The 72,089-nt window shown below is 36.4% G+C and overlaps 2 protein-coding genes and 4 long non-coding RNA genes across 8 annotated transcripts in view; 3 read left to right on the forward strand and 3 right to left on the reverse strand.

The window, feature by feature from the left end:
• The first annotated feature begins 3,502 nt into the window (after positions 1–3,502).
• On the forward strand, positions 3,503–5,468 carry LOC120288597. Its single transcript, XR_005546700.1, has 3 exons — positions 3,503–3,687; positions 3,777–4,181; positions 4,774–5,468. It is a non-coding gene; the product is annotated as an uncharacterized LOC120288597 (long non-coding RNA).
• LOC120288596 lies at positions 5,469–8,156 on the forward strand. Of its 2 annotated transcripts, XR_005546699.1 has the most exons (5): positions 5,469–5,551; positions 6,146–6,225; positions 6,305–6,429; positions 6,507–7,173; positions 7,699–8,156. It is a non-coding gene; the product is annotated as an uncharacterized LOC120288596 (long non-coding RNA). The 2 variants fall into 2 exon arrangements; XR_005546698.1 differs by having other exon boundaries at positions 6,146–6,429.
• Positions 8,157–29,183: 21,027 nt separating this feature from the next.
• LOC120288319 lies at positions 29,184–30,168 on the forward strand. Its single transcript, XR_005546653.1, has 2 exons — positions 29,184–29,411; positions 29,513–30,168. It is a non-coding gene; the product is annotated as an uncharacterized LOC120288319 (long non-coding RNA).
• Positions 30,169–33,518: 3,350 nt separating this feature from the next.
• LOC104418420 (squalene epoxidase 3) lies at positions 33,519–38,737 on the reverse strand. 2 transcript variants are annotated; one of them, XM_010029766.3, is made up of 9 exons: positions 38,069–38,737; positions 36,571–36,682; positions 36,274–36,448; positions 36,009–36,177; positions 35,656–35,874; positions 34,946–35,221; positions 34,369–34,488; positions 34,210–34,289; positions 33,519–33,891 (listed from the first exon to the last, which is right to left on the reverse strand). In XM_010029766.3, exons 1-8 carry the CDS (start codon positions 38,591–38,593, stop codon positions 34,215–34,217), a joined length of 1,671 nt encoding a protein of 556 aa, XP_010028068.2. In that variant the 5' UTR covers positions 38,594–38,737; the 3' UTR covers positions 33,519–33,891; positions 34,210–34,214. The 2 variants fall into 2 exon arrangements, with proteins under 2 accessions (XP_010028068.2, XP_010028067.2); XM_010029765.3 differs by having other exon boundaries at positions 34,210–34,488; positions 38,069–38,733.
• Positions 38,738–52,024: 13,287 nt separating this feature from the next.
• LOC120288153 lies at positions 52,025–53,648 on the reverse strand. The gene is made up of 2 exons (XR_005546446.1): positions 53,152–53,648; positions 52,025–52,284 (listed from the first exon to the last, which is right to left on the reverse strand). It is a non-coding gene; the product is annotated as an uncharacterized LOC120288153 (long non-coding RNA).
• A 17,532-nt stretch (positions 53,649–71,180) lies between these two features.
• The window catches only part of LOC104418421 (receptor-like protein 44), a 1,703-nt gene continuing 794 nt past the window's right edge, over positions 71,181–72,089 (reverse strand). The window contains exon 1 of the mRNA XM_010029767.3: positions 71,181–72,089. This exon is cut by the window's right edge and continues 794 nt beyond it. Coding sequence (XP_010028069.2) covers positions 71,647–72,089 — 443 coding nt within the window. The 3' untranslated portion in view covers positions 71,181–71,646.

Consider the following 72,089-nt stretch of genomic DNA (forward strand, 5'->3'; position numbering starts at 1 on the left):
TTGTAGAATTTGGGCTTAGTTGGGTCTAAATAGTTTGAGAGGGCCTGATGCAAGACCACCGGTTGCGTCCACGAGCCCAGTTTAGCGAGACCAGCGGCATCCCATTGTTCGGACCGGGCCCAAGACCCAGCCCGAGTCCCTATTTCCAGAATATTATAATTATGTATATATTTTAAAAATTAATTGGTTAAAAAACTCGATTTAAAAAAAAATCAGAAAATTCTTAGAAATAGATCTTTGTTAGATTTCGTAAGCTTTAGCATTAGATGTACCCTAGTTTTATTTAGTTAACGTGACCTTCAGATTAGGGATTTCGGAGCTTAACTTCAATAGGAGTTTAGTTCTAGTAGATTACTCCTTTAGTTAGAAAATTATACTTGGTTTGAATTTAGCTCATGGGGGTTGCAATCCTGGGTTTAGAATAAAGCAATCATTTTTTCCCCACATTTATCTTTTATGTCATTGTAATTACTTGGGTGTTTACTTATCGCGTTGTCTTTCAATAAACTGAGTGTTATTTTCCTTTTCTAGAATAGGTTAGTTAGTTTAGAATTCTAATGAAAATCACAAAAAAAAAAAACAAAAAAGCATTTGCAAGCTTATTGAAGCGACTTTGATACCTTTAAGATTATAATTGATAATCAAGATTGCACAACTACTTCGTAAGACACATTCAAGTTATGTATCAAAAGGGCGCTAATGGAAACATTGGCTTAATCAAGTCCCGGTGCTAAAATTTGGGTTAGGAATCGAGATAATATTCCTGTGTCTTGATTGGTTTCTAGCCAACCTCAATAGGTTACGAACAACTTCTAGAAATGCATAGGATGTAAAGAATATAAAAAAAATCCAATGTCATGTAAAGTATGGGCTACCCAAAATCGGTGGATCATTTGTAGTGTTTTTATTTGATGGATAGTTTGAGACTGTGACTTATATGTATCATTCGAATCATTGTTTTGAGTAAATACCTCTAAACCTACTTATTGAGTGTGGCACCTCGAAAAAGTAGGTCAAGACATTTTCCCATCCTTTTCCACCTCTCCCTTCATCTAGTCAACTATTGTTGTTTGGTTTCGTTTTCTCCTTCTATGCTTTCATTGTGCTTTCTCCCCTACTTTTTTTTAAGCCTATTGGATTGAGGATCACCCAAATAGAACTACACAACATGAGGACCTAAAGAAACAATCACTACCTTTTTTTTTTCATTGTTGTGATTATTATGCTAATGTCCGCCTAATTTTTTAGAATAACTCAAATTTTAGGTCATATCCCAATTCAATCTCAACCTCTTTTTATCTAAAAAATTCACTAACTTTCATTCTAATCCAATCCCTACCATGCGTCCAAAATTCATCACTTGTTTTTTTTCAAAATTATCAACATTAAAAGGCTGTTGTTCTCCATAAGAAGGTGAATGTTTTGGTAAAGAAACTGATTTTGATAATGAATCTTTAACTGGTCCTAGTGTTGATTATTTTGAAGAAACTAGTGGTGATATTTTCTACGTGAGATAGATTTGGATTATAGTGAAAGTTTGTGATTGTTTTTGACACAAAAAGAATTCGGAACAAAATTGAGATTAGATCTAAAATTGGGGAGCTTTTTTTAAGGGAATTACGTGTGTCAATGTTGTTTGCTCAATGTAGAAGCTGTAGATTATGTTGGTGATTCTGGGTAGTTGTTTGCGTTTGCCAAAAAAGAAAAAAGAAAAGAACTAATCTGTTTTTTTAGGTTGGGTTCTACATGGGTCGGGCAAAAGGACTATGTAATTTTTGTGGTCGGGCCGGATCGGGTGGGATATCTATAGAGATTTGATTTGATCGTAGATAGAGACACTCATATCTAAAAGTTTCTGGGGCCGAAGCCATACTCCCAAAAAGAAAATTTCAAAGGGCAAGCATTTATTGGACCCGCTCCCCATATGTCAAGCTACTACATGACAAAGGATGTCATCCTAATTTGTGTAATTTGGCAAAAACCTTCTCCGTTACTTGAGGAGATGGGCCTGCCATTAAAACTTTCGAACCAAATATCTTGTTTGATATAAATACATCACAATTCATATTCTAACCCTCAAATAAAATCATGAATCAAAATACTCCCGTTTGTTTCACAAAAAATAAATAATTTAATATTATTTTTTTCAAATAATGATCATTTATATAATTTGAAATAATTAGTGAATGAAAATAATTTTCATTATCAATTATAATATATGTTTAAATATTTTTTTAGACAATGAATATACTTTTTCATTTATTCTTTTGTAAGCGATTTGAACTATCATTTTTTTATTTTTCAAGAAACAAAGGCACACTAATAACCCATCAACATTAACACTCTAGAAAGCTCCATGTTTCACATATGCTACAGTATATTAAAAAATTTACCGAAAATCTATGAAAAAGGGAATAAGCTACCAAAAGTCTCAAACTATAGCCACTATAATGCATTCACCCTGAATTTTTTTAATGATATCAAAAATTTCAAATTATGTGCGTCATGATAAATTTGCTTTAAACTTTTTTTATGACATGACAAAAAAATTCAAAACTTGTACCTATGTGATACATTTACCATCCATTCAAGTTCTACCCCATAATTTTTTAGTTAAAATAACACTATTTTTATTTCACTTATCATGTCAATACCATTTGCTTTTAGGCATCCATATAGTAAGATTTTTAACGATGTTTATTTACGGAAACTTGATGGAAGGTAGGTATATTGTACATATACAAGTTTATAGTTTGTTAACATAAAATTCGGGGTAAATAAGTTATAGTGGATAAAATTTGAGATTTTTCTGTGGCTTTTGCTATTTATAAAATGAGAGCGAGTCTGATCTTGCCGGGTCTCCAAAAGATATCTTACGGTTACCTAGCATCTCGGTTTTTCATATCTCTCTCCACTGTCCACGTAACGTCCCACGATACTCTGGTTTCCAAACGACCGAGAAGGTCGGAGATTGCGGTTGTGCTTTTGACCAGGTTTCGGTCTGCTACTAGAGCAGAGCATTCTCTTCAGTTGTCTCTCGCCCTCTCATTTGTCCGCGCTTGAAATCTCATCGGTCATCGTCATTACTGGATTGGATCAGGGGCATAAGGCCATTCTAAGCAACTGGACAGCCATGGCGTTCTTTCAAAGCTTGACGTGGAATATTGATCTGCAGTTAGTTTTCTGATTAAATTGCACCATCTGCATGTACTTCGATCTCAAACTTTCGGGACGAACTTGCAATCACTGAATTAATTTGATTTTCGAGACCTTCATGCTCACGTGAGATTTTTCTGCAAAGGAGTCATCCGTTTCGGGATTTTTTTTTTTTTTTTTGAATAGGAGAATCACGATCCATGGAGAGAGCCCACCAATCGAATTGAAGTTGTTCGTGATTTGTGTAATGCTATTAGTTTTCTCGCAACTCCATTAGTCTCTGCGGTTCCTTTTATGCTGTAGTTGTTCTTTCCAGGAAGTCCTGCTATTCTTGGTGACCAAGAAGAAGATGCCGACTGATGATTTTGGGAGAGATTTTGATTACTTAGAAAATCAAAATCCAAACCGGAAGACCGAAGAACACATCTCAGGTCAGCACACGTGGTATGGAGAGAAGGAGGATGCAAGTGCCCCAAACTTTGATATGGAGGTTCTCACAACCGTATTCCTCGACTTACAAGTGGCCAAGAGGTACATTATTTGAGCTTAGGGGGTGCTGGTTTTCACGTTGCCATTGTTTTAGAATTAAACATGTCTTTGCATTGTTTACAACGCTTCAGGTTTCTGGGGAGTTATCTGCTGCTTCACCTGAACGCCATTCCGTGGCATCTCCTGATGTTGGTGCTGGGAAGCGCATCCATTCTCTACCTTCTGTAGCCGATGCTAATCAATCGCGTACTTCGCTCTTGTTGTTCACAAACATCCTTGTCTCTACATGCTTGTAAACCCTAGGTATGGCGCATATTGGTTATGTGGTACTGGCAATGCAGCTAACAATAGGGTGACCCATTGAGGGAATTTGATTCATTTGGACTGAACAATGTTGCCTGGAAGGAAGGGGTTGATGGCTGGAAAATGAGGCTAGAGAAGAATGTACCTCCAATGAGCACTGCCCAGGCTACTTCTGAAAGAGGAGGTGGTGATGTCAATGTCAGCACCGATGCGCTTGTGGATGACTCTTTACTGTGAGTCTTTACCATATTGAGCTTAGTCTTTTTTTTTTTTGCTTAGTATTTCCTACAGTCGAAAGCGACGCTGACCATTTTCACTAACTTTTCCTTTGTTGATGTTTCTTAATTATGTGGTTCTCTGTTTTCAACCAAAAAAGCTGTCAACATATATTGAATTGCTAGAAATTCTCAAAAATTTTCCTGACGCATGCTCTCCATTAGTATCTTTAAGTACCGGTGTAATAATGTAACTGTCACTACATTTTAATAAATCGTTCTATCTGCTAGTCGTGTTCAGTCCTTGGCTGCATTTCGCATAAATATATTTCTTATTCTGTGGGAATGACAAAGCCAGGCAACCGAATAACAAATCCTGTGACCAAGGCCTATGCTCTGTGGTTAATATCTGTGATATGTGAGGTTTGCTTTGCAATTTCTTCGATATTGGATCAGTTCCCAAAGTGGTTTCCGGTAAACCATTAAACGTATCTCGACAGACTAGCAATTAGTAGTATCACTACTTCATGAATCTGGTAACTTAGGTTTTTCTTATTGCCAACTTGTTTTGTGTGATCATAATTTTTTGTGAAACTTTACATGGATATAGGCATTGACAGAGAAGGAGAACCATCAAAGTTGCTGCTGTTGTTGGCACTGTCGACCCACTAAAGAACATCCTCTAGTGACAGCAAATACAGCATTCTTCGTTCTTGCAGTTGACTACCCAGTTGACAAGGTCTCATGCTATGTATCCAACGATGGAGCTGCTATATTAACTTTCAAGGTCCCTTCTGGAACATCAGAGTTCGCAAGGAAATGGGTTCCTTTTGTAAGAAGCATAGCATAAAGCCTTGAGCCTTGAGCCCCTGAATGGTGCTTCGCTCCGAAAATTGACTACTTGAAGGACAAAGGTCATCCTTCATTTGTCAGGGATCACAAAGCTATGAAGGCATGAGTTTAGATCAGATTCTTGATAGTGTTTTGCAATCCCTTTGTACATTGCATCGCTGTGGCATGTTTGCATTTTCATGTATAGCAGAGAAAGTATTAGAATTTGAAGTCCTCATAAGTGGACTTGTTGCCAAGGCACAGAAGGTTCCCGAAAAAGGATGGATAATGGAAGATGGGACTCCATGGCCTGGAAAAAATACGAGGGACTGCCCCAGAATGATTCAGGTCAATTTATAATTTTTGGAATGTATCTGATATTGCGATTGAGCTCATAAAATCGTACCCACCCCAGATTGATTCAGGTTAATTTGTAGTTAAACTATGAGGTAGCAACACAGCAATCTCTCTCTCTCTCTCTCTCTCTCTCTCTCTCAGAGTTCAATGGTGCTGCCACTGAGCCTCATATGCCACCAAGCATAACATAAATCTTCGTCGTAAGTCCTCTCCTCCACCCGAATTACTTCAGCAACAAAAAGTGAAAGCTTTAAAACTTTTTTTGTATGGGAAGTTATTTCTTGATAGGCCCTGTTTCTTTTTTTCTTTTCTGTTTCAAGTTTTTGCATTCTCTTCTCAATCAATTTGAAATATAGTATCTGATTTACTGATAGTTATCAGAAAGTTACAATAATGATGATTACGATCGACTGACTTAAAGTTTGTGATTATATCCACTCCATGAATTTGCCTTCCTAATGTAACACAATGAATTAGTTTCTTAACCTTTTTTCTCTTCGATAATGCAAGTATACATCAGGAAATCACAAGAGCTGAAATGCTACTTGGAATACTTTATGTTTTCTGGATAATCCTTTTTTTTTTTTGGGTACAATGCGACATTGGTGATGTTGTCAATTGGATAATAGTATCATTTAACTTCTATTACTAAATTTGATGGAGTGGAGCTCTCATGATAAATCAGTATGAAACTTATAAAAACTCCAGGTTATTATATAAAGTTTTCATATCTTAAGATCTTATGATTCGATTTTATAAAGTTCTCTTCTCATGAATATCATTGTCTGTGGCAGATTTCTCTTGTTTCCTGTTGTGCTGCGTTTTAAAGGCCATGACTCCACATCCAAGTTCTCTTGACTCAGTTATGATAAGGGTAAAACTGTGGTTCCTGGATCCTGGAAGCAGCGATTTTTTTTCTTACTATAACATTTGCATTACTCGCCTGCTGTCAGGTTTTCTTAGGCAAAGTGAAGGTCTTGAGGCGAAAGGTAATGAGTTGCCACGTTTGATCTATGTTTCTTGTGAAAAACGTCTGGGCTTCCAACATCACAAGAAAGCTGGTGACATGAATGCTCTTGTGAGTAGAAATGTCTGTTAATTATGGATGTCGATGCTTTCATGCTTTCCTTACCTTTTGTCTTATTTTATATTCAGGTGAGAGTCTCAGCTGTCCTCACTAATGGACCTTTCTTGTTGAATCTTGATTGTGATCACTACATAAGCAACAGTAAGGCATTGAGAGAAGCCATGTATTTCTTGATGGATCATAACCTTAGGAAACATGTGTGTCACGTTCAATTTCCAAAGAGATGTGACGGTGTTGACAGAAATGACAGATGCACCAATCGCGATATTGTGTTCTTTGGTTTAAGCTTTTTGTCTCTTCATTAAAATACATTTTATTATGTTATGTCCAAGATTGCTACTTGCACTGACATCAGAATCACATCCTCCATCAAAGCAAGTTCTTTTGTTGTGGACTAAGATTAAAACACTCTTCAGCTTCCTTGCATATTCATTAGATGGACATTCTATCTTATGATCTGGACAAGCTTAAGAGGTTTAAATGGCATCCAAGGTCCTGTTTATGTTGGAACTGGGCGTATGTTCAATGGAACAGCCTTATATGGTTTGAAGCTCTTCCTTATATGGTTATGAAGCTCCTCACAAGCCAAAGCATAGAAAGTGAGGATTCCTGTCTTCTCTCTGTGGTGGATCACGAAAGAAAGCAAGATGAAGTAAACTCTGACAATAAGTGGCAAACATGTAGTTCCAACTGTGCCTATCTTCAGCCTGCAAGATATAGAAGAGGGAGTGGAAGGTACAGATCTAGCTATTTCTTGGATCATTTAAATTTGGCTGGAAACTTCCTTGCAACCTCCATAACAATTGACTGGTCAAGAGCAGAGAGTGGTATACAAGTTAGTGAGGCCTTGAGATCTGGAATGTAGCTTCATTTTATTGTGGTCCTTGAGGTTTTGACACTCTTGCCTGAGGACGACTTTTGTCCCTGATGACTCGGCATTCTTATGATGACGCAATTTCTATATTCTTTCAGTAATGTAGTTTCTTAGGTTTTTCTTAATGTTTTCTTTTCTTGGATTTTACCTAGCTTCATCAATCACTTATTTCATCGAGACCTTGCTAGTGTGCTTTAATAGTTCATGTTGGCAATCCTGCTCACTATCCATTTTAATGCTGCCCCTGTGTGTAAGAGCTATTAAATATCGAACAGTTAATTTCAGGTGATAGTGTTGATCTTCTGCTCGAAACTTATAATGCTGTAAGGAGCTTTAACATTTATATTAGAACCTCTCTGGCTTACTTTTTATTTTCATATTCACAGGAGCTGGATTTTATGATGAAAAGTCATTGCTTGTGTCGCAAATGAGCCTGGAGAAGAGGTTTGGTCAGTCTACTGTCTTTGTGGCCTGTAAATTTATGGAGAATGGTGGCGTTCCTCAATCTACAACTCCAGAAACCCTTCTTAAAGAGGCTATTCAAGTCATCAGTTGGGGTTATGAGGATGAAACAGACTGGGAAGTGAGGTATGTGAGCTTATTCTAATATTTATTCCATTAGAGTGTTTGTTGTTTAAGAGAAAAAGATACATGAGTCATGGGCTAGCAGATCCTTGACCACATAATAAGCCATGCGGTGTCTATCAAGTCAAGAAGACGTCAAGCTAGCCTTCATTCTATAACTGTTCCTAAGAACAGTACGATGAATAGCATCCTTGTATTATGCCACACTACGACCAGCTTTGCTCGAGCATTCAAACCCTTGAGCAAGATGCGTGAAACATTTTAGGCACGACAACTGGAGAGTAGCATAAGCTTTTGACCAATTTGTGCATAGGAGGCCAATCTCGTCTCGGAGTTTCTAGAGTTATAATTGTTCAATCTTAGAATCTTAGCACAAACGTCCTAAACGACACTCCCATGAACCAATTGTATCATCCCTTCTACATCACTTGCTCTTCACCTTGATGCCACAAAGCTCCACTCTCAAAGAGTACATGAGTATGGGAGAATTCGGTCTGTGACATTCTCCCCTATTTAGTTCCACAACACCATTGTTGCAGGCTGTTTAGTCACTTCCTTGTGTCGCTTGAGTACCATAAACGCTGCTCGATTGAGTCTTACATGAATGGTGGACACTCACCCAACAAACAAGCCACTACACTCCATTACTGTCTTTCGCAAAGCTGCTCGGGTATCTTTGGTCACTCATGCTCTCCTTGATAAGTGTGGCATTTTGAGCCAACTGCACTTTTTTTAGGACCCTCTTTCTTCTACTAAGCATCTCTTGATCTTAGCAGACCAATGAAGGTTTCTCCCCTTGTTCAAAATGTGGTAGCAAACCCATCTTAAGATTCGCCGATTGATCCGAGAACCTTTTCTTCTATTCAATGAGCAATTCAGTTTCTTCCTGAAGTCCCATTGTCTTTCAAGAAGCAAGTCAAGACTTGTACTCTGTCCTAGCCCCTTTTTCTTTGGCAATTCACTCTCCGCCCTTATAGGATCAGGTAGACTACAAGAATTCCTTAAATTACCATATCTATTGGAGGGATTATGCCCTAATACCGTTTGTTATGGGCTGATAGATCCTTGATTGTGGAATAGCCCACTTGACACTCGACAAGTCGAGAAGACAGCATTCTATTGTTGTTCATAAGAGCAGTATGACTAATTGTATCATCATTTTTGGTCAAAACAAGCAATTTTTCAACTTGGTAGATCACCTTGTAAGATGAAATTTGACATGTATTTTAGTATTTCTATTGATGCCTTTTTTTTTTCCTCTAGTATTTTGTTCGATTGTTTGAACACACGATCTATCTTTTGCTTGTAGTGAAATCATAAACCCTATAGAAGATGTCTTTCCCTAAGAAAGTGCCAAGGCCTAGTCCTAGTTCCCATTATGCAAAACCACATCAAATAAAGCAAAATGATACTTTCACATGCTCGTGAACAATATCCAAGCAAGGGATTCACAACTTCAAAATACTCATGAATACTAGAAATTAACACTCTATTTTCAATTGATAAATTGATTCCAAATAGTAGGGTGTCTAACTTAGTGTTTCTTCAAAGTTCTCCATAACAAATATTAAGTAGGATGGTCAATCAAGGTTGAAATTCTTATCATGAGATGAAAATGAAAGGATTCTTTAGGAAAAATTTTAAAAAGCGGGCAGTCATACCTTGAAATACTACCTATAGTTCAGAAACTCATATTTAGAGTGACCCATATTCTAATAAAATGTCACTCTCAGAAAGAAGGAATAACAAAGAAATGCTAATAATGGAGACCAAAACCTGGATATAGAAACTTATTAGCAAAGAGTTAACATATTTGGAAATCACGAGAACTGGATAAAAGTAGGTCTTGGTAGTAAAGATTTATGGGTTTGCCATGCATGGAAAATGCCAAATAGGTGAATGTGCCAAATAGGCAAAAATCCAATGCTCCAATATTAAGGCCGTCAAAGACAAGCCAAGGCATTAACGAGTTGTGTAGTTGCAACAAACTGTTATGCACATAAAAAACATAACCTCTCTGAATTGTCCCATTGTTTTCAACAAATTGTTTGTTCGGAAACTATTTGTCGGAAACAATGGGGCAATTTAGAGAGGAAATGCTCTTTATGTGCATGATACTTTGCCGCAACTACACAACCCATCAATTCCTTGGCTTGTCTTTGATAGCGTCAATATCAATACATCAGATTTTGCCTATTTTGCAAGCCCATAAATCTCTGCTATCAAGACCTTCGTTTATCCAATTCTCGTGACTTCCAAATATACCAACTCTTCTCTAATAGGTTTCCGTATCTAGTTTTTGGTCTCCATTATTAGCATTACTTTGTTATTCCTTTTCTCTAAGAGTACGGTTTTATTGGAATATGGGTCACTCTAACTATATATATAAGTCTTCGAATTATAGTTGGTATTTCAAGGTATGATTGCTTGCTTTTTGAAATTTTTCGAGCCCTCCATTTTCATCTTATGATAAGAATTTCCACTCAATTTACCATTATGCCTTATATTTGTTATGGAAACTTTGATGAAGCACTAAGTTAAGCACTTTATACTATTTGAAATCAAATTATCAATTCAAAATAGAATGTTAGTTTCCAATATTTATGAGTATTTTGGAGTTGTGAATCCCCCTACTTGGATAATGTTCATGTGCACGTGAAAGTACCATTTTGGTTTATTTTATGTGGTTTTGCATAATGGGACATTTTCCATGGGGTTTATGATTACACTACGAGCAAAATGGTAGCTGCAACTAGCAAGTGGTAGTTTTGGAATTAGAATGCCTAGCTAGCAACTAGAAAGTGGTAGCGGTGGCACTACATGTGGCATCCCTCGACAGCCCCCGAACCGTTAGGGTCACCACAGTTTGCTTACCTTTCACTTAACCAGATAATATAATACTATGATACCAAGGAATTTCATTTTAATTCATAAATCCTAGGGATTTACATCTTTTAGATCAGTCCCTGTGCAATGTATATGGCGGAAGCACATCCATCAACTCCCTTCCCTATATTCAAAAACGATGCACACCCACTAAATATTTATAGGTAAAAACTGAACACTTTTATTTACTTAAACTAGATGGACATCATTCATCGGTACATCAAAATGCCGTAGTCTTCTATACTCGGTTATACTTTAAAAGATGATCGGCATCTCCTCCAACAGTCGTATACTTAAAGTCCATCGATCAGTGTCGGCATCCAAAAGTTCATTCCTTTGCTATCTTCCTCCTCACGGTCATATCCAACCACTCGATCCATCTACCGGTGGTAGTGGCAATAAAGGTATCTTATTTAGTCCGAAATGTTAGTCCCCAAACGGGGTAAGTACAACCACTCAGAAGTAAAGATCCATCAAACTACACAATACAACAAGTAAGACAACCACAATTTCATGTGAAATGCACATATCATCCATGAAATCATGCTTATATCTCCATGAGATGCATTCAATGCCTTCATGATCACATTCTCAATGCCATATAGTATCAACTCAATTTCATAGGCATTTATATCTCATGCCATATGCACACACATGCGCATGATCCATATCACCCATATAGTCTTCATAATTGCATTCTCAATGCCATATAGTATCAACTTATTTTTATTTTTCTTTTTTGGTAAAGAGTATCAACTTAATTTCATAGGCAATTATATCCCATGCCATATGCACACACATTCCATTCCCATTTTGATATTCAAAAGGATCTCATTTTTCTCCCAAGGACCAGTGTTTGCATTCCTCATATATTGCTCGCACCAGCTTGGCATCGCGAGGAACCTCTTGCACACACCTCAGGCATCCGGCACACACACTCCGGGCATCTCGCATCCCACCTGGCATCACGAGGAATCATCGGGGGCTCGCCATGAAAATAGTTACCCCTGCCTTCTGGAATTACATACCGACATACCACCAGGCATCCCCTGAAATTATGTACCGATATACCACCGGGCATCTCGAAACTCCCGAGGAAACCTCCGGGGCTTGCCAGGAAAATGGTTACCCCGACCCTCCGGAATTACGTTCCAACATACCACCAGGCCTCCCCTGGAATTATGTACCAATATACCACTGGGCATCCCGACACTCCCGGAGCATCATCGGCTCACATCTCCGACAGTATCATCCACATCACAATGCATATTCTCATATATATCTCATTTCAATTTAACATTTGATGCAACAATATCAGAGGTTTAAACCAGCCTTTTTGATGTCACATGATATGCAGTACAAATAATAACCCAAGATATCATATCTCATAAAGCAATCCTTTTGTTTTTGAAAATAGAACAATTTTCGGGTAAAGCAGAATGCACTTCCTTAATAAAAATTCTTGAAAAATTTGTAAACGACCTCAATAAATTCTGAAAATTTATCATGATGTAAAAAAGACCTAAAGAAATAGATTTCATGAAGAACACCATATCAAGAAAGTTCCACATCAATCACATATGTCCATACATCACCGCAAAAAGAAATTCCAGCACCACTTTTGCACAGTTCCGGAAATAATTTCGATTAAGCCCTTAAATGAACTCCAAAAATTCTGATATTTTAATATGTTATAGCTGAGACCTAGAGGTAAAAGTCTCATGAATAAATAGAAGTATAATTATTTTTGGATTACAAGATGTGATTATTACAACTCATCCTAACCCTTGGCTAAATCTCTAGATTTAATCCATTTCAAAGAAAATCATTTCCCCAATTAATACTGGTCCGTTTATTCTCAAATTTCAGTATGTTTCTCCTCAAGATATCATCTACAACTCTTATCAAGGACACAAGATCAAATTCAGACTGAATAATTTCACAAAATTCACAGAATCACAATAGATCAACATAACAGTTTCCAGATCTAGTATTCTTGAAGAAAAATGGTTTCACCATCCAATACTTGTTAGTTTTATCTCAAATTTTAGTATGTTAATTTTCAAAAAGTCTTTTACAACTTTCATCAAGAAGTCAAAGTGAGATTCCAACTAGAAAATTGCATGCAGCTCACAAAATCACCAAAGGTTGGACTGTTTTTCCAGAAGACAGATTACTAGATTAAGGCACTACTCTAATAACTTCGAAAATTCTTATCTCTACCACCTGTGAAATTCACCATACATCACATACAATCACAGCAAGAAAAATGTAGATCAATGGACTCTACTTGCCTCTAACCCAAATAAAATCACAGCAAGCACACAGCGGGGCAGGGTGGACTCGACGGCGGCAGCTAGGTGCACGCATGGCGGCAACAGGTCTTCTTCTTCCCTTCCTCTCTCGCATGCTTGCTCGGTTTCCCTCTCTCTCGTGCGACTCTCTCTCTCTCTCTCTCGGTGCCTTGCTCAATCCGCCCCCTCCCCCTTTTTTTTTTTTTGGTTGTTTAATTACTTGCCTTTGATCAATTTTGCATGGAAGGACACTTGTCTCCATGGGAAGGACACTTGTAGAGTCCCTCTCGCCACTTGTCATTCTCCATGCAAGCTTATGGGCTTTCTTTGGGCCGGATTTGGGCCAGCTTTTTGGCCGACCAAATAGGGAGAAACGGTGGGGGATTCGGTGGGGCTGTGGGTTGGTTTTTGGGCTGGTTTGGCCTTAAGAAAATCAGCCCACTCCTTCTCCAATTTTTTCCTATTTAATCCCTACTTATATAAATGTCTAATTACACTTTAATATGGCCATAAAACTTTGAAACATAAATCAATAAAAATTCAACTTATAAAGTACATGGCCAAGAATAAAAAAATTTCCTTATCAATTTATCCTTTAATACAAATCCTTAATCACTCATGGACATAGGATATATTTCCAACCAAATAATTGTCCATTAAAATGCTTGGCCTTAATCTATTGTAATTTATTAGTCTTATGACCATAACATAGTCCGATGGCGCTTCCATCACTTATTCATAGTTCATGGTATATCCAGGGGTTGTCATAAAATTTTAGGATGCCACACTACATGGGTGAAAAGCACCTCCTAGTGATATGGACATATGTGTTCACTCTCCACAATCCACCATGCTTGAAGAGAAGTAAATTTTCAAGAGAAAAATTGGATGATATATTTGTTGTTGGCTTATATTTGAAACCATATTAAGAGGGTGACATTCACACTATAATTCACACGTGTACTTTTTTGGATCCAAATGTGTGTATATGCATGTATGACCACATGCAAAAGAAGGCGGGCACCATATGTGAGTATACTTGCATGTGATTTCTTTTGTGTGAGTCTAGCCAAAACCATATGTGAGTATACTTGCATGTGATTTCTTTTGTGTGAGTCTAGCCAAATGAATGGGGAAACATGTTTCCCCCAAATCATAATGCTAGTTTTATCTCAAAAAAAATCTTGGAGTATTGGACCACTGTGTCTCATGTCTCATGTGGTGTATTTGGAGATGATGCGACAAAAAAAGATTAAATGGGTATCGTGCTTCTTTCTACTATGTTGAATATTTGTTTGTTTGTTTTCTTTTTTTGTATTCATGCTCGAATACTACCTATCATTTAGTTTAAGTAATTCTAGATGTTTCATTTTTTCTCTTTGCTCTCAGGAATCTCCAATTGACAAGATTGGATGGCAAGTCATAACCATTCCTCAAAATAATTACTTTAATACCTTAGTGGTTGAGTTGCTTTGCATCTAGTTGGATTGCCTATTTGTAGAGAAGGCATATCTTGGTTAATATTGACATTACAGGACATTGCACATTATAAGATTAAGAACTTCTATAATGATTGATACAGAGCTGATGTTATAAGATAAAGATGATGGTATAATTAGAGGCTATAGCACAGTTTTTGCAATGAAAGAAAACCTTTCAAAGGAACATACTTCATTTAGTTACTACAATCAAACATCATGAAAATCATGGTTAAGAATTTCTTATTTGAGTGTCCTATTATTTAAGATTGAAATAGTTTCTTCTATATGATGACATTTTCTTATCAAAGATATCAAGAATTTCAATGCATTGCTTTGCTTTACTTAAAGATTCACACACACACACACACACACACCAAATTATTAGAGACCACTGTTTCGTCGCCAAAAAAGACACACACACACACACACATTTCATTTTCACATGGTATTAGATCTGCACTTTAAAAAAATAAAAAGAAAAACCCTAGCAGCCAAATTACTAAAGACCACTATTCCGTCACTAGAAAAGGTTGTGCCTTCAGCCGGCAACTTATGATGTTGATCAATGACCCCAACTATCATTGTTCGAGTCCTGCCTTGGGAACGCATCGATCAGCCTTGTGGTTGCTGCTTGATTCCCCATCATCGCAAATTGTGCCGAATGCTGTCGAAGAGTAACGTTGCCACGAATCGGAGGCTCTCAAATCTCACCACCTCGCGTTGCTCATGTGAAGAGAATCGAGGCCCTATCCGTGCGCATGAAGATCTATGGAGTATTGATTGGATTAGGCTGAGTTTCAAAGAAGTATCCAATCTCATGGTATTATTCATCCGACGTCCTGCTCATACACTCCACAACAAAACGGCGTTGCTGAATGTAAAAATCGCCAGCTTCTTGATGTCGCCCGCTGCCTCATGTTTCATATGCATCTACCTAAACATTTTTGGGGCCATGCTGTTCTTACGGCATGTTATTTAATTAATAGGTTTCCAACTTCTGCTCTTCAATGGAAGAAACCATTCTCAATTTTACATCCAAATCGTCCTCTCTTTTCCTTACCTCTTTGAGTCTTTAGGTGTGTTTGTTCTGCACATAGTCTTACTCCAAGTCTTGATAAACTAGATCCTTGTGCTGAAAAATGTGTCTTTGTGGGATACTCTCGAACTCAAAAGGCATACAAATGTTACAATCCTACTCGTTGTCATATGTTCGTGTCTACAGATGTGACATTCTTGGAAGATCAATCATATTTTTCCTCTCAGAATGTTCCACAGACACCTGGTGATAGTGATGATTGTGTACTACCAATGCTTCCACTGCCTTCCATCTCTCTAGCTACCTCTAGAAAATTTCAATTTGCTAACCGTACCTATCATCGACAACGTACAATTCCAACTATCACAGTACAACCTTCATTAGCACCTGATTCATCTGTTCCCCCATCAATTGCAGTTCCAGCTTCTAATCCTGATCCGCCCATTGCTTCTCGAAAAGGTACATGTTCTTGTGTTGGTCGTCATGTTGATCGTTATTCTGTTCTTTCTGATATGTGTTAGTACGCATCATCCTATTTCAAATTTTTTGTCCTATGATCGCTTATCTCCTACCTTCTCTGCATTTGCCTTGTCGTTGTCTTTTATTTTTGTGCCTAGCAGTGTTGCTGAAGCTCTTGCTCATCCGAGTTGGCATCGTGCCATGGAAGATGAAATGCAGGCACTAATTCAGAATAAAACTTGGTATCTTACTTCCTTACCTACTGATAAGCAACCTGTTGGTTGTCGTTGGGTTTTTATTGTTAAAGCTCACCCTAATGGTATTCTTGATCGATTGAAGGCACGATTAGTTGCGAAGGGATATACTCAGACTTATGGTGTCAACTATAATGACACCTTCTCTCCCGTGGCCAAAATTCCCTCTGTTCGTGTCTTCATTTCATTGGCTGTGCAATTTGGCTGGATTCTTCATCAATTGGATGTCAACAATGCCTTTTTACATGGTGATTTGGCTTAAGAGGTCTACATGGAGCAACCACCTGGTTTGTTGCTTAGGGGGAGAATGTGGTATGTCGTTTACACAAAACTTTGTATGGACTTAAACAATCTCTTCGTGCTTGGTTTGGTAGATTTAGTGATGCAGTTATCAAATTTGGATTAAAATGGTGTTAGGTAGATCATTCAATTTTCAACTCTGTGTCTTCGACTAATTGTATCATTCTAGTTGTATATGTGGATGATATCATCATTACTAGCAGTGATTCAGGTGATATTAAAAAACTTAAGCAATTTCTACATAAAGAATTCAGTACTAAATATCTGGGACGTCTTCGATACTTTCTTGGTATTGAAGTATCATATTCTCATGCTGGTATCAATTTATCACAACGAAAGTATGCACTGGACATCCTTGGCGAGGTTGGATTTCTTGGAGTAAAGCCACTCGATACCCCTATGGATCCCAATATTAAACTTGATGCAGAACATGGAGAATTACTACATGATCTAGCAAAGTATCGAAGATTAGTTGGTAAGTTAAACTATCTTACTATTACAAGACCCGATATATGCCTCGCGGTTAGTGTAGTAAGTCAGTTCATGAGTTCTCCTCGTACCACTCATTGGGATGCTGTACTTCGGATTGTCAAATATTTGAAGGGAGCGCTAGGTAAAGGACTATGGTTCAAGAATTATGGCCATCTAAACACTGCAGGCTTTTTGATGCCGACTGGGCTAGATGTCCCGTGGATAGGAGAAGACGGTAATTTAGTTGCATGGAAAACAAGAAAATTATCCTTCACGGTGTGCTATGGCACATGTGAAATGAATTACTATGGTTGAATTTCTCGAGATTGGAATAAGTCAAATCCATCAATGTCGTATTGTGATAATCAAGCATTCATTTGCATCTAATCCAGTCTTAGTGAACTAAGCACAAACCATGATTGTCAAAAAGTTGATGATGTCATTCTTCAAACACAAAGTCGAAGGTCGCAAACAAGCATATCATAAATTTAGCTAAAGGTTTTGAACCTTAGTTATGAGTAGGGTTAGCGTGCGCGCCCACACACACACACACACACACACACACACACACACACACACACACACACACACACACACACACATATATATATATATATATATTGTAACCCTTTTCATTTTGATTATTAGAAAACAATTATCCTTCACGGTGTCACACATTGAGGAAATGCTCATTGTTTCTAAAAAGAATAGGATGTTAGAGTTATCATGTCATTTGCATATCAATATAAGGTTTTGAAGTCTTATGAACAAACACAAGTATTCATTTAGAATTAATAATATTCTTAAATTTTAGAGAAGAGTTTTTTGCAATACAAAGAGGAAAGACAATCAAATTTGTCTTTGTGTTGACTTTATGTATTGTAACATAGAGGAACAAATGACTATAAAACTATGAGCAAAAAATATGAATGCTAATAATTTATTTGCTCACTGTTTAATACAGAAAAAGACGCCAGAAGGACAAATTTGATTATCTTTCGTGTTTTGCAAATTATTCTTTTATGAAATTTGAGAATATGAACGCTTATATTTATTCACAAGACTTCTTATGTTAACAATGGTGATAGCTTTCACATCCGTTCTACCCTTGCTGCCTTATTGGTTGTACGATTGGGTTCAACACCTTTGGCCGTGTTTCATATATGTTTACAAGTTTGAACAACATCATCACCTATTGTTGGTGGTTTGGTTGTTGCTGGACAAGTAAAATTGCTTCCTTGAATGCTTTCTTGAAACAATGAGCACTTCCTTAGTAGGTAACATTCACTAGATTTTTAAGTGAAGCAAAGCAATGTAAATGGGACAATTAGCTTCTTAAACAACAAAAATGAGATTTCTCAGAAGTGTAGTTCACTTTTTTGAAAAATGTTGTTTCACATTTGAAAATTCTTTTTTGTTTTCCCTCTTATGTACATTTTAGTTTGATATCTAGTTCTCAATTTACTTTGTGATGGTCATTATCCACTTGAGCATATTCAAAAGATCTCAAATAAATGACAAAGTGCAGCATAATATCTAAGACTAAAGGAGACATTGAATATTTTAGAGGTACCAATCCTAGATTGAACTTGTGCGTTGAAGTTATTTTTAGTGCTAGTATAGCATATTTAAAAAAGTTGTCGTTGGCTTGTTTTAACCTATGAAGCGTGCTTCCATGTCGTGTCCGACACATGTTGGAGCGTGTCAAACACGTTGACATGCTCGGACACGCGGTCAATGTGTGTTGAGTTTTTCGACAAATAGTCAACTTTTTTGACTCGTCTCGACACGCATGTCGGATGGAAGCGAGGGCGAGGGAGGAGAGATGAGGCCGTGAGCAACGATGAGAAACCGCCAGAGAAAGAGTAGAGATTGAGGCGCCAGAGAAAGAGTAGAGGCTGAGGTGAGGGCGGCCATAGAGATTGAGGCGAGGGCGGCCACAGTGATGCTGCGGGATTGGCGACAAGGCTTCAACTGCAAGTGAGGAAGGGCCGAAGGCGAGGCGGAGGAGGAGGAGAAGGATCGAGAGGAAGAGGAGAGGAAGGGGATCATATGGAGGTCATGCGGCGAGGAGATGGAGATGGATCGAGAGGAAGACCGTGCAGCGAGGGGAAAAAGTGAAGGGAGGAAGGGGTTGCAAGGTCGTGCGGTGAAGGAAAAAAGTGTTTCGGTAGCTAGGGTTTTGGAAACTCAATGGGATGAAGTGAGTCAATGACAGCCTGTCACATGGGTGGGGGAGGGGAAAAGAGTGAAATAAATTTGGGGTGGGGGAAATAGTCTGACATGGGAAGGTAGGGAAAAAAATTGAAATAAATTTAGGAGGGGGAAATAGTCTCTCATGGGGGAGGGAGGGAAAAATTGAAATAAATTTGGGAGTGGGGGAAAACTTTTTTAATCGGAAAAAATAAATAAATAAAATTAAAAAATAATTTAAAAATAAAAGTACTGAATTTTAAATGATAATAAATTTTGATCATTGTAAAAAATCATAGATTTATTTAAATAAGTTGATTCTAATTTCTTGTTAGTCATCAGCTTTATCAATAACTTTTGTTAAAATTAAAAACATATTTCCAAACATGGATACATATTAATTATGAATATGTCTTTTGAATTTCCAATGAATTAATTTAATAATATTATTAGTGTAAATTCATTGTAGGCTCTTTTTTAATTAATTATTTATTTATGAATTTAAATCAAATTAATTAAAAATAAAAATATTTATTTAATATTTAACGTGTCAAAACGTGTTGAAATTCTATACTTTTTGAGAAATGATGTGTCGCGTATCGTGTCGTGTCATGTCATGCCGTGTGTCACGTGTCGGTGCTACGTAGGTTTTAACCACCAAACTATTAGCAAAACGCAACAGAAAAAGTATGTTCCATTGCATCAACAAGTAGTTGCCATTTGAGATTCTTGATATCTTTATAGGAAAAGGTCTATAGAGGATATTACTTCAATCATAAATATTAAAACACTTGAATGAGAACTTCTTGGCCATGATTTTCATAATGTTTGATTCTAGTAATTTCAGGAAGTATGTTCCTTTGAAAGTTTTCTTATTCGTTGCAAAGATTGTGTGAGCATCCTTGTACGTGCCAGTGAATCATCCTTTATCTTATAATATTTGCCGTTAGCTTTGTATTGATCATTATAGTTGTCATAATGTGCAATGTCCTGCAATGTCAATAGTGATCATTGACTAAGATATCACTTCTCTACATATAGGCAATCCTAGCAAGTGCAAGTGCATTTGGGGAGTAAGATTATGACAAAGCAACTACAATTGCATCTAGCGTGTTAGAGGTAGTTATTTAGAAGAATAATAATAATTTTTTGAATCATCTTGATCTTGTGAATTAGAGATTCTTGAAAAAGGAAGAAGAAGAAAGAAACATCTAAATTTGCTTAGACTAAATGATAAGCAATATTCGAGCATGAAAAAAAAAAAAAAACATGCGCAAACATTCAACATAGTAAAAAGAAGTCTTGTACCTAATTAATCTTCTTTTGTCGCATTATCTCCAAGTACTCCAAGATTCTTTATGAGATAAGACTAGCACCATATTTTGGGGGAAATATGTTTCCTTAAGATATTCATGACTCAAGTGAAAGGTATCACCACATGCAAGGACACATACTCACATGCGGTATACGCTGGCTTTTTCATGTGGCCATGCACAAACTTGGATCTGAAAATGTACAAGTGTGAACTATAGTATGCCTGCCACCCTTATTAATATGGTTCTACATATCAGCCAATGTCAAATATCTCATCCTATTTTTCTCTTGAAAATTTGCTTCCCTTCAAGCATAATGGAGAATGGACACATGTCCAGATCACTAGCAAGGCGATGTGTTTTTCCACACATGAAGTGTCGTAGCTAACACTTACTAGTTGCTAGCTAGCATTCTAATTTCAGAAATATTAAATCATGCAGACGGGATTTGTTCTAAGCTCGAGCCTCATTGTGATTGTTGGTGTTGGCCTGAGATTTGAATCTAGAATATTCTCAAATGATGTCAATGTTTAACATCTCATTTTGTGGACATTCCAATATGTTCTCTCAAGTAGCTAATATCTTACAATATAAGTTTTTTTTTTTTTTAACCTAGATTGAGTAAATCATCTTTATGTGTATAGTAGTTTGTTATAGCTACACAGCCTATCGGTTCTTTATGACGTCAACTTTGGAGCATCGAATTTTGCTTACTTTGCATTTTCTATGGCAAGCCCTTAAAACCCTACTATGAAGATCTACTTTTATCAAGTTATTGTGACTTTCTAATACGTTGACTTCTCTAATAAGTTTGTATATGTAGGTTTTAGTCTCCATTATTAGCATTGCTTCATTATTCATTCTCTTTATGAGTGATGATTTTATAGGATTATGGGTCATTTTGACTATATATATATGGGTCTTTGAACTATAGCTGGTATTTGGAAGTATGACAGCTTGTTTTTTTGAATTTCTAGATAAACTCTTTAATTTTCATCTTATGACAAGAATTTTCACCTCAATTGACCATTTTGCCTTAAATTTGTTTTGGAGAAGTTTGGTGAAGCACTAAGTTAAGCATCAAACTATTTGGAATCAATTTATCAACTAGAAGTAGAATGTTAGTTTCCTTTATTCATTAGGAGTATTTTGGAGTTGTGAATCCCACACTTGAATAACTTTTAGGAGCATGTGAAAATACAATTTTACTTTGTTAGATGCAGTTTTGTAGAATGGAAACTAAGACTAAATCTTAGTGCTTCTTCCATAGCGTTTATGATTATGGTACAAGCAAAAAATAGATCTTGTTCAAGCAATCGAACCAATTACTTAAGGAAAAAGATGTTTACACTTGATTTTAGCTGGCACTTTGACCAAAAGTCAACTTTGAGTTAAAATTTGCTTTTTTGCATAAAAAGTCCTAAAATAGTCTTAATTTCACTTTGGCATTAAAAATTTTCAAAAATTATCCAATTTGACCCATTAAATGATATTTTAGTGAATAACCACTAAAATGTTGACTTTTGATAAACACTTTCACAAAAAAAAAATTGAAATTTTTCAAAACCCTCAAATCATCTTCTTTTTACTTTAATTAGAAAATTTGATTTATTCATGGATTTAGGATCAAAATCCGTAAAAAATAAATCAGTTTATTTCTAATTATTTTTTAGGATAACTCCTTTCATGACATTTGAGCAAAGATCATTCTTCATGGTTGAGCAATTACATGACTACAAGGTAATCTTCCAATTTAGGGGCTCTTATCGAATTCTTCTTGGTTGAACAATTACATTTTCAATAAGATCACTTTCTTAGTAGCAATCCAAATCTGGTATCAGCTTTGCTAAATTCACATGCGAACATTTCAATTTGATAAATTCGACCTATTTGAAGGTTTCAAAATTGAGCTAATGTGATCCGATTGACCTAATTCAACTTGGCCCATTCTAGACTAGAGTTAAATTAATTGGGCTTCAATTTGGTCAATTGGATTAGGATTACAATTACGAGAGAGAGAGAGAGAGAGAGAGAGAGAGAGAGAGAGAGAGAGAGAGAGAGAGAGAGAGAGAGAGAGAGTTTGGGCTGGAAAATGAGAGAGAAGGAAGAGAGAGAAAGAGGAGAGAATTTTCAGATGTAAATGAGGCCTCCCTATTTTTTTAGGGAAAAATATTTTTATACTTCCTTGTGAGATCTAGTTTAACAAACTTTCTTAGTCCTTTAACAAAATTAAGAAATGAGCACATGTTCATTTTAAGGGTTGTGATGCATCAAGAATGAATGGTTGTGATTGATTGCACGATTAAAGCTTAATCGATGGGCATTTTCATAATTTCGCAAAATTGAGATGAATTTTGTAAATTCGAGAAATAAGGGTATGGGTAGGTTGGCCATCGGACGGGCCACCTCCTCATGGTGGTCACATGTCGTCAAGATTTCGTCAGAATGTGGCCAAACTGATCACTTTCCGTTGAAACCAGTTGGGTTGGTCTGAACCGGTCTTGATCCGTTCGGTCCTATTCCTTTCTTTTGTGCAATTTAGTCCTCTAGGGACTCAATTAAAAAGAATCTTTACTCAATTAGGGGACAAAATGAGCAAATTTACATAATTGCCTATCTCAAAATGCAAATTGGTAGAAATTGAGTTCAATCAATATATGAGATATCAATTGGTTCAATTACCCATGTTCCTGGTGGCATATTACATTCAAATTAACATCAACGTGATGGTAAAACCTTTATGGCAAAATTGAATTGAAGGCTAATGATGAAATTGAACCTCAATCCACCAAATTAAACCTCAGTCTATAATGGGTCAAATTGAATTGCATCAATTGAAGCTTGTTGGCTCGGATTTCTCAAATCTAAGTAAGCTAAATCTATCAATTTGGAGAGTTCTTATGTGAATTCGCTGAAATTGACCTCAGATTCGGATTTATTTCAAAAAAAAAAAAAAATAAGTTGAATGGGAGTGTTGGCTCACAATTCATAAAGAATCGACTTAAACCCCTTATTAGAGCTAAAAATGGCGATTTTCATCTCAACTCGTCAAATCACAAAATTGGTCAAATGAGAGAATGCAAGATGGCCTCTAGATCAGATGTTGTAAAAGGAACCAAACCAACATATAAACCACATGAAAGTTATTTAATTCTTGGGCGATGTTGAATCTAAAATCCAAAAAGTTCAAAATATGAGGTTTTTAATTGATTTTCACAAGATTTTCGATGCCAAAATGATTTTGAAGCTTAGATATGATGATTCAAGGGTTTTTACATTTTTTTAGTTTTTTGGTTAAAAGTTTGATCAAAAGTCAATCCTTTAGTTGACTTTTTGATTGATCAAAACTCACGATCAATCTGAAAGTTAGCCATTTGATTTTTTGGATTTTCATAAAAATGATTAGGAAATTACCTAATAATGATGGGCCAAAAAAGAGAAATGAAAATTGACACTTTTGGTTCGAGAAACTAATTCCGTTTCGATCAAAAGCCCTAAACTCGAGTTTTTTACTTTTATTGACGTGTCGGCTAAAAATTAAGTGTCAACAAATTTGTCGAATGATTTTCGGAGCTCTTCGAGTCAGTATGCTTAGTTGCTTGATTTGACCTTGATAACTCAGATCCATGAAGATGTGATGAACTAAAGAAATAATCTTGACATTCTAAGCTTAGATTTGATAGGTTGCATGTCCAAAATAAACGTTGTTTGCTATGTCATATAGGCTGCAAAATAGGGTAAATCTCAAATAAGAACCTGAAGTTGAGCCATTTTCTCAAAAAATGACCTAAAGTGGACTCTGTCTCAAATAAGGACATGGAGTGGCTAACTTATTCTCAATTAAGGACCCGAACTTCTAATTTTATTCACAGCTAGGGGTACTTTTGTCCAAGAACATTGCTGTTTATTTTTTGTTTGTCTTTCTTCTTTTTTCTTTCTTCATCTTTCTCACTCTCTACATCACCTCCATTATTAGCCCCTCCATCGCTCTGTGTCATCTCGTTGTATGACCAAGATTGGGTTTTCTTTAACACGAGCCATTACAACGTAGTCTAACTCGTTGAAATTTTTAAATTTCACTCCTCAAAATGGTTTGTAGACAATTCCACGAAGCTGAAATGAGCTTTCAAAAATAAGTTCTTTTTATTCCAACATTCATCACAAATTATGATCTCAAAGCCATAATATGAATCTGTTTTTGCCGAGACTCAACTTCTTGTCCAACTCCCAAGTTACGCAACTAATCCCTTTGGCGACGTATTTCTCTCACCTTGAGAGTGCATCAAACTCCACTTATTTCGGGCCTTCCGCTAACCCAGTAACTGCAATTTTTTGTGTTGTTTTTGATCCTGCTTGCCAACAACAAAGTAGTAATATCCAAGCATCGTCAGATTGTCTTGTTTGACTAACTTATGCCTCTATTCAATTAACACCCAGTGTCATGCAATTTTTTTCACTTTCATTATTTTTTTCTTTTCTTTTTTTTTGCCCCTATTTTACAGTTCATCTTCTTCCTCTACCGGTTGTGGTTGTTGGGGCCTTTGAGTACGTGAGGACAAGTAAAAACATGGTGAAACAACATCGTTTTGTCCACATTAGCCATCAGCCATGCTCCGTTGCTAATTAGACTGTCAACTTTTTCCGACCTAAATTGATTGGATTGACTACTTTAGAAAGAATAGTAAAAAGGTTTAGGACTATGTTTGCCAAATTAGAAGATTTATAACCCAATAAATAAACGTACAATAAACTTAGGACTTTTTTAAACATATTCCCCATCATGTATCGAATAATAGGTTGTATCGCATCTCAGTTTGTTTTGGATTGGAAATGCAAAAAATTTTACTTATGATCTCATCAACAAATAGTATAAGAACTACAATTGTTGCAAAAATTGAACTACGTAGACGAAATTTGAATAGCCTAAGAAATAGGATGACTAAAGTGAAATTTCTATTTACAAATTTGTACATGTAGACATCACGTGTCAATAGTAATTTCTGACAAAACTAAAACGGAATCTAATGGAAGAACCAAAAATTTTACCAAAGAGAAAGCACAACTAAAATTATCACCAAAGAAAGAACAAAAACTAAATGTGAACTTCCCCCAACTTTGTGAGGACAATAATGTAATTTGTCACATCAACGATAAATGAGAGGAAGAATACTATGAGTGCCAAAACTTTTGTATGACACTCTCTTAGGGTGTGCATGACAAAATTTTTGGAACAGAAATTGAGAAGTTAAAAATTTTAGTTTCTAATTTTTTCTTCAAATATATTTTTGGAATAGAAATCTGTTCCAGAAATAGAAAAATCAAATTGCGTTACCAAATAGATTTCTGTTCTAAACATGTTCCGTGGAACAGAGAAACAGAGAAATAGAGAAGTATAAATTTTATTATGCACACTCTTAAGTGTCAAATTTTTTTCTCACCAAAGTACCAAAAATTAGGAAGCACCAATACTTTTCAAGAGTCTTTGTGTTGTGTTGGAGTGTTGGACACTCTCGGACACTTTTCAATACTCGGTCAATATGTGTAAGAAAATCCGACACCTAATCAACTATTTTGATACTTTCTAACACTTAAGTTAGAATTCCAACATGCAAGTTTCCAACATGCAAGATCAATTCAAAATTTTTTCAATAAATTAGGGTCAAAACGTATATATGTAAAAAAAAAAAAATGAAAATAATTAATTGGGAAATAAATATATATATATAATCTTCTCTTCTCTTACTCTCACTTCCCATAATACACAATTCACCTCCCCCCCAAGTTTTTTTTTCTTTGTTATTCCAACATGTCGACATGGGAGTTTAGAATGTGAATTACTTTTTCCTTTCCTCAAAATTTTATGAATTATTAGAATGGAGTTGAATTTGATAAATTGAATTAATGTTATTAATAAATGGTGGATAAATGTTTTTAGTGTAAATTCATTCTAGCTTTTATTATTATTTATTTATTTGTGAATTTGAATCAAATTAATTTGATTGAATAATCATTATGTATATATAAAAATATACATTTAATATACAATGTGTCCCAACATATCCCAAAGTGTAGAAACTTTTTTATTTTTTAGAAACGATGTGTTAGCGTATCTTTCATATCGTGTCGCATGTCGTGTGTCGTGTCGGTGCTACTAGAGGTGATTGATTCCCAGTCCAATCCGATTCCACCTAGGAACTAGGAACCGAATTGAGAGGATCGATTCTCAATTTTTGGATTGAGGATTGGACCGAACAGTCCTAGGGTTGGGAACTAGACAGAACAGATCGATTCGGCCCAATCTAGTCCAGTTTCATAGAATCGATCACTTAGCAAAAAAAAAAAAAATTAAAAAAATTAAGAAAAATACAAGAATTGTTACTAGTTTTAAGTTTTATTGCTATTTTTTAGAAATTAAATATATATTTTTAATAAATAAAAAGTTGGTCTCGGGTTTGATTTAGTCCGGTACCACCCCCCGCGGAACTTGGAACCGAACCAACAATCACCGGTTTCATTTTTATGGAATTGGGAGTTAGATTGATCTCTTTGAGAACCAGACCAAATTGGCATGTTTGATTCGATCCGGTCCGGGCGGTTCCCAATTTGGGCAGTGCAACATGCTCACCTTAGGTGCCACTTAAACTACAAATTTAAAAAATCACTCACTTGAGTGTCGGTTCGATTCCCTTAGCTAGAAAATTTAATGTGAACACCGGTCATTTGACATGGCATCACCGATTGACCGACATGGCTTTGTCGACATGATGTGGACAATTTTTAATATTTTTAATAATTTTTTTAAATTTTTACTTTTTTTTTTTTGCTTTTATCTTTAGGACTGGTGCAAATCACTAGTGTCCCTCACTTGCTACGAAACCCTTGCCTAGATTGGGCAAGGGTCGCCTCCCCCTTGATTGCGAAGGCCTTAGGCGAGGTCGTTAGGGCCTTGCCGATCGCTGGTGAGGCCATGAAGCCCCACGCTAGCTATGGGCAGTCGCCAACAACACTACTTTGCCTAAGGTCGGTGAGGTCGTGATGCCCTCGCGAGCCTTCACAGCCAAATCTAGGTGAGAGCTACCTTGCCCTCATCATGAAGGCCTTGGGTCAGGACATCACAGCCTACCGACCACGGGCGATACCACACAAAGTGGGTGAGGGCCCTCGCAGCCTCGCCAGCGATCAACGAGGCCCCAATGGCCTAGCCCAATGCCTTCATGGTGAGGGTGAAGCAGGCCTCCCCCAATTTAAGCTAGGATTTCACGGTCGGCGAGGGTCGTCGATGATCATGAGCTAGAGCCTTACCACCTCAGGCTACGAGCTCATCTGATTTGGCGAGACTTTAGGCTCGTCGACCTTTGGCAACAAGTCTCAAGCCTCACCAACTAGCTGCCAAAGGCCGTGAGCTCACCTAATATGGCGAGGCTCGAGGCTTGTCACCGAAGGCCATGAGCTCACCCGATTTGGCGAGGCTTGAGACTCATTAATCTCAAGCGAGCTCAAGCCTTACTGTTGAAGGCTGTGAATTCACTCAATTTGGCAAGGCTTGAGGTTCATCAACCTCAAGTAAGCTCGAGCCTCACCACGAGCTCACCGATCGTCACTATGATCGGCACGGGCCGAGGAGAAGTAAAAAGGAAAAGGAAAGAAAAAGAAAAGAAAAGAAAGATGAATACAATTAAAAATTAAAAAAAATGAATTTTTAAAATTTATATTTTCATAAGAAGAATTGTTTTGATAACCAAATCCCGAATCTAAGCTTTGATAGATTCGGGAAACATTTCCACTTCTTTCTAAGGAAAAATTATTTTCCTGAATTTAAATTTTGGTAGGAAAACTTTTTCTATTAACTAGGAAATCATTTTATGTTAACTCATCTTCCTCAAAGCAAACCAAAAGCCCAACAATGTTTTCACGAAACAAAAGCATCCTTAATTGTACCTTTATAATAAGTTTTAGGATTTAATTATACTTTCATAATAAGTTTTAAGATTTTCAATACTTTATTCCTTCAATATATCAGGGAGGAGATAAGTCTCAAATTGGCTTTCGTACGAAGTTGACTGTTCAAGATCTAATTGGGATTGCTTTATTACTTGCTCCAACAAATAATTCTAACGACCTTCAGTTATTCTTCGAAAGATCAACCCTTGCTTTCATGATTTAAGAGCAACTTGCGAAAGAACATATACACGAATTAAAAAGTTCGTTTGTCTGTGATGCCCAAAATAAAAAAAACATGTACAATCAATCATGCTAATGATAAAAAGGCCACGCTACTGTTGCATCAGCAGCACCTCCAACGAACTTGAAAGTCCATAAGGGCCGCTGTTGACCCCAATGATTGTTATTCGTATTTTGTTTCGCCGAGAGTGGCAAAATGCGACAAAATAGCTTTCACCAAAGATTTTTTTTTTTGGGTCTAAAAAGAGGAGCTTTCATTCAAGTAATAGAACCAGTACAACCTGCAACTTTAGCGTCGGAAACAAGAAGATCAAATAAACAGGTAGGGGGCACTTTGGCCCAATTAGCATCTAGGGTTCTATTGTTGTGGGCCTTTGCGGCCCAGTCGGCCGCAAAGTTTGCTTCGCGATGGCAATGCCGCACTAGAAGGCTGGAGAATCGGTGCAAGAGAACAGCAACTTCAGCAAACAGTGATCGTACCTCCCATAGCGTCAATCGGTTGTCGATCACGGCATTAACCAGCAACAAGCAGTCAGATTCAACCACAATTGGATCCTCCATTCTTCCTTGTTTGATCAAGTACTGTAGAGTAAGCAAGAAAGCATAAGTTTCAGCCTGCAGAGGCGAAGATGCAGCAAAATCGCGGGTAAATCCTTCTATCAACTTTCCAGTGTGATCTTGGCATAGACATGCCATTGAGCCTTGGTCACTTTCAAGCTTAAAAGCCCCATCAATATTACACTTCAGGACACCGGGATCGGGAGGTCGCCAGACTTGGGAAGGTAGGGTTGATGGCAGTCCAGTTGCAGTAGATCGACGATGCAAAATCCGAGCTGTTTGAACCTTTGCGGATATGACATTCAACAGATGGAGTGGATCAGGACGATGGCTATGGAAAACGAAAGTGTTTCTGGCCTTCCAAATCTGCCAAAGGATCTTAGCTATTGTTTTGAACTCAGGTAAGCTCTGTTTCTGATTAGCTCTGTCTGCTAGCCATTGTTCTATGCGAGGAACATCATGAGGAGTTAGATGAAGACCAATTGTGGGGTGAGACCATATCGTAGTTGTCCACAGGCAACATAGGAATAAGTGTTCAAGGGATTTTGGACAATTATTGTTGCATATATTGCAGACCATATCTGTGCTGATGTGACCGCGAACGAGATTGGTCTTTGTCGCTAAAGCATTATGGCATAGGGACCAAAGAAAGGTCCGGATTTTTGGTGTTAGCTTTAGTCGCCAAATACTTTTCCATAGTTGCACAGGTACTTGATAAGACGACGATGGCATGTCTGTATGATTTGAGTTTGCTTTCTTTATTGCCTGATAGTTGTTATGCACTGTGTATTGGCCATTGATAGTGTCTGTCCAGATTTGCTTGTCCTGTATATGATTGGGTCGAACCTGAATACTTGTAATTTCTTTGATGGTGTGAGTATCGTAGTGCTATTGTAATAAATTAGCATTCCAGGTTTGTTGTTGCGGCTCCAGTAAGTCAGCTACTAGATAAGGTTCCGTCAGATGGGCAAGACCACCTAAGATTTCTTTAGGAAGCCATCTGTCTTCACGTATCTTGATTTTTCTCCCATTTCCGACAGACCATTGGATTTTAGCTAAAATGGAATCTCTTCCTAATAGTATACTCTGCTAGCCCCAAGAAGGACGCGCCCCTTTCTCCGCATATCTGAACTTCCGTTGATAAAAGTAAAGACCTTTTAGTAATGTGCTGCATAGTGATGATGGGTTCTGTATCAAGCGCCAGGCCTGTTTACCGAGCATTGCCTTATTGAAAGTAAGAAAATCTCGAAAACGCAAACCACCTTCATTCTTACATCTCTTTAGAACATCCCATTGTGTCCAATGAATACCAGATCTACTACTGTCATTCTGCCACCAAAAGCGAGCAATCTTCTTTGCAATGGCTTTGCAAATCGATATTGGCAGTTTAAAAAAGGACATGACATATTGTGGTATCGCCTGTACAACAGCTTTAATGAGAACCTCTTTTCCACCCCTCGAGAGAAATTTTGCTTTCTACCCTTATAATTTAGCATTCACTCTCGCCATAATCCAGGCGAACCTGTCTCGTCTTGATCTACCCCAGTCAGAAGGAATCCCTAGGTATTAACCTGTTTTTTGTAACACTGGGACCCTAAATTCAGCGCCCAAGTTAACCCTTAAACTATAAGGACAATCCTGACCAAAGAAAATGCCCGATTTGTTTCTATTTATCATCTGCCCAGTAGCTAAACAGTATTGATTTAGAATATTGGCTAGGTTATGACATTCCTGGATTGTAGCATTCATGAAAAATATGGCATCATCAGCAAAAAAATAAATGGGAAAGAGTTGAAAAATATGGCATCATCAGCAAAAAAATAAATGGGAAAGAGTTGGGCATCTCCTATTGAGCTGTAGGCCTTGTAGATGTCCTATGTGAAGTGCGTCATGAATAAGAACAGATAAGACATTTGCTACCAAAATGAACAAGTAAGGCGAGAGTGGGTCTCCCTGTCTGAGTCCCCGAGAATGATGGAAATACTCTAGTTGTTCCCCATTAAAAGTGATACTAAAAGACACTGCTGTAACACACTGCATTATCCAGTGAACCCAGGTGGCATGGAAACCCAATCTGATCAAATAGTCCTTAAGAAAGTCCCATTCCACCCTGCCATAGGCCTTTTGCATGTCCACTTTTAAAACTGCTTGAAAATTTCGTTTGCGTTTCCTAATCCTCAGCCGATGAAGCACTTCTTGGACAACAATAAATTATCCTGGATTTGCCGGCCACTCACAAAAGCAGATTACTCAGTAGATATTAGATCAGGTAAAAAAGGCTTAAGACGATTAGCTAACACTTTTGAGATGATTTTATAGATGTAGTTGCAAAGACTTATTGGTCGGTATTGGTCGAGACTCTCTGGTTGAGCCACTTTTGGAATCAGAGTAATGCTAGTTTTGTTAAGAGAAGCAGATAGATTACCAGTTGCAAAGAACTCTTGAATAGCCGTAAAAATATCTTCGTGTAAAAGATTCCAATGCTTCTAATAAAATAGACCATTCATACCATCAGGTCCCGGTGCTTTAGTAGCCCTCATTTGGAATGTGGCGCGCCGTACCTCATCTCGAGTAAGCTGGGCCGTTAAGATATTGTTCATTTCTAGAGTAACAGTAGGTGGACATTTTGCAAGAATAGGACCATAATTCCGAGGGCCAGCTGATGTGTATAGTGCTGAAAAGAAATTCCTTGTCATGGTTTTTAAACGATCCTCTTCCCTAATCCAAGTGAGATCAGCATCTTTCAACATTCTTATCCGATTCCGAACTCGCCGTTGTAATGTTGTCGCATGGAAGAATTTGGTATTCTTATCTCCCGTTTAAGCCGTTAAGCCTAGATCGCATAGCCCAATGCTGTTCCTCCTGCTGCCATAGTCTGTGAATGTCCATCTTCAAATGAATAATTTGCTGCTCATCGTTGTAGTTGTTGGGGGAATTGATATGTGTTTGAAGTTGTTGCTACAGGTGCGATATTTGATTAGTTGCCTTTGAGAATTTAGATCGACTCCACTTGGTAAGTGCTTGAGCGACCTGCTGTAGTCTTCATGGTAGGTTAGACGTACTAGCACATTGGGACTTCCAGGATCTTTCAACCACCTCACTACAGTCCTTTTCCTGCAACCAATAAGCTTCAAAGATAAATCTTTTTTGTTGTCGTCTTAGTCGGGCCTCAGTAGTCAATAAAAGAGGGCTATGATCGGAGCCCACTGGTGGAAGTGCATATACCTCAGCCTCAGGGTAATTAATACGCCACTCCATAGTACACAAAACTCTATCCAACCGTTCTTTAACTAGGTCGTCACCAAGACGATTATTCATCCAGGTGTAGGAACATCCTTTACTGCCCATATCCATTAAGTAACAGTCCTGTAATACTTCTCTAAAGGAATACATTCGATGTGGTTCAACTAGTCTTCTGCCCACTTTTTCCCAAGGAAACAGAACTTCATTAAAGTCACCCGCATAGACCCAGGGTATAACATTTGAGGAAGCAATTAGACAAAGCTCTGTCCATAGTTGTCGGCGTAGCTGATAGGTTGCTGGAGCGTGGACACAAGTTAGACGCATAGAAGTCCTCTCTCGAACCTCTGTACAGGTTGTATAAAAAAAAATGCTGAGTAGCTCTCTCTATATGGATTATAAGATTGTCATTCCAGAGCATAGCTAGTCCACCAGCCAGTCCAACAGGATCACATACATGGTAATTACTAAATTTCAAAAGCCTTTTCATCTTGAGGATGACCGCCTCCTGATTCTTAGTCTCCGCCAAAAAAAGTAAATCAGGCTTTTCAGAGGCCACTAAGGCCTTTAGAGCGCGAATTGCCAGGGGAGAGCCCAAACCCTGACAGTTCCAACAGATGAACTTCATTTGTGCTGTCACCAAAGATTGGATCCTCAATTTTTATTTGAATTAGGTTCCGTGGCAATTCAAACATGAAGCGTTAAGCTTATCAAACTAGTACAAATTACTCTAAAGGAAAGTAAGTACATCAACTAGAAAGATATACCGAAAAGTCAGAATATATTTTCCTAAAAATAGTCTTCTTTCAAACAAATTAAGTAAATCTCAGTTCAGTTTCAACCGTTGAAGTTCCACAAATAGTAATTGTTGTTCTGAAAAATAAAAGAACAAAATAAGGAAAAGGAGATTAAAGGAATAGAAATTGTTTGCAAAAATATCTCGAATCAAGCAAAATTTGCAGAAATAGAGAGCCAGGCTGAGGACATCAATTATGGAGAAACCATGTACAATATTTGCAGCACGAACTTTCTGTACAAAGTCCTTTTTTGATACTTTTTATCAATTGGAAACACATAAGCTTAGTGACCATGGTGGCAACTGTATAATCTCACTCCGAACACTTGAGAGCACAAACAGATCTCACTCCAAGATTCCAAACAGCAAAAACCCAAAGCCAATCTCCATCTTTCCTTCACGACAAATTCCATTTCCACTTGCTTTAGTTATCAGAAGAAGGAGCTCTGTAGAATGATGGAATAGTCCGAGGGAAAAACATTTGCCTCACTCCTTCTGCCCTGACAATAGGGAAGATTATGCCTGATGCCGCCTGCACAAAAAATTGAAAGGGCTTTGTTTCAGTGAAAACAATGCTTGATACCTAAATCAAATGTTCATTCTCTGTAAACTACTGGAAAATTAGAGGTTTTGGGGGGCATAAACGTAGAATGATTCATGAAGAAGTGCTTCCAAATAGAGAAAAAAGGGCAAAACAGTGAGATTTCTTGCAGAATATTGAGTACCTCCTTGATTTAAAGCCACAAAAAATGCAAAATAAAAAATTAAATTCAGAAAGTGCCATGCAAGAATTACTTTAGCTTCATCTAAATCCCTGAAGTCTGGGAAATGAGGGGGCAAGGCTACTCACCAAAATCAATCTGGCTCCGATCCAGAGACGTTTAGGTGAAGGAACAGGCAACAGCAGTCGGCCAACACCATATATAGCCACTGCAAAGAAATTGAGGACTAAACTTAAGGGACGTGGATTTAGGCCAGACAGCAAAGCAATGGGTCCATTTGAGAAGACCTCTCCAAGGCTCAAATAATCAAAACATGCTTTGCGCATCTCTTTCCTCGCTTCATCTGGAGAAGCACAAAAGACCTTGTACAGAGCGCTGGCCAAAGTGTTTATAGTGGATGCCGTGGGCTACAAGAAAGGGAACCCATCATCAGTACGTCCATATGATGTGGTTTAACTTTACTAATGTAAACTGTCTTTCTTCAGCTAGGCAATGAATTTGGAAGCCCAATGTTGTAGCACAGATAAGAGAAATATATACATATATAGAATCAAATCATGTAAGAGGGAGTGAAACTATTTCTAGCCAAATTCACTACCAACCCATCAATCCATAGTTGACTTTGTTAACTGCATAATTACTGCTTCGGTCAGCAGAAGGCAGCTCCTTCTCCTTAAATTTTGCCTAACCACGTATAGTAACATCATGTATATTAAAAGCATCAACATCTATGCATTCAATATTCCATTTAAAATATTGCAAAGATAGCAACCACCGAAGGTTCGATAAAGAGAACATCTAAGCTTGAGGACAAGGCTAACTCAAGAGCTCAGACAAGCATAAACCATATATGAAGTAAATCACCTTGCGCAGGGTATAGAAGGATTCAAGATGTCGGTACAGTGCAGTTGCATCATGAAGATTGTGCAATGGCTTAAGAAGATCCCTGAGTATGACAATGTCCGACAAGGCCACAGTCATCCCTCCCCCCGTTATAGGATGGCGCATGTTGAATGCGTCGCCCAATAGAAGGGCTCCGGGCGTCGGTTGGGGATCAGCTGGCATACTTCTGTTTGGCATAGTCCTTATGTTGCCTTTCTCTATTGCCGCAATGAAGGCATCATGAAGTTGAGGAGGGATCTGGTACAAATATTCTATAGGTTAATCAAAGTAAAATTTGGACAGCTGGGAGATGTTTTTAATGATGCCAAATGAAAAAGAAATTTATAGAAAAAAAAAAAAAAAACCACACAAGCAAGTCCTTTCACAAAACTTTCAATCTGTAGGCATATAGTTCATTTAACAAATGCTAGGCATATTCAAACTGTTTCTGGACCTTCTGGTCTACATAAGTAGTGCAAAAATGATGCAGAAAAAGGTAAGTGGACGTGGGAACAAGGAGAACATATTCAAGTAATAGTTTGCCACATCATTTTGTAAACCAACCCTATTATACTTAGAAATGTGCATTATTTTTTTTAACCTAATTAAATATTATGTAAGCTTCCATCCTCCCTTTCCTTGCCATGCTGTCTCTGTCAAAGAGGAGTCAGGAAAAGATAGAATGGTAGTACCTGTGGAGCCACCACGCTCTTCAAATATTTGGCCATTTCCCCATTAGCAATAGAAGGTAGCTTTTGACCAGGTACATCAACCAAACATCGAACCTCTGTGCTACTAATTGGATAAAACAATATAGGTGAAGGATCGGTGAGAATGACATGACCATAGTTTGCAAAGGGAAGCTCACAGTTTTCGAGTGCAAGTCCAACAAAATGAGAGGGGACATCTACCTGCACAAATTGTGACAAAACAGAGAGAAAACGACATTAGCAAGACAGAAACATTAAAGAGATGATTTTAGCTTCAACCAATTGCAAGCAGAATAGTTCTTCAAGTTAACACATATTGCAAGATAAGAAATCACCTTTGGCTTGCACAGTGAGCGGCACAAGTTTGAGAAGCACCCATCACAAACAATTGTTAGAGGAGCGAATGCTTCCAGCTCCTGACCAGCCTTGGTTTTGTAATGCACACCCTTAATAGTCCCATTTTCTTCAATCAGTGATGTAACAGTCCCTTGTTCCAATCGCACACTAGGTTTGAAACAACAAAGGAAATAAAATTATCAACAAGCATTACAAAAACAGATAAGGAAAAAAAAATCACGTTAAAGATGGAACGAATAATACTTGGGAAGAGTAGCAGCTTTTCCCCTCATCCTCTGTATGAAACGTCCATTGTGGAAACTCCTGCCAGCTACATCTGAATGAAATTTTCCCAATGGATACGAGAGTCTAGTATTTTTCCCATCAATAAACATAGCATAGCCAAGCACTCTCTGGGCATTGATTTCCTTGACACAATCTGCAAAGGGCAAGCATTCTCATTAACATTTAAGTCTGAGAAAACCAGAAAAAAATTAAGTATTTGAGAAGTGTCATAGCTTGATACATAAGATAAAGGGCTGATAATTTTCGTATGCTTACCCTCAAGACCCAATTCAATAAGTTTCAGGTATCCCCCTGGCTGCAGCAGTTCGCCAACGATTCGGTCTGGTTCAGTCAAGTCTCTTTCTATGACATGAACTCTCCTTCCAACCTGCAGTGATAGATTTTGCAGTTCATTATTTGGCATCAATTAAATCAAAAAGATGAAATAGCTTGATATAACCATGAGCCCTTCTACAATCGGTGCAGTCATTCATACATTAAAGAAAGGAAGGAGTGAGTATGCCCATTCATTATGGTAATGTTTCACTGTAGTGAACTAAATAATGTTCTGTGAAATTTAGTAAGATAAGCACCTAGGTGAGAACGGGACCATGAGTTAAAGCATAAAAAAATGAAAAAAATGAGCTCTTCTTTAGGCAAAATATCATATTGTATGAGAAGATAGAGACATTGGCTTCCAATGACCAAGAAAACTGCAAGTAGCCAAAGAGACAGCTATCACAAGAAACCGGTGGAATGAAAAATATTCTACTTTCCCAGCACACACAATCAATGTTTCACAAATTCACTGCCACGAAATTACAGAGAGTGAGGTGAAGTAACTGAGCTTGCCAGCCATAGTTCCACTAAAAGATTATTTGATTAGGATTCATCTCCAAACTTCATAGTTAGATAATTCTCGAAATGCTCTACTTCTGATCCAATATAGCTGCAGTCAAATTAAGAAGTCAACCCTTATGGCGACTCTCAAATCGATCAACAAGCAACTTGCACTCAACAACTTCTATTGACAGGGTCACAGGGTCAGATTAAATTAACCCCCAGAAATCTTGGAGATCAATTGTCATCCTCTATTCAAAACCAGACAAAAACAGACACTAAGATAAGCTAAGTCTCTTGGCTTTATGTCCAGTTAATTATCCAAAATAAGAACAAGAAAACACCAGGAGCTTATTATGCTATCAAATTGACATATCTGAAGACCAACTAAACTCCATCCCTCCACAAGAAAGTCAAAACGCTGGGAGCTCGTTGAACAGACTCAACCCAAGAAATTTGTTCAAAAGCCCGGGGTCAATATATGCCACGACAGATTATTTTTATGAATTATAATACTAGTACAGCGATGAAAAAGGAAAAAAGAAATGGAATGGAGCAAATGACTGAGAATAACAAAGTAATGAGAGGAGACACTTTGAGGTCGATTCGATTATTCACAGGCTGGCAATATTGCGCACGACCCATTTACATTATAGGAATACAGCACGACGCCAAACACAAATTACAAAGACATGAGACGCTTCACTTATGTGTGCCACAGATGAATATGTTTATATCCAAGTAATCATTTAGCTTATAAGTTGAAATTACGAGGTGTTATGCAAAAATAAATTGACAAACACAAGACACGAAGAGATGAACCGTAGCTCTACAAAATGCTGTCCAACAAGAAAAGAATGAACTTTCTCAGAGAAGATTATCACAGTTGATATGATCGTTTTCTTCTCTAATGTCAAGCAATGAAATCACATACCTTGCCGAGGGTGTGTGCAAGAGCAGCGCCGGCAACTCCGGCGCCGACGATGATCACGTCGGCAGCGCCGAAGCCATTCTCCGGCGGGCAATCGTGATTCCCAGAATCACACGGCGATGCGTCGCGGGTGGCGAAGTAATCTCCGTCCTCCCTCGGAAACTTTGCCCTTACGTCACCATTCCTCCGACGCAGGACGTAGAGTAGAACGACGCCCAACAGAGAAGCCAAGAAAGTCCCCACAATGTAGTGATCGATCACCAGCATCTCCATTTCCTTCTCCTTCTCCTTCTTGGAACGAATCAACCGACGAGACCCAGATGAGGAAGACAAAGACAGAGACGACGGAAGGGAGATCTCGCGCTCTCCTCGCCTCGCCCTGCCTCGGAGCAATGCCAACCTGCGCGCTTGATGTCTTGTCTCGTCGTGCCGGGTGGCCGTTGGGTGGAGACAATTAATGCTGAGCGAGATCAAGTGGTTTCTGTAGACTAGAGAAGGTTTGGAGAGATTGTAGGGAGGAAGTTCCATTTGTAGGAACGTGGAGAGACTAGGAATAGGAATTGGCAGGGACTGAACTCTTGTCCTTTCTTGGGCTCGAATGCTTTTGGGGACGGGACGAACACGACGAGTTTGGAATCAACCCGAGGCTTACTTCCGGCCGAAGTAAAGACACCAATGTTCAACTGAACGGTCTTGCCAACTTAGGCATTTCTCAAACAAACATCAATATTACAAAAGAAAATCATTTCAAAACAATCCTCCCCCCCTTCTCTTTAATTTTTGAATAGGCACCCACTCGCATTTAACTTCATATTGACTTTGCTTTTTATCAAACTAGTATATTTTCCCTTATTTCATATTCTAAATCTTTCAATTTAATCAGTCTTAAACAATTTAACAATTTGCCAAAATAGTCTCCTAGCCAATTTTAATTAGCAATTGCTAACGTGAAAACCAGTCATCTCATGTAGTACGGTTGATATTGATGTGAACAATTTTTTGCATTTTAAAATTTTAATAATTTTTTTTCTTTCTTCCTTCGCTAGCTCTTGACAATGGCCAATCTACCCATGGCAATCAACGGACAAAGAAAGGAAAAAGAGAAAAAAAATATATTAAAAAAACTATAAAAAAATCATAAAAATGCAAAAATCATCCACATTAGTTCCATGTGTGTCACTTATAATGGTCAATGTCCTCGTCAACGATTACTAGCCAAAATTGGCCAAAACTACTACATTGGTAGACCGTCAAAAGATTAAGGAATAAATTGACAAAATTAAAAAGTTTAAGATTGAATTCGCATCTATACAATAGATTTATGACTTTTTTAAAATTATCTCTATGTAAAGAAGTAAGGATGCCTAAATCTATTGACAATGGGTAGGACAAAACAGAATCTTAGAAAGTGTAAAAATTTAAGAACGTTGCTTGAGATGTATAGATTAAAAAGTTAAATGATGTTTCAAGATCTAGAGGTCCTTATCCCTATGATACACAGGTTTGAAGGGTAGATAATTTGCCACAAAGACAGAGAATTTCTCCAGATCTTTAGATTCATTGACCAAAGTTTGGCAAAAGAATATTATAAGTACCAAAAGTTTTGTGCGAAACTTAGTTTAGCGCCAAAAATTTTTGCTGGATCACTTAAGTGCTAAATTGGAAAGAAAAAACAATCACTTAAATGCCAAGGCTGAGAAATTCTAGTAAAAAATAATACGTGGCTTTTATAATAAATTTTTTATATGATTTGGCATATTATTCAAAAAATCCAGTCCACATAGCATTTCCATGTGGCATTTTTGGCACTGAAGTAATTACTTTTAAAAAAATTAGCATTCAAACAATCATTGTTTACAACTTTTAGACAACATCGTTTAGGGGTTATATGATGAATGAGTACACCGATGAAATATGTCAAACTAAGAAATTAATAAAATATGGCCAGGTAGGATTTTCAATGACCTAGATCGCAGTTGGCACTTAAGGGTGAGATTGGTAATAATTATGTTCTTGGGAATAACTATTTTCAAAAATAATTCTTATATTTCTATACATTGGAACAATTTATGAGTAAAAAAACGTTTGATAACCGTACAAAATTTCAATTTTTAGAATAGAAAAAGAACAATAAATGTATTTGGTACGACCTCCAAATTTTTTTGTGACATTAAATTTCTTTTATTATTTTAATAATTTTTTTGAGATTTTTTTTTTTTTCCTTTTTTTTCCTCTCTTCTTCTTCCTCCTCCAATCAATTGCCGGTGGCAACGTGCAACGACCGAAGGCGGCGGTGGCGGCAACAAGTGGCGAAGGAAGGCAGCGACAAGCGACAAGCAGCAAGGGGTGACAATAGGTGGCATGTGGGGGGGGGGATGGCAGTGAGTTGCAAAGAAGAAGAAGAAGAAGAAAAGATTTTTTTTTTTTTTTTAAAAAGAAGAAAAGAAATTGACTTATTTTTAAAAATTGTTCTCGAAATAAGAAGTTACTTTTTTTTTTTTTGCTTCATGTTTCTATTCCAAATCTATTCCATGAACACTTGTCTATTCTGAAAAACATAAAAATTAACTAACATTACCAAATAAATTTATGTTCTTTTTTATTCCAAAGGACAATAGAATAGAGAAATAGAAACGTTGTCATGCAAATCCTAAGTGATCTTTTTTTTTCAGTGACACTTAAGTGAACCGAAAAAAAAAACTTTTGATACTAAAGTGAGTACCATGCATAACTTTTGACACTTCTAATACCCTTCTCCCTCAAAGTTTTGAATGTTTTTTAAGTTTTCAATGAAAATATGCTTGAAAGGGTTGATTGGCATATGAGAATGAGATGAAGAGAGGGTAGTTTTGGCTTAATAATACTAGTCTTCGTGCACGCGTGAAAAAATGTTCCAATTAGTGTGACCGATTATTGGCATTCTCCTTTTTAACATTTTTTAATGAGATATGCAAGCAAAACCATTTCTTCTTTTTGCCTATTTTTCTCAACTTCAATTGTCCTAAGATCATGGTATAGTAACCCTAAGATTGCGTAAGTCACACTCACCCTTAATTACTTCATTAAGTTAGGACACATTTGGATTGATAAATACATTTACATTTACTTAATTAAAACTTTGCGAGTTACGCACTTTAATTTTTGTTAAATTAGAAACATTTAAGAGTTTCACAAATACAAATGTTAATGCATAAACTTGCGTATATAATTGTATTTTTTTTTAAATTTGAATAATATGTTAAATTTTGGCTAGATTAGCTTTTACTTAAGCTGAAATAAAAATGGCATTAAACTTAATATCAGATGTGAGGCTATGATGATTATTTTGGTAATAGATACTAAAATTGAAAGGGTGGCTTTTTATATGGTGTGGATAGATTATAATGGGAAAATAAAATAATAATAATAATAATAATAATAATAATAATAATAATAATAATAATAATAATAATAATAATAATAATAATAATAATTCCGACATAGTGATGAACAAACAAGTCGAATGAGTAGACAGAAGAGAAATGAGCAAAGTAAATTTTGGATGCGGGCCACCGCGAGAGAGAGAGAGAGAGAGAGAGACAGAGATTGAGATTATTGGATGGATTTTAAATAACCTTTAACATGCTGTCGGCTTTGCTGATTTGGAGAGGGAAGAAAAGACAGCATCGCTTATGTAGAAATTCAAATGTAGTTTTTGAAATTTGCCTCTAAAACTTTAGCAAAAAGAGACGGGCATATGGATTCACAGAACCCGAGCTCAGACCGAAATCAATCGAACAATTTCCTCCACGAACTATTACAAGATCGGTTCCGAAGAGCACACATTATTCTTTTCCCATATTTACCTAAATATGAAAAAAAAAAGAAAAAAAAGAAAAAAAAAAAGGAACTCTTACGAAAGCACAACAGAAACAAATCAATTTGTCAGTTGATTAAGAAGAAGTTGTATTTTCAGCCCAAAGAGATGTCAAAAGTAGCCCCAAGTGAAAGTCACCCAAGAGTAAGCCTGGGAAGAATGTTCAAAAACATCTTGATGTGCCCAAGAATCGTGACCCAAAAGAGAATGTGAGAACTTTCCGAGTTCGATTTCTGTAGGCCAGTTTGCTTTATTTATATATCTAATTAAGTTAAATTGGGCTGAATTTGGGCTCGAGAGAACTTGACTCTCAAACTTGAAATCCCATGGCCTCTTTCCTTTTTTCGTGAACTTTTTATGCAGTCAAGGCCCACAATCTAGGGATAATTATTGAATAGTCCTAAATTTATTGTGCAAATGTCAATTCAGTCCTAAACTTTTCGACTTTATCAATATAGTCCTGAATCTTTGAAAATTTTAATATAGTTCTTCCAATTAATTGCCACAAGAAATTGTTGATGTGAAATCTAGTCATCGTCAATCATCTTACAAGACATGCTGATTAGCAATTTCTTATGGCAATTGATCAAAAAGATTATATTGAAACTTCCTATAATGGTTTAGGATTACATTGGCAAGATTGAAAAGTTTATGAATGAATTGACGTATGTATAATAAATTTAGGACTAAATTGATAATTTTCCCCCAAAATCCCACCACCATTTCTAGTGTTGATTAGGACTGTCAAATTGTCAGCGTGATGTCCAATCATCGTCAGCATCCTACATAGCATGTTTTGACTTGGACAACTTGTGGATCACGACCACGTTAGCAATTTCTAGCAACAATTGACTAAAAGGATTATATTGGAATTTTTACACAAAAGTCTAAGACTACATTGCAAAATTAAAAATTTTAGGAATGAATTGGCATCCGTACAATAACTTTAGGACTGAATTGATCATTTTCCCTAACAATCTGAACACCATTTCCTAGTGATAAAATAGGACTGGCAAGGCATTTTCCCTTCCTAGGACTAGGAAAAAAATGTGCCTGTTTAGGTAAGATTTAAATTTAATAAATTATTTTTAATTTAATGAATTAATGAAAATGGTTGAATTTAGAAACTACTATATTCAATAGCAATAGCCAGAAAAGGATAATATTTTAGGATAACTAAGACAATACATAATATATTGAAAATCCAACATACTAGTACACTCAAAAGTGTCTGAAATTTGATATTCCATAACTACACTTTGTCGGTTGACCCACCCTACCCACATGCCCCTCTTAATGGCAATTACAATTTGGAGCTAATACCACATAAAATCCCAAATTAATACAAATGTGACAAATTTACCCCAAATTAATTTATTGACAACAAAAAAATTTCAAACCGATACAGTATGCAATTAAATTATTGAGTTAGAGGACACATCACGGTTGATGGATATACCAATTTGAGGTTTTATCCTCCATTAGTCATAGGTGTACTGGTTTACGATTTATTGTGATATTAATTCAATTTCATGAAAACTAACAAATGGTAAATTTGTCACAAATATACTAATTTGGAGTTTTTAGTGATAAAAAAAATAATTTGGGTTAAATTTGTTACAAGTGTACCGGCTTTGGATTTTTTATGGCCAAAAATTAGTTAAGGTCAATTTATTATGAGTATATCAATTTGAGGGTTTTCATGATATTAACCATTACAATTGAGATCACTAGACATGTCTCATCCAATTGTCTGAATTATATGCAAAAGTTTGTAGACACTATTTGCACACTACATAATGGATCAAGGCCAAGATTTCTTTAATCCAACACAATTCTCATATGTTGATGCCTCTTCTTGTTAGTTGACTATTCAACTTGGGTACATTGACACTCAAATTGACCATACGTTGTATGGCTTGATTGTCCAACATCTCACATCTGATTTGCCATGTCATGCTTTGCTTTTAATGTCATATAATGTCATTTCATCATTAAGTCTTGTATTTGATTTGTCATGTCATATAATATGTGATTATTGCCATGTCATGTCGTGTCATTTTATTATTATGTTTTGTATTTGATTAGCCATGGCACGCTCAATAAAATTATTGTCATGTAGTGTCATCTTATCATTATGTCTTGTATCCAATTTGCCATTTCATGCTAGATGTGACTATTGGCATGTCATATTATTTCATTTTTGTGTCTTGCATTTGATTTACGATGTTGTATTGTATGTGATTATTGCCAAGTTATGTTATTTCATGCGTAAAGATTTAATTTTGCATTTCAATTGACATTTGCATACACATGTTCATAAACAATTGGAGTCACATCACCAAACACGAGAAAACGGCTTTGTTAATCAATATAGGAGAAAATGGCCCCTTTAATCAATAATAGAATTGGATAAGATTTTTGGCGACATTTCAAATTTAAAACAAAATTATCTTATGTGCTTAGGAAATTAATTGATGAATGTTTTCGGACTAAACCCAAACTAGGATGTGGTACTGAAAGAGCCTAGTGATATGCTAATCCTTCCCATGCGAACCCCTAACCTTAAATTTCATGTTTTCTTTTGATCAATTTCTTCACACATCTTCCTGGGTAGACTTCCCCATCACTATATGGGCCCTTTCGATGTCAAATCTGCCTATATTTACCTAAATTGATTGGTTGTGACTCTAATTTGATGGTTAAGTTCATGATTGTATCTTAATCCTATAAATTACATGAACTTACGATTTGGGAAGATCCTAAGGACCAAGGCGCTAAGCTGGTGACCCCCCGGTCCGAGAGATTCCAGGTGCTACTTTGTTGTAACGAGAAAGGGAAAAGATGGATTGACGAGCAATTACAAAGAGCATCAGGAAGTGGTACTAAGTGATGATTGAGAAATGATAAAAGTGAGAGTGGAAGGGGGTCAAGTTATAAAGGGATGATCTTTTTTCCCCTTAACACGCTGGTTGATTGTTGGAGGCTCTAAAGCCCTTTAAGAACCAGAAATTGGAAAGGTAGGGCTTGGGCCGACCCATCAGGGCCAATGCGCCTGTAGCTGATTTTGAAATTCATGCCACGCATGCGTCTTTAAAAAATACAAGCACACATAGCACAAGGGTCATGTTGTACCCATAGTGATGCAGCATTTTCTTTCAAACGGGGTAATGGCAAAATTAAAATGCTTTCGTTTCAAAACCTAGGAAATCATTTGAGATTTGCATTTCGGAAAAATATCCATACTATTTTGAAGTTGACAAAACTATCTAGTTCTTATTATTTCAAGTTGTATTAATATAAGAGTCTCTTTGTCACCATCAATTGGATCCAAAGTACATAAGTAAAAAAGAAAGATAAAAGCAAAATGAACCTCGATAGATGGTGGACAACTTGAGGAGAATTGGTAGTTCATGAAGACTTGGAGGTCCCATGACAAGGTGAACAGTTAGTCTTGATTACTAGTGTACGCGAACGACCAAATCAACGGCAATTCGTAAGTCGACTACCAATGAGAAACTTGGATAGACTCACGGGATTGTGATGAACATGTCTATTTCATGTTCTAGAGAAGAAGACCCAAATATTCGTTAGACTGATCATTATAGATCATAAGGATATATGAACTCGATTAAAGCTCGAAATTTCGGAGAGAAGAATTGGAGCTAAATCTAGTCAACTGTTACCTAATTGAGTTAATCAAAGGAATGGAAATATTGAGGAGTCTGAGATACCTGGAGTGTTAAAACTTAGCATAAAGGGACACTTAAGTATAGAAAGTTAGTAAAAAAAACACTTAAATGTCAAAATTGGAGCAAAATGGATCAATTAAGTGTCAACGACAAGAAAATTCAGCCAAAATGCTGACATGATGATTTTTCGACAAGCCAAGTGCAAATCGACGTCATTTTGCATGCGACATGAGTAAATAATTGATATAAAAAATAATTTAATTTAATTTAAAACCAGATTAAAAAAAAAAAAAAAGGCAGCTGATGGTTGAGGGCTCAACCCTCGTCGCCGTGCCTCCTTGCCATCACCGAAAGGTGGGGAGGGTTGACGAGGTCGCCGAGCCCGGTTAGGGGCTAGCGACCCGAGCCAACCAGCGGGTGGTGATCCTTAGCTTGGCCAAGCGAGGCTAACGACCCTCGCCGGATCTGAGGAAGGGTCGTGACCCTCGCCGAATTTGGACGAGGGCTCACAGACCCTCACCGCTCGATCGACTAGGGTCACCGACCCCTAGCCAAGGCTAGGCAACCCCAACCAACCCTCCCCCGTCTTTCTTGTGACGACGGGGAGGCGGCGACAAGGGCTAAGCCCACAGCCACCCGCTACCTTCTTCCTCCTTAAAAAAAAAAAAAAAAAAAAGATTTTAAATTTAATTTAATTAATTTTTATATTAAACTTCGAGTTATGCCAAAATGACGTTATTTTTATGTTTTTTTGTTGAGTTAGCCTTCAAGCGAGCCATATAAGCAAGCAAAATTAAATATATATATATATAAATGCCACGCAGGATTTCCGACGGAATTCACCAAATGTGGCACTCAAGTGTCCCGTTTTTCAAAAAAAGTGTCACTTTCCTAACTTCTGACATTTAAATGTCCATTTATGCCAAGTTTTGGCACTTGAAGTATTATTTTGCCTATTGAGAAGTATAGGCAAAAAGACTTACATGGATACGCGACCAGATCTCAAAGCCATGTTCATCAATTCCAATGGCTAATTGACTCTCTTGAAGATCCTCCGATTGCTAAATTGGAGATTGAAAACTATATAAGATAATTGATATACGTTGAGGATATACTAGAAAACAAAGAAAGCTACAAATATTGATACGGTCGCATTTTCTCGATACTCTACAAGCTCGATTTTATTCACTTGTGATCATTCTTTTGCAAGAAGGGTAGCGCTTAGTTATTGAAAATAGAATCTATCAGCTTCGGGTAGACGCTGTACTTGTTTTTTTTTTTTTTATATTTACTAGTGGATTATTTCTATTGGTAGCTATTAGTTTGGAAGAGTAAACGTAAACTTAGTTTGAAAGAGTAAATATAAACTTAACCTAAGTCAAACTACTATTTGTGTGCATCATCTTCTATCTCTTTACATACTTCATTAGTCATTACATAAAATAAAGGACATGATGTTGACTCTCTTCACGAGATTATTTATCTAATCACCCCGGTTGCATTGTTAGTCTCAATACAATTTTGTTTTTATTATTTAAGGTCACATATACCTGAAAATTCATGAAACGCCTATAAATTTCGTGAATTGATTAAGTGGAAAGGTCTTTAGCCTGGATAGTTGCAATTGAGGACATGATTGGAGAACGTGATACGGAAAGGGCGTTGGAGGCTAACACTTCCGATGCATAACTGAACCCTAGAATTTAGGGTTTCTAGGATTCATCGGACTAGCACTTTCAACATCACTTAGGTAATTTGACTTACCCCATATTACCTAAGCTATTAAAACGACTGAGGTTTCTCTTCAATCGATAGGTGGAGACTCTAGTATGATTTACGAATTCAATCGTTTAATTTTCATAAATTACCCAAATCTTCTATCGGGGAAGATTTGAGGAACCGAGGCGCTACCAACTAGAAACTTCGATTTGCAAATTTTCGAGTCCATAATGCCTTTTCGGTACTTTGAGAGTTGGAAGATTTTATACGAAGCAAAATCAAAGTTCCAAAGAGACATAAACATGAAAATATGAGACGCTAATCGCTACTAACCTCGCGACTGATGTCTCCAAAATTTAAGGTTCCTCGAGAGGGTATATGTGTCGGTTTTTCTCACTCAAGATGCATCTGAATTACAGCATGTAACATTCTATTGGACACATCCATAGGAACTCCAATTTGTGTACTCCATTAATACATGGTCTACAGGGAACACGGAGCTATCACATGGGAAAATTATCAAAAATATCCCGAACCTATTGCATTTATATCCATTCAATTTTAAACATTTAGACAATTTTCCAATATAACCCCTCAAGCCAATTTTGACTAGAAAATGATAACATGGCATTCTAATCAATGACGATCATCCTTTGTGAAGTGGATGGCATTATCTTAGATAATTTTTTAAAGATTTTATTTTTTTTCCTTTTCTATTTTTTCTTTCTTTTTTGCCTAAGGCTAGTCCCAAGTGATGGTCGGAAACCAACCACAGAGGATGGTCAATGAGAGCTAAGCAAGGGTCTCCCTTGGTCGATCTAGCATAGGCCACCCTTGCTTAGGTGAGGGATGCTAAGCCCAACAATAAAAGAAAAAGAAATGAAAATAAATAAATAAATAATTAAAAAATTTACATAAATGTCCACTTTAGTGATGGTGGCATCATGTAGGACAGTCGACATCTACATTAGAGATTTTCAGTCAAAATTAGCCAGATGAACTACATTTACAAATTGTCCAAATGTTTACTACTCAATTGGCTGAATTAAAATATTTATAATTAAATTGACACAAATACAATAGATTTATAACTTTTTTGATAATTTTCCTACTATCACACTATCGAGGATTAAGTAAGTCAAATATTTTATTGCACTACGCTAGGGAGTAACCAGAAGTTTAAAAACTACAAGTACATCTAAATCAACTCACTTTGACAGGATGAACCATACAAAGCCTTTTCCCCCTCTCTTTTTTTACGAAGAAAAAGGAGTGGGAAAGGACAATCACTATTGGCAAATCCTCCCAGGTAATATCATAAAAGTTTCACACATTTTACGGCTTGTCCCAATTGAGCAATTGCTCCTAGTTGTAACCAGACCCTGTAAAAGGATCCAAGGGTCTACACCTTAAGATAGGAAGGCTACTTACTATTGAAATGAGGGTGGAATAAGACCTTTCTACAACCTAGTGCTCTAGAGACTACTACTATAAACAAGTTCTGTTGGGAATATGGAGATGAAGAAGAAGAAAATATTAGGGGAAGAATACGTAATCCTGTTTGTTGTAATTGAAAAATTAATAAATTCAAGAGAGTAATAACAAAAATAAATAATAATTGGAATGAAGAATTTCAAATTTATTTATAGAGCTTTATAATTCATGTACAGAAGCGATACATGAACCATGAATTACATAGATACAAGAATTCAGAATATACATAAACTCAATAGATATATGAATTAAGTAGATACATGAATTTAAGAGATACATGTACTTGAGAGATACATTAATAGATGAGATACACGAATGAAAAAAGGCGTACATCGTTTTGCTCACTTTCGTTGATACAATAACCCACCATAATTAAAACAAGTTCAAAATGAGAATTGATAAAGGAGATGAGAATGGTCCTTGAGCCTTGTCCACTATGCCAGCCAACTCAAAGATAAATACCAAGCCCAAGTTATTTCATGGGGGATGGATAAAATATTGTCCAATCATCAATTTTCCTTCTTTTTTTTAAGACACTAGCCCTTGTTTGATTACCACTGCCCAAAGTGGTAGAGGAGAGAGACTTTAAGGGGGACTCGTGAATGCTAGTTTTCACTAAAAATAGTTGATATAGTAGTCTAGTCATCAGTGGTTGCCTAGCGTCACATCAGTGATTTCTGACAAAAATTGACTAAAAGAATGATTTTAGAATTTTGTACTAAAATTTAAGATTAAATTGACAAAATTGAAAAAATTAAGATTAAATTGATGTACACTTAGTTTAAGAATGATTTGACAATTCTCCCATAACATGACATAGTGATACTGATGGTTGAATTTGGACAAATTTGGTGTTGATAATTAGGACTCTTGATTTTTATGATTCAAATATATTCTGATCAAATCTAAAATTAAATGAGACCTCAGTCAAACTCAGTCAACCTTTTCAAAACCTTTGTAAAAATTTGGTGTGCAAGGTGCTTTTGAACACACAATCACCAAATATAGTAAATAAAACATTGCGCCTAACAAAAGAAATGACTTCATAAACGTGGACAGACCCGATGATTAACGAATCTAATTCAGCCCCTTTTAATATGATCAACCCATGTCAACACATCAATACGATCTGAATTCTATATCTGTCTAATCACATGTTGTTTTCCATTGTGAAGATATAGCTATGACTTGACAACCATTGGTTTTAGGAAATTTGATCCCTTGCATGCACAGGATTTGTCATCGGTATGCAATGTAAAGTCCCTACGTGTCATGTGACGACTGGCTAGTTGGTTTGCCATCACCAAGGATGTGTAGTTTAGTGGCTTATGTAACATAGTCATACTTTTCTTTCATTGAAAAGGTAAGAATTAAACCGATCTATGCAAGGTGTATACAACAATACTAACTAATTTTACCATGTGCTCTTACTATCATTACTAATACGACAGAACTTGATGGATGCTCAGGATGCAATCTAATCATACTTCCCAAGCCTAAGGTGTCACGCCCCGAACCCTAAGCGTGCGCACATCCTTCGACGATTGATTAAAATGCGACGTCTCAAGACGCGTCGCCAACCCATTTTTTTTTCTTTCAATTAAGTACATGCGGAAGCGAATTAAATACAACACCCAATCAACAAATAAACATAGGGATAGTAAAACACGATTGTGATTTTCCCATAAAATCCACGACCTATTTATCCATTGTTGTCCCTAGGAAATTTAATGATTCACAAGTCCTTACATTAGCAACTTCCAACTGACCCTCTCAAAATCCTCAGGGATCAAGGTTACCCTAAACTTCACTAATTGCAGGGCCAGCCAAAAGGTGTCACATCTCGCGCCCACCACATCCGCACTCAGCAGATCTCCACGCTACGGCCTTGAAAAAGATTAGCTCACGACGGGGTGAGATAAAATCTCAGCGAGTCAAAACCTAAGCCTCAATTAGGATGCAAATTCGCCTCGAAGGTGGTCCTAAGCACACACCATATAGAGCTTACCTTGCCTCAGCGCATACCTACACATTAGCTCAACATATATACCATCATCAGTGCAACAAGCGTAGTTTAATAACCGGAACACATCATTTCAATCACATGGGTCCCGATTATAAGACTAAATCGTTATAACACGTCCTATACCGTGCCACACAATTTTGTCCCACAACTATCACAACCACTCAGGCGTGTTCCAGTTATTACGACCCATTGGCCACGTCCAACTCAACAATCAGTGGTCATTAAGCATAACCGGGCGTCGTCTCGTCTCATCTAGCATGGCATTGTCCAGAACCCCCGCCTAGACGGCATTTCACATAAGAGCATCATTTTGAAATCCATCCACGAATGACATCGTCCAAAACCCCCGCCTAGACAACTTCACACAAGAGCATCATCCCGTGTATTCATACGCATCAGGACAGGTTCACTCAGTGACCACACGAGCACATACTTGGCCAAGAGCACCATGCTTTGCGTTCAAATATCTCGTTTTCAAATAATGAACTTGGCCGCTTTTCTTTGTATTAAAAATCTCGATAAACATAATCGTGCGTGGTCACGTAATTAAAAGCGAACCGTCAAACATGGTATGCTCCTATTTTGAAATTCCATGATTTATATAGTACATAAGAATTGGCGTCCAAGAACTGACACCTAGCATTTTTCCATTCAAAACCCATAAAACTGAGCTTTCTACTAAAATTCAATAACTACCATCAATATCACGCATAATGCTATCATATAGCTAAGAATACCAAAAATCCCTTTTCAAAAATCAACTTAGCAACTCTCTTTTTTTCTTTAAAGCTTTCGGAAATAAATTTGTACAGGTTTACGTATTTGAAATTAACTTATCAAACTTTGCATGCATCTAGTATAAAACCTCCTCATTTTATTGAACACATAAAATTTGGCGTCCAAACCCGACACCTCATTTATTTTCTATTTTCTTTTCCAACCACTTCTTTTTTAAAACAATCTTTAGTAACCCTTTTTTTTGTTCAAAACTTTTAGAAATAAATTCATAGGTGCTCACGTACTCAAAATTAATCCGTCAAACATTGCACGCACTTAGTTTAAAACCTCATTGTTTTATTGGGCAAATAAGTTTTGGTGTCCAAACCTGATACCTAAATTTTCTTTCCGTTTAAAGGCCCAAAGGCCATCTCTTGCAATAACAATAAACAACCACCATAGAACAACCATTCACATATCATCATGCATAAATTCTAAGCATGCCAAAAGTCAACCACATCACCAAATATGCATTGTCCAACAAGCACAAGGGATTTCACTCACTATTCACATTCAAAAGAGCCGGAATCTACAAAAACATTCTTGGAGAGGGCTCGTAATGAAGAGGAAGCAAAAAATGGGAGCACTCTTGCATTTCGTCTATTTGGGACGAGGCAAGCAGCCCACATACATCTCCGCCCCCCTTACTCAACCTCTGTAAAAGAAGCCAAAGCTTAATGATCCAAACATAGAAGTTGTCAGCAAACACCAAGAACAACAACAAAACCACAATCAGTCCTAACCGGCAGAAACCGGGCCACTCGCGCGTCTCCAAGTTTAATTCCATAATCATAACCAAATGAACTCAGAAAATTATCAAATTTGAATATGTTATAAAAGACACTTAAAAAAAAATTGTGAAGACACCTTGACCTAGATCTTTCTAGAATGAGAACAGTAAATCGCCCAAACCGTTACAAAAACTGTATCCGTGTCTAGAAATTCTGTTTTGCAAATTTAGTTTAATTTGAGGTCCGAAACTTGTCTATTTGATCTAAAATTTGATTATATTAAACTACAAGATGTGATGAACAACTTTTTGAAGAAAATCTTTTGAAAATCAAACCCTAAGAGTTGATAAAAATCTTTTGAACACCAAAAGGTCATTGTTTCCAGCACAATCCGAGATTCTGTTTTGCAAATAACAAGGCTAAAATCTCATTCTTTTAAATCCATAAAATCTTGAGTAAAATATATGTCATAGCTAAAGATGTTTAGAATATTTCTCAAGAGAAAGCAACCTCAAAATCATAGCATATGTTTCTCCACAAAAATGCCAAGCGGCGAGCATCCAACAAACTGATCCAGGATAAGTCCACTAAACCAAGCTAAATCACCCTCATTAGTACTAATTCAACCAACTAGATTAATATTAATCCATCATAAGGCTGATATAACCAAAATAGATTAATAATAATCCATATTAAGGTTAATTCACTTAATACTAATTTAACTAAGCTAATTGACACTAATCTAACCCCTAAGTGTAATTAACAACATAATCAAGGATTAAGGAGTTAACTCATTGGATTAGGACGGTGGTATGCTCATGGCGATGGTGGCGCAATGGCAGTGAGAACCCAAGACTACTGCATCTCCAACGGAGACTCAACGGAGGTTGAAAAGGCCAGTGAAGTTCACGGCCAAAGCTGGATTCGATTCTATTTGAGGCTGAGTTGCTGGGCTTTGGTGGCTGCTGGCGGGCTAGCTGAGGTGGCGCTGCTAGCCAGGTGAAGCTGCAGCTGCCTTGGCTGCTCGGTGGTGAGGTGATGGAGTGTTGGTGATGGGTGAAGTGAGGGTGATGTTGGCGGCAACAGAAATGAAAGGGAGATGGAGCTAAGGAAAAACTGAAATGAGGGGTTGCTTGACGTGTGGACTTCTGGTGGTGGGTGGAGTGGTGGCCACGAAGAAGAAGGGACTCTGGAGAGAAGAAATGAGATGAAGGGGACGTGAGCAAGAAGAAAAAGAAATCAGTAGAAGGATGGGGGAGCTTCTTGCTTGTGTGAGATAGAGAGAAAGAGAAAGAGAGGGAGGGAAGAAAGTCCAAGGAGTGGCCAATTAGAAAGCCTTACAAATATTTAAACACTCATTAGAAAGCCCCAAAAGTCTTCATCCTTAATGTCAAGCACTCCACCAATGAGGAATTAGCTTCAATTCTTCAAAACCAAACCATTTTAGGGGTAGAAATAATCCAAATCTTCAGCTATCCGAATTTCACTTAATCTTTTTGTCCAAAATCGATTTTTCCGTAAAATCCTGGACTCGAAGAAATTTCTCCGAAAGATGAGATGACGTCCTAAAAATGAATCGTGACACGCTCAAACGTTCAATTCCTGAAAATGAATTCAATTTCATGGTTAAAATTGACCGAACACGATTTTAGTACAACCTAACCTATCGGGTAGCTTTTAGGGATTTTAGTGCATTTAACATGTGGTTGATAGTTCTCAATACACATTTGTGCATCTCCAACTCATAGGCGATGCTCGGTTGTTGTAAAAATCGCGAGATTTCAATTACGTGTACCAAATATAAAATTGATAAAAAAAAATCGGGTTAATGCCATTCGACGCGAATTTCGCAATCACATGGAATTACCCGCAATTCAATTACGTGATTCCGTCGAATTGACCTATATCCGATCACTAATGGATTATAACAGTGTCATATTGACCCTTATCGATTATTACGATCGAGTAGTTGATTTCTAATTGAATTCTCAAGTCTGTTGCATTTATATCCTTTAACAGTTTCACCTAATAAATTAGTTAACTCGTGAGGGGCCAGCTCAAAGAAAAATGACCATAGGTGCGTCGAAAAATGCCCATTCCATATTATCGAGACGGGGTCAAAATTCAGAATGTCACATAAGGTAAATCTAAGAACTTCAAAAAAATTGATTTGATCAATTTGACCTATTTTCTTCAAGTAGTGCGTTTGTTTTTGAATGGAAAATAAATACTTTGAAAAATATTTTCCTAAAAAGATTGCTTATTTTACTTAAAATAATTAGTTGACAAAAAAATTCATTATCAAAAATAATTTATTTAAAAAAAAAATTGTGAAAAACAAAAATATTTTTTCATTGATTCATTTTTTATAAACAATATAAATGATCATTTTTAGGAAATTTTTTTATAAATCATTCATTTTTCGTGAAACAAACAAAGGCTTAGACTTATTAATGGTAAGATTGATGAAAATTGAAAAATGTACCTTTAATATAATTCAAACAATTTAATGATTTTTGTTGACATTTCATAAACAGTTTTTCTTCTTCTTTTGTGTTTAAATCAGATTTACACTTTGGATGTTCTTTCATGAGAACCATCTAAAATACAAATATTTAAATAAATCTAATAATCAAGAATAATATTTAAAAGAAAATTAATAAAGTACATTTATTTATAATATCTCTCTAAAGTTCAATTTGGAATAATTCGTTATGGTATTCAATTCATTAGTGCAAGTTTCTCTTAGAGGAATTCTTTGGTTAAAGTTGTGAGTTTAAAGCTCAATTTGGAATAATTCGTTATGGTATCCAATTCAATAGTGCAAGTTTCTCTTAGATGAATTCTTTGGTTAAAGTTGAGTTTAAAGTTCAATTTGGAAGAATTGAGCAAATTTTCCGCCAATTCTTGTGGAGAGGCCCTGAGATGGGTGCAAGTGGTGCTAAAGTCTCGTGGTGTAATGTTTGCCTTCCCAAAAATGAAGGGAGCTTAGGTATTCGTACTCTAAGGGAGAACAACATTGCGTCCATGCTCAAACATATTTGGATTCTTTTCTCAGATAAAGAATCCCTGTGGTGTAAGTGGATTCATTTAAATTTCCTGAAGCGGAAAATTTTTTGTGTGGTCCCTTGCCCTACTCATTGCACTTTGGCCCGGAGGAAGTTATTAGATCTTCGTGATCAATTTCAGCAATATTTTAGATGGAGCATTGGAAATGGGAGGTCGGTCTCCTTTTGGTTCGACCCTTAGCACCCGAATGGTCCTTTATACAAGATCTTTTCTAATCAAGATATTTATCGCTCGGGTATATCCCGCTCGGCTTCAGTTGCTGATGGTTTTGCTACTCCTATGGGCTGGTATATCATTAACATCATGGCTAATTGGTGGAATCTCCTTCCGGTATTCAACCAAGAGGAGGATCGGTTTTAGTGGCTTCCGCACCCATCCGGTCGCTTCTCCATTGCTTCGCCTCGGGATTTGATCCGACCGAAGCGTAATGTCATCTCGTGGGCTTCTTTTGTTTGGAATATTGCCTTGCCTCCAAGATATCAAACACATCTTTGGCTTATTTCGCGCAATCGGCTGCCGACTTAGGTTTTGCTCATCTCTTATGGTAGGATCCCCCCTACAAATTGCCCCCTTTGTTCGTGCAGACCTGATTCTATAGATCATTTGTTCTTTGCTTGCCGTGCTTCGGATAGTCTTATTTCATTTTGGGCGGCAAGATTCAACCTAGTGTGGCGAAACAAGTGTTGGGTGGATAATTTGGCCTGGGCTTCCAAGCGGTTTATGGGGAAGAGTTTTTATCAGATCCTAGCTCGGTTTAGTTTTGGTGCAATGGGTTATATCATTTGGAAAGAGCGGAACAATGTGCTTTTTCGGAATCATACTCTCTTTCTTCCAACGATGAAAATGCATCTTCAGAAGGCTATCAAAGATAAGGCTATGACCTTTAAACATGTTTCTGATGTGCCCATGAATAGAAGACTTCAACGAAAGTGGAACATCCATCCTTCTATTTTTTATTGATGGAGGTTTTTTAGTTTTTGTTGTCTTTTGTTTCCTTTTGTTGTTGTTGCTCATTTTTCTGGAACCATGGCACCCTTTACACTCATTCTAGACTTTTGTCTTCTTGAGTGTCTGTTTTTGTTGATGTCAGGCCTCCCTTTTGTATTCTTTTTTGCAAAATCAATATATTACTTACCTTTACCAAAAAAAAAAATCAATTTGGAATAATTTGTTATGGTATCCAATTTAATAGTGCAAGTTTCTCTTCAGGAATTCTTTGGTTAAAGTTGTGAGTTTAGGATTATTATATAAACATAGAATATGATAATCAATGAAGATTACCAACAAGTTTCGAACACACTACAAAAAATTCTTTATAAAAATCAGCTTGAACACATAAGTAAAGAGAGGAATTGAAGTCTATACAAAAACGAATGGAAAATAACAAAATATATAGCATAAAACATCATTTTTTTTTAGTTTATACGAACAGTCTTGTATTTTCAAACAATGCGTACTTTTTGCATTTTCAATATATAGCAACTTTCACCTTTTTTCTTTTATTTTTGAATAATTAGTTCTCTTATTTTGTCAACTCAATAAGTTAGGGTATTTTATAGCCACTAAAAAGGGGAAAATAGCATGAGCCTTTTGTTATAGATAACTATTGAAAAGAAGAAACGCCATATTAGGAGGGAAAGATCCTGGCTTATGAAAGATCCTCGCTTGTGACTTTGTGTAACTTCAATTACTACTTTGAATTTGAAAAGATCTGATCCCGAACGTCGGAATCGGCATCTCAGGCTTTGCAGTGCGTTCTTTGTGTATTAGGAACAGTAGAGACTTATTGACTTTTTTATGACCAAGAAAGCGGCAAATCCTTCTCAATGAGATAGGTGTAAAAGGTACAAGAGATCATCCAATCACTCTCTCCCCGTTAAGCATTCCCATTAATGCGATGCCAACACTACCCACTTCGCAGCGTGCGAATCAGAAGGCTCTCTATTTTAAAACACTTAAAAAGACTACCCTTGCTTGAACATTCAATTAAAAAAGAAAAAAGGACGCTTGATTTTTAAACTTTGACTTTATATATAATATAGTCTCCGAGCTTTTAATTTGTTCAATACAATCTTTAAATTTTGGCCTAATATATAATGTGGTCCCAAAATTTTTAATTTGTTCAATGTAGTTTATGGACTTTTGATACATGTTTAATTTAGTCCTTTAATAATATGAAAATATTTAATGTCGTCCTTAAACTTGAATTAATGAAATTACAACATAGTTCAAGAATTAAATTGAACATGTAACAAAAAGTCTAGTTACTATATTGAACAAATTAAAAGTTTATGAATCACATTGCATATTGGATCAAAGTTTATGGATCATTTGTGTCATTTTCCTATTAAAAAATCCACCCTTCCTCCTTGCCGATTCTAGAAAAGTATATGCCCATGATCTACTTGGTGTGGTGATGGATTTCATGGCCAACATCTCAGTCGCGCTAACAATTATCAATGGCTCAAAAGGAAAGCGGGGCTAGGTTTTCTAGTCGAACTCCCAGGGCAGATCCCAACCTAAAGTCCCTCCATATAATGAAGCAAACTCAAAAGAAACCTTCAACCGCAACCTTTAGTCTAGAAATTCCACCAAATCTCCACGCTAGCTAAGAAAAATGAACAGTGATTGTGTATCGGATAGCAATTCGAAATGGAAAAAGATAATTAATTGTAGAATAATCTTTCTTACGTAGATTCTGAAGGTAACTTTCTATATCTTGCAGTAATTTAAATATATTTCTTAAGATAACTCAAATCATATTTTCCCTTAGATTTCCTCTATCACAATGTTTTTCGCATTTTAGAGGATGCAATATTTGCTGGTTGGATATTATGCAAAGATAAGATTTGATTAGATGTTTATATATTGTGGGTATTGCTTCTTTACGGTACATTGGCAGTTTTGATTAAATGTTAACAGGCCAGAACCCAAACCAAATCAAGAACCATCAATTTTGGAATGAGAATTTCTCGATTTGATAAGTTTCACTTGGGCATCAAATTCCGGTTGAACGGAAACCTCAATCATGTCTACCATTCTTTTTTTCCAAGCAAGAGCCACGATTTTCTCAATTGAAAAGCAGAGACGATGTCATAGTGCCCAGACAATGGGGCCGACGCGCATGATGACATGCATGTCATTTCTGGGACGGCTCAATTGATGCGAGGGACGAAAGCACATCTTGACCATCTCTCTTCTATCTTCTCTCGTCCTCTTTCGGTGTCAGCTTGACCAACCAAATTTTCAACCACCACCTCCTATGGATCAGGATTTGCTCGTTTGAGCTTTGAGAGGACAAAAGTGGGCCCTCATTCAAATGGCATCCTCCACTTACTTGCAGATATTATTCGTGTGAATAATAGGTCTTTGTCCTAATTTGAAAGGGCTTTACGTTCCAGAAATTTTTATGTCCTGAGCACTTCTTTCTTTTCCTTCCTATGCAGTTCACCTATTGCCTTTTGGATTATTCTATACAGATATGAGGACAAAGATTCTCAAGTCAAAAGCAGCATCCACATTATGTCTGAAAGTTCTTAAAAGCGAATCAATAAAGAGGGAAATAGCACAAAATGTCCGCAAGCTTTGAGAGAAGTGTATGTTTACCCCCGAACTTTAATTATTACACATTATCTTGAACTATTTTGTTACAATCATTAGCCCTTCTTATTTTTTTCGCTAGCATGCGCAATGCTCATAACTTTTGAGGTGTAAAAATATATGTTCCTCTCATTTTTCAAAAAAAAAAAAAAAAATGTACCTCTTTTACCCTTAAATGCAATGAAAGGATTGAAAATGGAAGAAAACTAAATATAATATTAAAAAATAAAAATTTTACTTTAGTGATACTAAATAGCATATGTCAAAGAAAAAAATAAAGAAAAGTTTAATGAAAAGGAAAAGTCCTAAATAACAAAAGATCAAATTCAAAAAAAAAAAAAAAAAAAATTGGTTACTCATTATGTATTTTTAAAGGGTTAATTAATGTAAAAAGTTGTTAATTTCCAAAATTATCTACGATAACAAAGATGATTTCCTCAAAGAGTAAAATGAAATGATTGATTGAAATTTAAGGTGGTTTTTTAAAATATATTTTGTTGATCAATCTTTTTTTTCATGAATGAACCATTTTAATATATATATATATATATATATATATATATATATATATAATCGGTATCCAATTTTTGTTAATTGACAATTTTGTTATTGATCCTTTTCCTTCGACTTAATTGGGTTCTACTTAAAATATCTTTTTAGTCCTATTAATATATCCATTGTTTTCAAAAAAAAAAATATTTATAAGATTATTGATGATATTTATTTTTCAAATATTAACCATTTAGTTGATGATTTTCTCCGATTTATTTATTGTTTCATTTTTCACAAATGTAGACACCTAATTTTTATCTAAGGTTTGACCAAAAATATTATTCATTAATAATTCAGTCGAAGGGTAAAACTAGGTGATGCTCATTAAGAGCTTTCTAACAATGCCCAATTTTCTAAAATCAGACGACCAAATTCAGAAATATTCATCTTTTAATCTTGACCATCCAATTGTTAGTTGTAGGAAATTATCATTTGATTCAATCAATTAAATCCACCTAAAGAAATCATGTCATAAGCAAGAATTACAAAGATTAGATCTTTAACAAAGAAAATATCATAACTTTTCACTTTGAACATCTCTTCGGATGTCCTATGATAGAAGAGGGTGCTATAGATTGGTGACTCCAATGGAGACAATTAGTGACAACTAATCACAGAATTCGAGCCATGTTAAACTTTTCAACAAAAGTCCTTGCAATTGTCATGTACTTTTCTAGAATCGTGCATGTTGCATCCGTTTATTTTAGAAAGAAAAAAATTGAATCACATATTTTAAAAACCATTTTGCAGATTACATTTAAAGGACTTACGAGAAGAATGTGGTATCGAAAGGGTATAGCAGGTGCTAATCCCTCCTCACATGTAACCGAACCCATGAACCAAAGTTTTCTCCTTCAAAAGTACATCTAGGACTCGTCAAAAAAAAAAAAAAGTACATCTAGGTATCTACGCAGCCTAGCTTTTTTTTTTTTTTTTTTTTGGCTGGAGGAACCGCTTTGACCGATAGCTACCACGTAAACCCACAGGTGTCGCTAGTGGGGAAACCACCACCCCGACGCTACGCTTAAGTCACCACACAGCACTTCAGCCTCCCGCTTCGTAGGGGCTTCGAACCTTAGCCTCCTCGGTGGAGGACAAAGGATCTACCATCCACACTGCAACGGCCGGTGATGCCTAGCTTTCTTTTTTGGACTTAATCTTTTATTTTTAAAAACCCTGAATTTACCCAAAAAAAAAATCCAAAACCCCAATGTAGTAGCACTGCTATTTTTGAGACCTTCGATTCTCTAGACGGAAGGAGGGTGCTACAACAGAATTTAAGGATAAACGTGTAATTTTGTTCAATAATTGAGATGAAAATACACATTTATTCCTTAAATATCATGTGCACTACGCATGCAAACAAAATATATAAGGGAAAGTTAATGATCGCAATAAAAAGAAAGTTCAAGAGAGTCATGTTAACATTTGTAATTTTAGTGGTGGAAGTATATTAGCCCACAAAGTTCATGTGAGTTTTATGTAATTTTTCCCAATATAAAGAAGGTGAGAAAGTGTGAGGGGAGTATTTTCGTTTGTCTAGGTGAAAGAAAAAAAGATGGATAGAAGACTTTATGAGGTCAAAACAAGGCATAAGAGCATCAGGGAAAAAAAATCTAAAATTAACTACATAAATTAAGAAAGCGTATCCTCTCACTTTATTCTAGATATTGGGAGAGATCGAATTTTGTAGTGAAAAATAATTTTATTGGGCCGGACTCCAAGAATCTTTGACCATTTCCTTACTCCTCAACTTTTCTCTCTTTCAACCCCATTGAAAAAGTAAATTACAACGATCACCCACCGCACGTAAATAGTTATGAAGGCAAACATAATTATACTTAAATTGAAATTGTTACCTTGTGAAAGTTAAAAATCGGACATGTGTGGGAGTTAGAACACACGAATAAGTTTAACCCTTCATTTTATTAAGTGTAAATGATTTTATATTTATATCAATCACTTGAATTTTTGGTAGCATCTTGTCTAGCTGAATACTTTATGAAGTCGAATTTTGTTAATCTAAAGTGAACTTAGTAGTCGGTCGAAAAAGCATATTAAGAAAATCTTTCCTCAAGAAAGATATTCCGCATGACATACTACAATTTTTTTTTTTTGTAAGACTTTTTTATTATTAATACTTTCCTATATATTTGGTTGATGTCCTATAAGAAATGGGGAAAAAATCCGCTAGGCCAACTTTGTGGCAGACCGTCCTCATTGCTATCTGTCGTGCTTGCACGGAGACCGAAATCATGAGGGCCTTACGTGATTTGTGGAGTCACACTTTAGCGAAAACCTCAAATGATTATGCCGCACCTCAAATGATTTCGGTTTTGGCGCCTTATTCAGAAAGCTGAGGTTTCCTAGGCAATTTAACTGGATTTGCTTTCTCAGCAGGTTGAAAAAGGGCAAAAGAGAACATGCTGGCCTAGCTGATTTTTAGAAAATTGAGACTACTGCTCAACATTTAATATGCTTTCGCATTTGCTGTATTTGCTATGTAGAGATGGCAAATGGGTTATCGAGTATGGATCAGGTAATGAATAAATCGACTCATTTTTACACATTTAACTCTTTTAGAGCCATTTATTTAAAACCACATTCCCTCCACCTTATCTAAGAGTGTGCATCGGTCATAATCCTATTCTAATCCAAGAACCGGATCAATTTGGACTTACTTGGCTGACTTTGGGCAGTTCCCAATACCTCAAGAAGAATCGGACTAAATCAATGATATTGATGCAAAGTATGTTATTATTTTTATTTTTTTATCCAATAAGGATAAAAAAATACATATTATCTATGGAAGTAATCTTTTCTTTTATTAGTAACTTATCTAGATTAGTAATTTCATTATACATTAAAATAGTTTTTTGAAAACCTTTCAAAAAGAAAATAAAACATTTTTAAAAAGATAACATCGTGGTTTTTAGGACAAGTTCGAAACTAAATGAGAATTGGTTGGTCCAATCTCAAAATGGGTAGGGTCAGTTCTTAGTTCCACTGATTTGAAATCTACCCTATCCGGTTCGGTTTCCAATTTTAGAATGAAAACCGATTCACCCTGAAACTAATCAATCTTAAACCATGAATATCCATACTCGATCATTAACCTACCTAGACTTTTAATTAGGGATGAGCATTTAGGCCGTTATAGCACCTAATTGGATTAAAATGAAACGAGACCAACCCACACAACGTTGGTCTCTAATTTTTTCCACCAAGGGCCAACCCTATTAAATGTAGGACTGAGTATTGAACCAACCCTATGGGTCTAATCCAATTCCAAAGTCAACTTAGGACCAACAAATTCTTTTTTTTTTTTTGTTTCATTTTTTTTTTTTTTTCTTGAGAGGATAAACATACTCTTTCAAAGTACATATCCAACGATAATGTGACATTAAGCAATCAAATTATAAACACCAATACATAGCAAACACAAATTTAAGATAAGGTAACAACAAAAATCTCCATTTGTGATTGTTAAACTGTGTTCATGAGGCAGGCCAAGAGAGGTGAGTGATTTCACAAGCTAAGATGCGCTCATGAGGCAAGTAAAGAGAGGTAAGAGATGAGTGGCAAGCAAAGGTTTTTTTTTTTTTTTTTTTGTCAAATCAAAATGGGTTTTACTTTATAATTTAAATGGCAAGACTACATAAGAAAAAACAGAGGCGAAGGCAATAGGGGTTAAAGTAGAAAATATATATTATATAATACATATGATATATACATAATATAATATTTATTATATATGTAATATATATAAGGTTGGTCAAAGTCTTAGGATTGAGGATCAACCCACACAAGGCAAGTCCAAGATTCTTAGGACCAAGATTGGCCAAGTTGGGGGACCAAGATCGGTCTAAAGTCTGTTTAGTATTGATCCTAGACTAATGATCACCTTAGTCATGATTGTTTATCCAATATTATTCTTATGAAAAAAATATGACTTTACCTACCTATAAAAGGAATTCAAAATAGCTAAATCAAAACCCCTAGAGTGCACATGATAACCATGTTCTTTCTTTATTTTTCTATTTATGGGAACGGGTTTGGAACAAAATGTTGTGTGGTAATGCAATTTTATTTTTATTTTTGGAAAAAAATTTAGCTTGGGAATATATTAGTAACAAAAATGAAAAATAAAATATCTTCTCATCGCTCGCCCTTGCTATTAACTAGTTGTCTACCTATCGTTCACCACCACCCACCACTTCTCGTCACTACTTGCTAGCCGTCAAGGGGGAAGGATTTTGTATTGTTTTCAAACGAATTTATATTCTAAAAACAAAAATAGTTATCGCAAAGCTATCCCATCACCTCTACTTTTCTCTCTCCCTCTCTCCCCGAGATGCGACCTAAATCACCATGAGACCTCCACAACCTCCTAGGCGATGACGTTTGTAATATGGAGGACACTAAGCTTCAAGGTCGCCACCATAGGGTGGTTTTGACCTTGAGTTTGACGAGATTGTGCTCGCAACCTTAGTGATGGTGTGAGCTAGAGAGAGAGATTATTGGAGGCGTTGCTAACGCTAGCTGCGGTGGATTTATGGATGAGCTATAGTGACTTGAATTTATGCGTTTTATGAATATTGATTATTACATTTGATTTATTATATTTGAGTTTATGATGGATGCAATGTACATTATTAGATAAGCTTGAGTGATCCACTGCATTTGCTCTTCATAATACGTATATGATTCTTTGAGATTATGGTTGACCTAAAATTAGAGTATGTAGTTGACTAAAAGCGAGCATAATGACAAAGAGAGGCAAAACTTTTTAGGTAATTAGATGAATTGTATCTATATCCAAATTGCAGACAAAAATACATATTTGCTTCTACGTGTGTCTATATATATATTCCTCATTCTCACTATTTTTGTTTTAAATCAAATGGATTACATGATAAATGTTAAGAGTCTTTTTGTGGCCTCCAAAAGTAGTATGCCAAAGAAACAAATAAAGCTATTCAAAGTAGGAGATAAAGTTTCCTATTTTCCTTCAATCTGCAATAATTAAAGAAAAATAAATTCCGCTGAAAACTTTTCCATTCATTCTTCGTAGATGGAGTAATTAGCTCAAACATTCAAAACTTAATTGTCTTTACGGAGCATTTATTTATTTATATTTGCTCTCACCTTCCTCTCACCATTAATTCTCTCACACCTCTCACATGAGTTGTGTATGTGCATGCCTTGCTCATTTGCAAAGATGCAATTTTCAATAAACTTAAGGAAAAGTTTAAAAGGTATCTTCTTCCTTTCGAGATAGGTACCAAGTTTTCTTTATCAGACCATTTACATATAATATAGACTCAAACGTCAAACTAATGTGAGAATGTTCGTGTTTTGTCATCGTGCATCGTCTAGTGGCAGGATTCCATTCTCTTTCCAGACTTTTCTTTTTATGTGATCACAATTTAGTTCTACGTATAATTTGAGCACAATTGCCTAAAAAGTCCTCAAAATTTGGTACAATCTCAATCGTGCTCTGTATTTTTTATCCAAAAAAATACTCATTTTTTACTTTAGTCCCAAATCTACCCACAAGTCCAAAAATTGCCATTAGTTTCTTCAAATTATCAACATTGGGATCAATTAAAAGTTTATTATCAAAATGCGTCTTCATCTATACTCTCACTTTGCCTCATGGTAATGATAATCTTGAAGAAACTAATAAATTTTTAGATGCATGGTCAAATTTGAGGCTAGAGAGAAAGTTGAGAAGTTGGAATAGAATTAGGATTGGGCTTAAAGTTTTGAGTTTTTTTTAATTAAAAAAAAAAACATATTAGCCCATAATTTGAGTTGTTTGTAACTTTTATTCACGTAGTTCGCTTGTAAAATAGGGTGAGCGAAGAAGGTCATCCAACATTGACAAAACATGCAAAGAAAATTGGAATCTTAAAGCGTCAATGGGCAAATTGAAGCATTTCTTTGGGATTTACTTTTGCGAAAAAGATCAGGATTGATTAATGTTATGTTATGTAACTAAATCCTCTTCAGATACTCCTATTTTTTGTTCATAATTTAATAAAACAGTCCATTCTTTCAATGGTCTAGAGACATATAAATAGTTGCTGAAGGTTGTTATCTGGGGCATCAATGTCTTACACTAATTTTTCAAGATTAAAGCAGATTCTTACTTGTCCCAAATTTGTCTCGACGGTACATTTAGAGATGCCAGTATCCTGAAAAGGTCAACAAATAAAGTGTTTGCCTCTAAACTTTGTAGGGGCATAAGTTTGACTTCCGAAGGCAAATGTTCTTGAGTCTGACAACATATATTCATGAAGTAATGGACAAGCATCACAGATCAAACACATCAATAGAAGCGAACAAAACCGTTCAATTCAATGGATATGTAGGACTGACTTAGATAACGGTGGATATGAAGTACAAGATGTGAATTATGATTTTCCAAAACCTCCATGGATAGGCTTAGGAGACCTAGGCCAGACCTAGGCCACCAATGCCATTACTTCTATGAACCAATCTACCTTTTTCACAATCGATCCCATATATTACTCATTTGGAGAAACCATCCAACTAGTTTTAAATCTATTGTATATATGTAAATTCAATCATAGAATTTCTAATTTTTCCAATTTAATTTTAAATCTTTGCGCAAAATTTCAATATATTCATTTTGGCTAATTTTCACCGAAAATAGCTAACTTAACAACGTGCCATGTAAGACAATAATTGATGACTGGATTGCCATGTCAGTAATTTTTTGATAAAAATTAACTGAAATGACTATATTCAAATTTCGCACAAAGGTCTATAAGTAAATTAGCAAAACTAAAAGAAAATTCTCGTATTAATTTAACATGCGCATAATAATAATAGGATTGATTGGGTAATGTTACTCTAATCATTGGAGTAGATCAATTGAAATCAATCTATGGACTCAAAAGCACAAGTGTGTTTGCATCTCTAAATATTTTGTATTAGTTAAATACAACGAGATATGTCCCAATAGTCAATCAAAAAAGAAAATAAAAAATGAGTGCAATTGAGCAAACTATAAAGTACGAATTACAAAGTAAAACGTGCCTAAAGAAAGGTAGTTAGTGGACGTACATGTCAACAACGAAGGTAAAAAAAAACAATGAAGGTCAAAACGTATCAAAAGATCAGACGGTCGTGAGGGACGACACTTGGTGCTACGAGAGTTACGCCATGTGCAAGCACATGGGGCTTTCTTTTTTTCTTTTTTTTTTCAAAAACCACCACTTTTATTATGATCGTACACCAAAAACATTCCGAATCCGTACTTGTTTAATTTAAGTTCAGAAAATACCAAAAGCCCTCACTTTTAACCTAAACTTGCTTTGCATCCTTAATTTTAAAACCAAGTTTTTTTATAATGAGATTACCCAATGGACTTCAAATGACAAGCAACATCAATTAAGATTGTACTTTGGCTACGAGCTTATCAATATTATTTACAATACAAGTCTTCTATAATCTGCACCAATGACAAAACCCCAATCCCATACCATACGTTTCTCTCTGTTGCGCACAAAAGGTGGAGCTAATGGCTACCGGTGGTGCATTCACTTGTGACTTGTGAGGAGAGAATTGCGGGTTTTGAATATATACATATATACTTTCAAAAAGAAAATTCAGAAATTGGTGAATAACTCCGTAAATTTGAATATTCTATGTTCAATGAATTGTGGATTTTGAATATATTTTCAAATATATTTGTCGAAAATAGGTGCATAACTCCATAAATTTGAATCTTCTATGTTCTATGAAATTTCTTTCCAGAAATAGTTCAAACCTTGAAATATTATTCTCTTTTCACATGTATGGGTACAATTATTTTTATTTGTGTCAATAATTCCATTCCACTAATTAATAAGTAGCAATAAAATTATTTTTTAAGTCTTTAAGGCGTCAACGGTTTTTCGTATCTGCAACCACTCTCTCCTGTTGCTGGTTAACCATCTCTATAGTTTAAAGTAAAGAGGCCCTTGTATTTTTAAAGAATCGCGCAGTTTCTTTATTCATCGTTTACATTATTACTCTATTAGTGATGTAACATCACTGATGTTGTAAGTATTCTATCATATTTTTTTTTTCCCAAAAGTAATTATCAGTTTTATCGGATGTCTCCGAAGAGACAAAGTAATTATCAGTTGACAAATGCTAGAATCAATCACTTTAACTTATCTCTCAAGTTTTGACCAAAAAAAAAAATTATCTCTCAAGCATTTGGATTTTAAAATGTGACATCTTTTCTATCTATATATAGCTTTACCAAATAAATTTTAAATTTTAAAATATTTTCTCTTTCCATATATTCAGAAAATTGTCCAAAAACCTTAAATTTATTATGAAATAATTAATTCAATTTTAAAATTTTTATTTTAGCCAATTTAATCTTAAATCTTTTGATCATTTTCCAATTTATTTTTTTAACGACTTTTTTTTTTTGGAAATTACTAATGGACAGTTCAATCAGTCCCAATCATCCTACATGGCACATGGTATGGTTAGCACATAAGTGAACTATTTTTATATATATTTTTAAAAATGCTTTGAACACTTTCTTCTTCTTTTTCCCTATATTTCCTCTGTTGATCGCTAGCCCATTCCTCATCCAAATCTGGTGAGGTTGTCTCGACACTCGCTTGTGGCCGATTGATAAAATTGGAAAAAAAAGAAAAAGGAAAAAGGAAAGAAAAGAAAAGGAAAAATGATAAAAAAATTTGCAAAATCATTAACGTTGGTATCAATCGTGTCATGTAGGCTTACCATCATCAACATCAATGATTTCCGATCAAAATTGATCAGAATGCGTATACAAGAAGATCGTCAAGACATGTCTAGGCCTAAATTAGGTCAAATTAAAATATTTTTTTGGACAATTATCCCACTTGTATAATTGTGTGCAATTTCTTCATATTGTATCAACAATTCCTTTTCCATACATTAATAATTTGAATTCTTCCACTGAGCCAATTTTGTAAAATGCTTTAAATATTGATTTTGCGCCCACACACAACGCGTGAGCAATTTTGCTAGCACAGATCCCAATGGCAAAAAAATACTCTTGACAGGCCTTGAAAAATGAGGTCGCCTCTTTAAAAAATATAAGTTCAACTAAAGGGTATTTTTCCTAATTCCCAAAAATATCAAAAATCAAAGAGAGAAATCTATCAGATAGTAGCCCAAAAAAAAAAGACATTTTATAAACTATAGGCCTTGAAAATCGGGCAGTTTGAAAAAATAAAGACTTCAATTAAGGTGTATTTCATTTGTCAAAAATAAAAAAAAATAAAAGAGAGATAGAGAGCAATTGACAAAACCATTTCGGCTGACTTGACTCCCTCTCTCGACCGGGGCACGCATTCACATGCGCAGCTCCAAAGAAAGGCCAAAGTACATGCACCGGATCCATCGTGACCGTTAAACACATCGATTTCTCGGCTCAACTCCGCACGATCAACTGTCAAAATGTGATCTATAGAAGAATTGCCTAGAAACGTCCCCCCAAAATGGACAACGTGCCGGGGACACTAATAAATACTGCGCCAAATTAACGTTTTCGAACGACTCAGGGGCGAAATAGCGCTAGGACGATTAGGCCACATCTCTCCATCTTACAGGATTACATTATGTTGGCTCGAGCCTAGGTTTTGTAACCCGAGATAGATTAAATCCTTTGATCGTAATTATGGATCCAACTACAACCACGTGTCGATAATTATAAAATAATCTATGTCCAGCTCACCTAGGTACTAGAAGTAATCCCAAGACCGCGTTTGGCCACCCGTACATAAAAATTATTGACATTGTACTCACGTCCTCAGATGAGATCTGCTCGGATATGGAATCTGCGGTGCTTGTCCTAATTGAATGCAGTGGAGGAGGAGGAAGAGAATAATAAAGAATGGCAAAAAAATGATATTAGAGGTATGCTATAATTTCACATGACGTGCGTTCCACTGTTAAAACTTTTCGCTGAATCACTTCAATTTCACATTAGAAAAAAAAATGATTGTTTACGTGTCTTTGGTGATAAAATCAGACTAAAGAATCTTACATAATTTTTTAAATAAAGTATTAATGCCTAAGTGTTATTTTTTTGACAAAAAAAGGTCCATGTAGAGAATTGGGTGGCATTTAAAATTGGGGCAAACATATTGGATGATGTCATTTAGTATATTTATGTTGAATCAAAGTGCCAACGAGCCATATTGATCCCAAAAAATAATAAAATATTATCATGAGAAATTTTTTGACATCTTAAATCGGTGATAACGCTTTAGTGATTAAAAAAAAAATAAAAGTGATACTTAAATGATTCGATAAAAAATTTTGACATTAAAATGAACGACGTATAAAAATTATAATATTTCTTAGTGTCATTTTTCCAAAAAATAGTGTAAAACATGTTTTTTGGATAAACACTATCTGACTTTATTTTTGTTGAACCATCATTTATATTTATTTTAGTTAAGCTAAAATATGAATAACATCCATATTTATGAGTCACCAATTAGAGGCCTATTTCCCCGACTCGGACAGCAAATACGTCTCCAACCTTCGATAAGATAGTTGAAAGTTTTGTCAGAAGATTTCATCTTTCAAATAAGACTCGAGAGCCATGGTGGCGCGAGAGGTTTCGACGTTGGTCACGTGGCCGTAGGTTGCGCTCGATTGATTCCACCCGGGCCTTCTCACGAGAGGGGGGGATTCATTCTCTCGTATGGATCCAGGTCCGAATCAAAATTCATCACAGCCGTCCGATTTTGCGTGACGCGCGTGAACCCATTAAATGGACAACCGTGATGCGCCCGGTCCGAAGCAGTAGACTCACCACCCCTCGTGAGGGCGGTCCGAAATCTTTTGCTGTATCTCGCCTAACTTTCTTTGGAAAAAACTGAAGATGGAAAAGGAAGAGATGTATCACTAACTCTCTACCCCGCGTGAATAGTGGTGGCTACTGGCTAGCTACTTTATATACTCGCGAAGCCCGTGTCGAGTTCGAATTCGTTTGGAAACCCTAGCACGCGCGAATGATTCGACATCGAGTGATAGACAAATTGCATAAATAAAAAAGCATATGGCCATCATTTAACGAGACTAACTTTCCTTTCCTACCGAACACTGAAAAGAACCGTGAGGATTTGGCTACATCTCCTCTCCTGCCGTTGCTTTTTCTTCCTAGGCAGACGTTAGGGCCTTTCACTCTCGCTTATTCTATTCAGGCTAATTTTTATGTTTGACTAAAAGGTCGCAGGGTAGCTTTTCAGACAACGAGAAGTTTCGCTGCTTTTTTTCCAAATCCAACGGCGCATGGAGCCTCGAACCCGAAATTCGGATAATTTTGTACATTATATAGGGAAAATAATTTTTGTCCGTTTTCTCCCGATTATATAGGAGAAAATAGAATGTTGGGTCAAGATAAATTGGTCACCCCAATTTTTATTCAATTTCTCTATCTCTTTTTGCCCAAATTAAAGCTGTGTAATTCCGAAATTATTTCACCCCCAATTGGGTGCTGGCACGTAATTTTCATAGCTTTATGAAAGCAGGAAAAGGAACAAGCAGCACTATGCGATTATTTTTCTTTATTTTTCCCAAGATAATCAGCACTATTTCATTTCATTTCATTCTAATGTTTCAGATAGCTTTATACACAGTTAATTCCTCAGAGAAAAACCAAAAGAAAAAGTATTACAGAGGAAAACCGAGAAAAAGAAAAGGTACCAAAAAAAAGAAGAAGGAACCCTAAATTTTGTAATAAATAGCAGGAGGCCAAAAGAAGAAAAAGAAAAACCCGCCAAAAAATCATTGGAGAAAAGTGAAAATCTGAAAAAATAACCATAAGAGTGGAAAAGAAAAATAGAAAAGGAAAAGCAGAAAATACTAAAAATACAGAGCTCGAACTTTTGATCCTCCCTTTCCTGAGCATCGCCCTCACCGAAAAATCCAAAATGTACCTGAACTGAATCTGAACAAACGTCAAATCTCCATCTCCATCTTCACATCCGAAAGGAAAAAAGGAAATCCCATCAGTTTCATTGAGAATTTCATCAATAATCAGGCATAAGTTGACTGATCTTGCCTTCCTCCATGGCCATCTTCCTCTCCGTGACCCTCAGCCAGATACAGACCCCGGTGAAGCTCAGCACCAAGCTCGCCAGCCCGCTCCCGAGCCCGATCCCGACAATGGCCAGCACCGACAAGCCTTTGGTCTTCATTGGGGCCAAAGGGTACCCGTAGAGCCCCTTGTTGCCCTCGAACGAGCTGGCGTTGAACCGGGGTAGGTTCCCGGTCCGGTTCGAGAGCGAGCCGGGGATCTGGCCCTCGAGCCGGTTGTTGGAGACGTCGAAGGCGGAGAGGCGGACGAGGAGGCCGAGCTGCTGGGGGATGGGCCCGGAGAGCAGGTTGCTGTGGAGGTCGATGACGTTGAGGTAGGCGCAAAGGGCGAGCTGCAGGGGGATCTGGCCGGAGAGGCGGTTGGAGGAGAGGTTGA

This window comes from Eucalyptus grandis, chromosome 9, assembly GCF_016545825.1.
Source record: "Eucalyptus grandis isolate ANBG69807.140 chromosome 9, ASM1654582v1, whole genome shotgun sequence".
Classification (NCBI taxonomy): Eukaryota; Viridiplantae; Streptophyta; class Magnoliopsida; order Myrtales; family Myrtaceae; genus Eucalyptus; species Eucalyptus grandis.

Excerpts from the sequence above, each read along its gene's own strand:
- LOC104418420 (XM_010029765.3), bottom strand. The coding sequence starts at position 38,593 with ATGGAACTTCCTCCCTACAATCTCTCCAAACCTTCTCTAGTCTACAGA. Across the intron at positions 36,449-36,570 it reads TATTGAATTGGGTCTTGAGG|ATTGTGTCAAGGAAATCAAT; the intron begins GTAAGCATACGA and ends TGCCCTTTGCAG. Across the intron at positions 36,178-36,273 it reads AAAGCTGCTACTCTTCCCAA|TGTGCGATTGGAACAAGGGA; the intron begins GTATTATTCGTT and ends TTTCAAACCTAG.